General features: G+C 40.1%; 3 protein-coding genes and 1 pseudogene across 3 annotated transcripts; 3 read left to right on the top strand and 1 right to left on the bottom strand.

Annotated features, from left to right (window-relative positions):
• The first annotated feature begins 14,518 nt into the window (after positions 1-14,518).
• Positions 14,519-16,640, top strand: LOC130220586 (uncharacterized; annotated as a pseudogene).
• Positions 16,641-20,342: 3,702 nt separating this feature from the next.
• On the bottom strand, positions 20,343-25,194 carry LOC130221646 (uncharacterized). The gene is made up of 2 exons (XM_056454206.1): positions 24,045-25,194; positions 20,343-20,834 (listed from the first exon to the last, which is right to left on the bottom strand). Exon 1 carries the CDS (start codon positions 24,942-24,944, stop codon positions 24,048-24,050), a length of 897 nt encoding a protein of 298 aa, XP_056310181.1. The 5' UTR covers positions 24,945-25,194; the 3' UTR covers positions 20,343-20,834; positions 24,045-24,047.
• A 9,151-nt stretch (positions 25,195-34,345) lies between these two features.
• Positions 34,346-66,497, top strand: LOC130220585 (uncharacterized). The gene is made up of 3 exons (XM_056452817.1): positions 34,346-35,049; positions 37,228-38,380; positions 66,401-66,497. The coding sequence occupies exons 2-3, from the start codon at positions 37,314-37,316 to the stop codon at positions 66,495-66,497; spliced, it is 1,164 nt and encodes a 387-aa protein (XP_056308792.1). The 5' UTR covers positions 34,346-35,049; positions 37,228-37,313.
• A 191-nt stretch (positions 66,498-66,688) lies between these two features.
• LOC130220584 (mucin-2-like) lies at positions 66,689-70,964 on the top strand. Its single transcript, XM_056452816.1, has 2 exons — positions 66,689-67,694; positions 69,916-70,964. Exons 1-2 carry the CDS (start codon positions 66,689-66,691, stop codon positions 70,962-70,964), a joined length of 2,055 nt encoding a protein of 684 aa, XP_056308791.1.
• Positions 70,965-72,089: the final 1,125 nt, after the last annotated feature.

Here is a 72,089-nt window from a genome sequence, read left to right as displayed (position 1 = left end):
TCCTGTGTGCTATTTCTCAAAGAAATTTTCAAAAACACAACAGCATTACAGCACGATCGAGAAAGAGGCCCTAGCGTTACTTCTTGCCCTCCAGCACTTTGAAATTTACATGGGTGGCAGCAACTTACCTGTCGTGATTTACACTGACCACAACCCTCTGGTTTTTCTCCAGCGCATGGCCAACTCCAATCAGAGACTAATGAGGTGGTCATTAGTAGTGCAAGGTTTTAACATTGACATCCGCCACAAGAAGGGTACAGAAAACGTTATTGCCGATGCCCTTTCAAGGGCTTGATATGTGTTTGTTTTCTGGTGTTAATTGTCAAAAAAATAAAAAATTTTTTGACTTAAATGGGTGGGGGTGTTGCGTTGGCAGGTGTGTTTGTTTGTGTGTGTTTGTCTCTCTCTCTCCCTCCTTCCACCTGCAGGCCCTGCCCTAACTACGCAGGCGACGTGCCCTGGGATTGGAGGAGGTTACCCAGGGTGTCCTTTAAAAAGATAACAGGCGGGAGAGCGAGTTTTGTTGGCGTGTTGTTTGAAATTGTGAAAAAGTTATTCCTGTTGTTGAGTTGTTTTCGTTGATTGTGTTTCTCGTGCTGTTGTACTAGTGTTGACTTTGTGTTGTATACCCATCCGTGTTTCCCCTTCCTATTATTTTTGTTTGTGTGTTTGTTGATTGTCAATATTGTAAATATATACACGGTAAGAGGCAGTAGGGGTTGGACGCCACTTTTCTTTTTTTGTAAATATTTTCACCTGTTTTTTTTGTTAGTCAGGGAGAGATGTAGATTTTGTATTTTTATTTCTGTTATTTTATTAGGTGTAGTAAGTTTCATTTGGGTGTTTAGTTAGTGTATTTTTGTTTATTATTTTTCTGTGGGTTCACCCCGTGGTATTTGGCTTCACGTTTTTCTTGGTGATAAAAAAAGAAAAGACAAAAAAAAGATAAATAAAGAGACCCTACATAAAGGGGTTATTAAAAGTGAATTTTATTTGTCGGGTGTTCCTTTATGTTGCGGCCTTGACCCTAGACCAGGGTCGTAATGAGAAGGGGTGTGAATTTACACTGGTCTCACGGTTTGGTTCGGTTACGATTATCATGTCATCGATTCAGTTCCATTCGATATCTAAGCATTGACGATGCTTTCCATACATAATTAGATTTTTTCTTCTCACCACAAGAATTTTTTTTATTAAAATCTATAAATATATTAATAATTGATTCCTTTAACTGCCTGCTTGACCAAATGGTTGACCATATTTTGACAGACCATATCTTATTGAGAGGAGTACCTAACTTAACTAAACCTGAAAGCACTCATCACAACATTGCTTCTACATTGATATCAAAAAACAAGGAAATCAGTCCTGACATCATGGGAACTGTTTTTGGTTATAATTTGCAAGGTAATCATATTTTTTAACATATTACCCTCTAAGAGCCCTAACTTACAAAGTTATGTTACTTGGTGCCATGAAAAATATTTAGTGTGTTTGTATTAATGTTTCAAAAACATGATCGACCAAATGGTTGATTTGACACTTCATGGTAAAGGTAGAAAAGCAAAACTAATGATTTCATCATGCATTTCTGCAGTCTGAATGGACTGTTTGCTGAGAAATATCAACTTTTGATCATTCACAGAATAAATATGACACAGCTTGTTATTTATTTATGAATATAGATAATTTCTTAAGTATATATATATATATATATATATTTCGACACTTTTAGGATATTTTTGGAGTAGATATAATAAATGTTTAGAACTTATGTGTGGAAATCACAACTTTCAAAGATGATTACCTCTTAAATGGCAAATACTTGTGTACCAGCATTAGCACAATTGTAAGAAATTGATATTTGATTGTTTATTTGTTTTTTGTACATATTTGATGGATGTCAATAGTTTCTATGGTAGAAAAACTCACATCGTCAGGCCCTTTTACCAGAAAATCCCTTTACTGATGAGACTATTCAACATGTTCACTCACATACATTCTCTCTCTCTCTCTCTCACGCACACACACACACACACACACACACACACACACACACACGCACGCACTCACACACACATACACTGCCCTGCACAACCCTTAATGTACACTCTCTCCCTACACTCTCACACATTCATACACTCTCACACACACAGTTCTCTTTCTCTCTCTCTCTCTCTCTCTCTCTCTCTCTCTCTCGCTCTCTCTCTCTCACACACACACACACACACACATTTTTGTGAATTGTGGGGACATAACATAGGTTACAATTGTTTTTATACTGTACAAACTGTACTTTCGATTGCTCTAACCCCAAATCCTATCTCTAAACCCAACCCTTACAGGAAATTATGTGTAGTTTTACTTTCTGAAAATAAAAAATATTTAGTATGATTGAATGTCATACATAATGTACACATAATTCACCATCTCCTCGTAATATCTGTGTAACACCGATGTTGTTATACATATACATGGGCACACGCACACACAAACACATATAAATATACTTTTACACACTCATACACTCTCTCTCTTACACACACACATACATACATCAAAAACTCCCAAAGTGTGAGTTTGTGTAAGTTTGATTGATTGGTTAATACCACAATAAACAGGAGTTCCATCTTCTGGAAGCACCTGTAAAACTAAACTAAACCAGCAAACTAAATCCTGTTGCACTATCACTTGATTTTGATTTTATTGTAAAAAAAAAAAAAACATAAAAAAAGTGTATATTACTGTGTTAAATGAAAATCTGCAATATTTATGGCTTATGGCTATGATTTAGTATACAAAAATGTTTCATTTTGATCATGTTTTTAATTAAATTGGTCTTCATATTTTTCGTATTTTTATAGTATATTTATTCATTCTGGTACTTTTACCATAAACCAACATCTCAATCATTTGGTAGAGGCTGATATTTTAGAAATTATGGGATGTGTTGGGGAAAAGATGCATTGATTGTGTTAACTAGCGACATTAGGCAATCACAAATATTTCTATTGCTTTTTTCTTGGTGTGACAGTTAAAGGGTTATTTGTAATACAATTTTGTCCTTTAATACAGCAGTAAGATATATGAACTGTACCCTTAATTTGACCCGCTGAATGTATCAAACAAAACTCATGCACAGAAGACAGCATGAGCATTTATAGCAAATAAACTGTTTCTGCATCCACAAGTATCGCTTTAACAGCCAAGAGGAGAGGAAAAGTTAACTCACAAACATGCCAGTGGAGTCAAATGTCCAAAGTGTGAGAGGTAGAGATGGAGTATTACAACATTTCTCCGTAATAGTGAAATAGCGGCTCGTGTGCTGTGCCGCCTTCACTCGCCGTCCTTCGCCATAGTATTGCGACATCGCGCATAGGAGATAAATGACGTCAGTACGTAATAATCGGTTATGATCTATTACTGAACCGAACCCCTAGTAACGAGTAACGATGCAGCTCATAAAAAATCTATCGGAGAAAAAGTATTAAACTCATCAAAAATATGTACTTAAGTAAAAGTGGAAGTAGTAGAAAAAAACAATACTCCAGTAATACTGCCTTAAAGTACTTAAGTACAGTAGTGAAGTAGTTCTACTTCGTTACTATACATGTCTGGTACTATGTAATAAGTAGCTGAAATAAGCACAAATGGCAAGGCATGTCAAAACATCTCAGGGGCCTCAAAATCACCTCAGAACCCTGAGGGTTAACACATTACCCGGTCCATATCGGTATAATATTTGGATTTTTTAACAACTTCTTGCTGATAAAAGCCTAGTGGTTTAAAATCTAACTATTTATTTGTTGATGCTTCATTGTGATCCTTTAATATCAAATTACTCTTGCTGTAAATGTGTGATACATTTACAGTAAGAAAATATCAGGCCTATCTGGAAAACCTCTTCACACCTTTGACCCCTATAAAAATTGCAGCAGAATGGAAAACTTTATAATCTTCTTTGTCCACTTTGAAGAGGTTGCAGTCTTGAGGTTTGCCAGGAAAAAAACTCATCCATCATTTGGGAACTAAGAGATGATCAAGGATTGTTTTCCCAGCAGTTGTGTTGTGAACATCTCTATTTTGAATTACGGAGTTATTTCATTGCGTGCAGTGAAAGCAATCCAGTCCTCCATTCAAACAGATTATGGTTCCTCTCTGAAGAAATCTCTTACCCTTTTATTTTCCTTGACCTTCCTCTCTTCCCCCACGCTTTAAGATATGGGCTTCCCGTGGAGTGTACACCACTGACTGAGATTACCACAGATTTCAAAGAGAAGCAACTTGTAAAAATCCTTACACGGCACACATGCAGCGTCTGATCGCTAGTACTTTTATTTATCGATCATTCCAAGATAAAATAAATATTGTGTGAGGGTACGTATAAAAGTATAAAGCTGTCAGAAGTGTGCTTTATTCTTGTGGATTTGATAATGAAACAGCACAATCTCAATAGCTCTCACCGTCCCTCCCCCAGAACAGTTATTTTGCTAATATGTTTTTAATGTTTGTGTGCAGCGGTCATCTTTTATAATTTGTTTTTGTATAAGCTGTGCGCCTATGTGTACAGAGAACATCAAAGCTGCAAAAATAGCTCTTCCCATTAAGCAAACCTGCCCTCTCTTTTCTTTCCTGGGGCCTCTGATGTTTGCCCGTCCACACGGAGGCATTTTAAAACACTGCCTGTGAAATCTAGAGACTCGAAACTATTTATGCTTTGGAAAATATATATCAGCTCTGAGACCATCATGGGTTTCAATGGCACAAAAGTATTGGCAATGGAACTACGGAATGAATAAAATATGGTCTTGTTTTTTTTGTTTTTGTTTCTTATACTGTACACTTTCCACTCAACTCTTCATGCAATTTACCCTATAAAGCAGTTGTATCCCAACCTTTTGTATCTTAACCAAACACATAAGGTGTGTCCCAAATCGCATACTTATGCATTATTCTATGCATTTTGTAGTATAAATAGTGCAAATAGTGCGTTCACACTGAAAACTCTAAAAAAATAATAAGTGCACTTTAATTACTCGGATGATGCACTTATTCAACCAGTAAAATGAAGTGTGGAATGATGGACACTTCACGCACTCAACGACCGCTGCTTTGCTCATGTAGCAGAAGGGGTGGAGCTATCGGGTGCACATGTTGGGTTACTTTATTTAATTTGGATTGTGAAAGCAAAATTCTCCTACAAGAGTGATTATAGCGCCTCCCGATGGTGAATGCGATTATACTTATGGCAGGTATTATTTGGTACTTTAGTCATTTATTTCACTAATTTGGCTACCGTCAAACGTCATCAAGGAAACAGTTTAGAGTTTCCGCTTAGTAAAAAAACATTAGTTTTTCACTTGGGATGACACTACATACATATACTATGCTGTTGAGTGTGTAAGTGCATAAGTACACAGTGCATAAGTGCATAGTGTATAGTGTGCCATTTGGGACGCAGCTATATACTCACCAGCCACTTTATTGGTTACATATGTCCAACTGCTCGTTAACATAAATTTCTAATCAGCTGATCACACTACCACAACTCAATGCATTAAGGCATGTAGTAACTGAGTACGTTTACATGGACACTAATAATTCGATTTTAATGTGATTAAGACAATACTCTGATTAAGAGTCTACGATGTAAACAATGAGTTTTGATTAATTTAATCAGATTAAGGTCATAGTCTAACTAAAAAGAAATCAAATTAACGAAACCACATGTGGAGTATGCCGATTTTAGTCGCATTATTTAACTGCAGTACATACATGTAAACACCTTAATCGAACTATTACCGTCATGTAGAACTTTGCCATGTTTTGCGACAGGATAGTCCACCCCCTTCCCCCACACACACGCGGCTGTTTGACACTCTTTGCACGTACCGAGTCAGTGCAGACCACAGACACCTGCATCGTGAAATGCAGAAGTTTTTTTTTCAGCATGCGGTAACTTCCATTAAAACAACAGTCTTCCAGCAGTTCATAGTTGCATCCAATATCTCGTTTGTCACAGGGGGGCATGCATAAAATATTCCCGACTGAAAGTGTCAAACTGCAGTTAAAGTTGACAAATTAAAAATGAAACACCCGAAATTACATGAAACTCCGGAGGAAATGCGGATAGCGTGGTGACGCAATGATGTTAATCAAATTATGCAACATGTAAAACGGGATCACGAAAGGAACATTCAAAAAGCAACTTATATAAAAGCCTTAATCTTACTATTGTCTTAATTAGATTAAGGCAAATAATTTGATTACTGATGTCCATGTAAATGTAGTCATGGTCAAGATGATCTGCTGTGGTTCAAACCGAGCATCAGAATCAGAAAGGTGATTTAAGTGACTTTGAACGTGGCATGGTTGTTGGTGCTAGACGGGCTGGAACTGAGTATTTCAGAAACTGCTGATCTGCTGGGATTTTCACGCACAACCATCTTTAGGGTTTACAGGGAATGGTCAGAAAAATAGAAAATATCCAGTAAGCACTAATAGAGGATAGCGGTAGAGGATCTTTGGGATATGGTGGGACAGGAGATTTGCATCATGGATGTGCATGTGATGCTATCATGTCAATATGGACCAAAATCTCTGAGGAATATGTCCAGTACCTTGTTGAATCTATGCCACAAAGGATTAAGGCAGTTCTGAAGGCAAAAGAGGGTACAATGTGCTATTTGTGGCAAGTTGGAAACAGATGCAGATGAAAGACTGTGACTGCCTTTACTGAATAAACTACCATTGATTTGAACAAAGATGCCATAAGTGGGTAGACCATCAGCAGAGAAATCAGGGGAAAGACAGAGCGCATTTAGACAAGACCAAACATCTATTTGAGGGAATACTAATATGCAACATAGGCTCATTCTGAAAACGTAGCCCTATATACATTTCTAGAGATCATGAATTATGTAGCCAAAAGTACATTTGGCTGCATTTCATCTTAAAACGAACAATACAATACAACCATTCCTTTTCATGCTTACAAGCGGACTGCTTACGGATGGCTTTCCCACTGTTACCAGTTTGTCTTCAGTTGATCGATCAGTCAGTCAGTCAACAGCGGCCTCTGGTGGATTTACGTGAGAACAGCAGGCATGAGTGGCACTCGCGGGAAAAATATGAGGTCTCAAAAAGCGTACACAGCAGCTTCTGCTGGATTCGCAATAACTAAAACTGCAAAAAAAACGTAGCTCCTGGGAGGTATTTGGTGCTCTCCAGAAAGGTATATAGTGTTACGTTTTCAGAATAATAATAAAATAAAAAACATTTTGTGAAAGTTTGAGGATGACAACAAGTCAACTAAATAATGTCTCTCTGAAACATTCAGGTACAATTATAAAACAGCATGGGCGTCCCTTTAGCCCCCTATATTTCTATTCAGCCCCTACTAAAACTCCTAAAACACCTCATGAACTGCACAATAAATTATTGCCTCATTCCCCTTTAAAGCCAATCTCATGGTCTGCTGGGGGCACTATTAGTGGTAACAAATTTGTTGAAATATTTTTCCTTTAAATGAATAGTTCACCCAAAAAATTTAAAATAGATAAAAATGAAAATCGTCATCATTTACTCAACCTTTACTTGTTCCAAACCGGTTTGTCTTTTTTTAATCTGTAAAGCTGGAAACCTGTAACCATTAACCTCCATAGTATTTGTTGTTCCTTCTGTTGAAGTCATTAGTTGCAGGTAACTGATATTAAATAAATATATATTGCTAATGAATCAAAGAAACTGACTTTCATTGTTTTTTTGCCCACTTTCAAAATTTGTGTTGGGTAGGTAATAGTACATCACCTTTTTTTCAGGACTACACCACTGGTATTATTTACTTCTTGTCACTTAAACGTCATTATACCCATAATACATCAAATTATGACAAGAAATGTTTACTTACATTAACAGTGTCATTTTTATTATTAACAGCTAACAGCACCCCTGCAATACTGTCAAGGCCCCCTGACGGGCTGCACCCCACAAATTGAAAACCACTGCTCTAGAGTAATAGTGTGCTTCACAAAATTAATTAATGATTGCTGTTATAAAGAAACAGGGTTACATCAAACCTGGAGCGTGTTTGCATATTTGTTTGTAATAAGGTATGGTGTTGAATGTGATTTAAATGACAATGCACATTGCGCATAATAAGCTGCATAACAAGCTCCACCTGAGATGATTTTCACCCTGTGGCATAACTGAGTGTGTTGTGATTGGCTGCTGGTTTGATTGGCAGCCCACTGGCCTTAACAGCAGACCTCCTTGGCCATTACCGACTAACAATCCCGATCTCACCAGTAGTTTCCCCAGCACTAAATCCATTCACGACTCTTTCAGCTCCGGCACAGTTGACTCACAGTGTGTTGACAGTGTTCGGCTGTAGCTATCATTATTTCACCATGGAGGTCAGAGTACAGCAAGCATTTGATTATCAAATGGTGTATTTGCGCGAGACAAGCATGGAGAGGCTGTTTCACCAGTGTGTGGAAAGAAAAAGCGCATGTAAATCACACAGCGGTGCAGCAGAATGCATTATTCCTGTCCTCTTCATGTTGCTGTGGTAACTATTTAAGAGTCAGTGGATCGGCGGTGGGCACGTTCATGACATATTCTGTGTGTGTGTGTGTGTGTGTGTTTGTGAACATTTGTGTTATTGTCAGAGCAAGTGCAGCTACATTTATATGTTTATGTGATCTTGCATTTGTTTTACCAATTCAAGGCTCCATCTAGCCCCGAGCAATGTCTTTTGACGGGTTAATTCACAAAACAGAATAACAGACAAACACTGAGATGCACAGCAGGTGATAAAAGTAATAGTGAGAGGAAACGAGAGGCAGCAGGAAACAAAAAGAGTGGGAGAGTGTGAGTGAGGGACTGAAAAAGAGAGAGTGATTATGGCATATATATTATTTAGGGGGTGTATTAAGCATCTTCGTGATGTGTCATGAATGAGTTCTATTAATAAAAGTCCATGCGCTACATGGACAACAAGCTCGCCAAACACACATATATACACAGACACACAGAGACAGAGAGAGAGATATCTTTCACTCTAGACTCATATCATTACCCATTATTACACCCCCATTTGGCAGCGACCCCCTGTATCGATCATGGCCAATGACTCAATCTCACCGCTGTTCACTCCATCTATCTCTATCTCTGTTTGGCAGTTCCATGGCCCTCAAATACACACACGCTGTACAGTACACACTTTGTGACACTCAGAGACACAGGGCAAACTTAAAGATATGTAGTAGTTCATCCTAAACTGAAATTTGTCTCATCATATAGCCACAATCCCAATTCTACTTCTAACGCTGTGTTCACACAAGAGGGGGCAAGTGCGGATAAATTGTGAGTAAATAGACGAATTAACATTTTGAGTTTACTCGCTTCATTCGCGCGTCATGGGCAGGGTTACTGTCTGCCTGGTGACTGTAGCTTTGTTGCTAAATGGCTAACATGGATTTGATTGAGAAAATACCTTTGTTTATGTGCTTTATGAAGTCTGAAAAACAGCATCGATTCATTTGTAGCCGTGTCTGAGTCCACTAGATCCTTTCAGAGGTGCAGCAGCTGTGTGAGCTCATCAACTCCTCTAGAAACTGTACGTGGATAATGGAAGCTTTCAGCAGTAGTTCTAACTGAGCCGAGACCAGTTTGATCAACTGTTTTCCGGTGTCGGCAGAAGGATTTGCCCCGGGACACCAACTACAGGCTCTACATCATAGGCACGCCCTACAAGAGAAAGCTCCTGATTGGTTAATGCAGCATGAATATCCGCTGAATTTCAGATTTTCCAACTTGATTGATTTGCGCGAAAAGCGCGGTAATTGCACAAAATGCTCAACTCACGCCACTTCATTTGCGTGAATCGTGTCATTCGTGCCACTTCATTCCTGCACATCGTGCATGTCTATTAGCATCTTTGCATTGACTTAACATGTAAATCACTAATTGACGCTTCTTCCATGTCTGGTGTGAACGCAGCATTAGCCCTTCCCCTCAGCCCTACCCCTTATTTTGCGCATTCACACGAAGGTGTAGGGGTGTCCCAGGGCTAGATACCCCATTACAACAGATATTTTCAGGACCACACCCAAAACCAAGGTGTAAGAAAACTTCCCAGAATACAGAATTCCAGAGCTTTTAACAGTGTCCACTATAATGTTAATGTTGTTTTCATGTGTTTAAATAGATGCATATGGCCACGGTGTAAATACACAGTACAGTTATGAGTTTATTGCCACAATATATTGTTATGATAACATGATATCGTTGCCTTCAGTGATTTCCTGAAGATAAATACCAAAAAAATAACACAACTGGAATAACTACAGCAGTCACGATCGTCGATCTCATATGAATCCCGATGACATGTGCAGGTGTTGTAGGGCTGTCCCATTTCTTAGGGATAAATTTTGAAGCCCTTCCCCTTCATTCTTTGTTTCAAGGGGGAAGGGGTAGGGGTACAAAAACAGAATTGGGATTGGGCCATACTTACCTACAAGTGATAAAAATGCTTGAAACTGGAGAAAACTGACATTCATTGTAAGAAAAAAAAACATACCATAGAAGTCGGTAGTTATGTTTCCATTCAAACATGCAAATTCTATTCACAAAAGTGGACAATTTTTACAAAATGCCATAAAGCACCATTTTCATCCAATGAGTCAAAGTAATTTTTGATCAAAAATCTTCCATCAAAAATCTATAACAAAAATTTAATTTTAATGGTAAGAGAAGCCACTGTGGATTTTTCTTCTTATAAATTACTCGATGCAACACTCTCAGAAATAAATGTACCTCCAGGTATCATGATCGACATTTGTGACATGATTCTTCGCAAATAATTAAACATTTGCAAATAATCATGAAGGCTCCTTAGAACTCATTCATTCTAAAGTTTTGAATACTTCAATTTGGAACTACCTTTTAATAAAGGCCCCAACTGAGCCTTGTTTCCCCAACTAAGCCAGGTTTCTCTCAAGGTTTTTTTTCCTTCACTTCAATTGGTGAAGTGTTGTTCCTCACCACTGGCTTGCTTGGTTTAGGGACTTGGGACTTGATAGAATTGATGGATTTACTCTTCAGTGTTTGGACTTTCAGTAGTAAAAATTAAACCACACTGAAATGAACAACTGAAATTCAGCTCTGAAAACTTTGACACAATCTACATTGTAAAAGTGCTATAGAAATGAAGATGAATATGGAAGTCATGATTGTTCTCACTCAGAAGTGCTCTTTTGAGGGGTATTTATGGGTATCACTTTATTTTTATGATCTCTTTTACACATTTTGTTGATTATAAATGACACTGAATCTATATGTCAACTAATTCTCATTAGTATTAGTAGACTGTAAGGTTGGGGTTAGGGTTAGTGGATGTACTTGCAAAGTTTCATTGTCATCTAAATGTCTGTTGGAGGAGCAATATCAGCATACAGTATACTGAGCAGACAGGCTACTGTGTAAAGTTTCATAAACTAATTTTGAGAGGAGCATGTGATATGATTCAACACAACTGGCTGCTCATCTGTAATCAGTAATAACATAAACAGAGTGATTCAAGCCTATTATAAATGTATTGTTTTCTCCCTAGTGCTCTATCTTCGTCTTGGAAAAATCCCCCCTTCCACCCCATCTCCTCCTTTTCCTCCCTTTCTAAAGGGGAGCTCTCGAGACCTACCAGATCTCGGATCCCCTCATATGGTTATTGACCGGATGGGAGCCTTAGGCTCAAGTATCTCCAAGCTCAGGGTTCTCTCCCCGGACAGCATGACAAACCTGCTATAAATGCTAAGTATGTCTAAGTGGGAACTCTTGAATACTGTAATGAAGGTTTTTTGGCATGAGGTTGCAATGTAACTTATGATGAACAAAATGTGCAAAAGGGACCATCAAAAGGTATTGACAACAATTTATGTTAGGATAAGGTATGTCCCATTGCCTCTCTTTATTTTGTTCTAATCTCACTCTCTGTACTTCCTTTGTCACTTCCATGCCTTGCACAACTTGTCTCATTCTCCGCATTAGTCCCTGCCTGTGTTAGAAATCACAATACCCTTAACCTTATATACTGAACTATTTAATGAGACAGCCATTTGTAATAGTGTCCAAAACCATAGTGGACACAGAGTGAGCAGATTGAATGCAGCTTGAATGTGTCATAGACTGAAGGTGTAAAACTTCATGCTAGCTTTCTGGTTTGTGTCCATTTTTAACGAGTCCTGACTGTCGTGCAGTTTGGCATTAATGACAACTGAGATCCCACTGTGTGACATGCTTGGGATGTAAAGTCTGACAAGTAACAATCATAAAGGATTATAATAATTGTACAGTTTGCACCTGGCTTAATGTAGGGAAATGGTAAATGAGGGAGTTATTTCTGACACAACACATCTTCTCACTTCCTGTCTCTCTCCTTGTCTTTTTTTCTCTCATTTTCTACCTTACTTCACTTGTTTTTTCTTGTCTCGTTCTTGTCTGACTTCCTGTCGCATTTTTGTCCTTAATCCCTTTTTCACATTTTGGTTTTGGTCCTCAGCTGCATTCCAATCTAAATATTAAGGCTCTACCTGTCTTGTTGACTAAAATGCATGGGTTTGATTACATTACACACGTGTCCACTACTGCTTGGACAACTGAAATGGGTTTAAATGGAATTCCCTTTACCCTTAGCACTTGTAAACTAGGCACAGTGAATGCAAACCCCTGTTGTGATGCCACAATAACATTGCTTTGCAGGCCATAATCTGTCCATTCAAGTGATCGAGGGTATATACATGTATGCTTCTGTCATTAAATTGACAAAGTGGAATGTACTTCAAAATGACGATAGTGATTTCCCTGAGGAAAATTTGTTCACTTATTATTGTGAGGCATTGTGTGATTGATTGAGTACACTCCAAAAAGTCCACTATGATTTTGGACCCCTATCAATGGCTGTTCCCTAAAATACTGAACTATTTAGCGGTATGGGGACAATTTAGAATATAGTCTTTGTTTATAATCTCTGTATAATCTTTGCACCTTACTTTTTGTTTTCTGTCTCACTTCCTACCTTACTTTCATTATCAATTCCACTCTGAATTTCTGCCTTATGGTGCGTTCCCAATGCAGGGCTCACCCCCAGGACCCAATCCCTTCAAATAAACCCTCTGATGTGATTAGGGCATAGGGGTGAGCCCTTCCATATGAAATGTAGTGTTTCCTTCCTCACTTCATTTTTTTGTCTCACACCAAAGCTCCATATTTCATTTCATAACTTCCAATCTTCACTTCCTGATTTACACCATGCCATGCTTGTAATTTAAAATCACTGAATCATTGATCTCCTGGAGAGGATCTCCTCATCCACCACCAGTGTGCAGCATCCACCTGGATGATGCAGCAGCGGCAGCCATATTGCACCAGACCACACACCACACAGTGATGAAGAAAATTATGATATGGGAATGGTTAGGAGGCCATTGATAGACATAGGCCAGTGGGCAAATTTGGCCAGGATGCCGGGGTTAAATGGGATTTTTAATGACCACAGGAGAGTCAGGACCTCGGTTTAACGTTTCATCGGAAAGACTGCTCTCTCTGAGCAGTATAGAGTCCCCGTCAATATACTGAGCATTAGGACCCACACAGACTACAGGTTGAGCGCCCCCTGTTGGCCTCACTAACACCACCTCCGGCAGCAATCTAGCAGACTATGTAAGAGTTGCAGAGAGCTAGCTGCCGGCAACTATTTACATTTTTTTTTATACATTTAAACCTTATTGGCTTGAATTCACATCCATTGGGTTTTAGCCCTAAAAACTGCCTGATTGATGTTGCGAACTGGGATTTTCTTATTATATTATTTTTATGTATATCTATAAACACATTAGTTTGTAATGCAAGTAGTTTGACTGTTTTCTACCGTTATTGTTATTCCTAGCCATTCTGTCCTTAGGCAAATTAATCAGAAGTCCAGAAACAAACACAGAAAAAAGAGCTTACAGAATAAGTTGAGTATGACACTAGACCAACACTGACCAGTGAAGCCAATTGGGTTGGTTTGTCCCAGCCCTAAGAAGCAAGTCATTTATAATAGGAAAAAAACAGTGGTTTCCATTTTCCTTTTGGATATAAATTAAATGAAAATAAATTCTTAAAATTTATATAGTGCTTTTCTGGACACTCAAAGTTCTTTAAGTGAAGTTTATTTATAAACTAATTTCGAGAGGATCACGTGCTTATGATTTATCACAGCCAGTCTCATATTAAGCTAATCTTTATCATACAATCATATGAGCCCTAAGCTACTATAAATAACCACAGTCTTCAGTCCACTTTATCTTCATTTGGAAGACCACTCTGCACACAACTGCACTCCAGCAACTCTTTGTAAGCAAGCAAGCAAGCAAGCAAACAAACTCCATACGTTAGCATTTCAACAACAACCATCATCGTCATCATCATCAGCATCATCATCTGCTTACCACCATTATCTTCAACTGAATATTACATCATGAACAACGACAATATCAACACTCAGGAAAACAATCAACAAACCAACATCCTGCAAGATAACCCCAATCTCATTGAATCTCTTCCCGCAACTCAACTTCTCAAAGCACCACCAGGCTCTCAACCCGAGCCCGAGGCTGCCATGAGAGGCCGACATATAACACGCTCCACATCCAATCGACTTCTCCGCCGCAGATCTCCAGCTCCATTCACTTCAAGAAATCAAAATACTTCACCTACCTCATCTTATGTATCTGCCACCTCCTCCGTCCATTCACCAAAGAGAATCACAGTCATGGAAATCAGGAAACTCCTCGTTGAACTCGGAATTCACGCACTCAGATTGCTCAATAAGCTGGAACTCCTCAAGCTTTACCACAACGCAACATCGGACTCTCATCCTTCCACAAGCCCTCCTGCCAGACCAGCCACACAGAGAAATAGTTCACGATTTACTTCATATACACAAGCCTCCCGCCCGCTACAAGAAAAGAGGAAATCCAAACAAAAACACACAGCAAGCCACTCCCCATCAAGATCGCAACACCAGGAAACCCGGCCACTTCTGATGACGTCACACACTCTCCCGCTCCAAGACTCCATTCAAGAAAACCCTGCCTTTCACCCTCTTCCTCAATCTAACTCCACCCCTTTTTCCTGCCCCCCCCCCCCTCCCTCCAGCTCTCTTATCAGTCCTCATTTCACCTCTACCTCTAATGCGCCACTTCATTGTCTTTCTTCAGCTCCTCTTGCCCCTCCTCAAAATCAAACTTTATCTTTTTCTCTCCAGCCATCTACCTCCGCTCCCATCCCATTCAACCTGAATTTCTCCTCTCAAATTCCTCCTGCTAATATTCCTCTATTTTCTTCCTATATTCCCACTGCTCACTCAAGCACTGACCCCGCCCATATTTTCACCTTCCCTACTCCAGTTTCCTCTACACGCCCCCCTTTCAGCCTGTCTTCTGCAACGGCCCTCCCTCCTCCGAATAATGCTCTAGCCTGGGAAACCTCCAGCCATCTCCAACTCTGCTCGCAACCAAATCCTTTCAGAAATTCTGGCTATTGGCCCCGGAGGCGGACCCCCACTCAACGCCTGTCCCTTCCTATTCAGAAATGATATTGCCATAAACCAGCCCCTCTACAATCTCCACCAAACCTCCCTATCTCTCATCTTACAAGCTGTAGCCCCCAGAACCCTCCATTCATACCTAACAGCATGGAACACATTCAAACATTTTCACACCCTTCATCACCTACATTTCCCAGATTTTCTCTCCTATCCATCACCTCCTTCATATCACACCTTCACACTGCAAAACACATCCAAGCAAGTTCAATCAAAAGCTATCTCAGTGGGATCCAATTTTTTTCACAAATTAATCCACGGGTCCCCCTCTGATACCATCACCGATTCGCAAACCCCCCTCCTTATTAAAGGTATTCAAAAAGCCCACCCCACCACCCCCGATTCTAGACAACCCATCACACTCAAAATCCTCTCCTCATGCATTCATACCCTACGTAAAGGTTACATTTCCTCCCACACAGCCCGCACCCTAGATGCCATGTTCACCCTAGCCTTCTTCGACTTCCTCAGATGCTCAGAATTAACAGTTGTATCCAAATTCAACCCATCACTCCACCCCACTATTTCAGATCTAACTTTGGAAGATAAGGAAACTATTTCTTTCCTTATCAAACAAAGCAAAACAGATCAATTCCACAAAGGACACTTTATTTACATTTTCAACATACCCTCCCCCACCCACCCTTTCCAAACCCTCCTAGCATTTCTAGATCTAAAGAAATCTCAAGAGGCTAACCCACTAGCCCCACTCTTTACTAATGACGCTAACCGTCCAGTAACTCGCTTATGGTTCCAAAAACACCTTAAAGAAGTTCTCCGCCTCTCAGGTTTTTCCCCTCAGCCGTTTTTCAGCCACTCATTTAGCATTGGCGCCGCCACCACAGCAGCCTTAAATGGGCTCTCCCAGCATCAGATCCAGACCCTCGGTCGCTGGTCCTCTGAAGCTTTCAAATCCTACATTCGCCTAAGTAAATACCACCTCAGGGAAGCTCACCATCCTCCCAACCCCCACACTCCCTCCCCAAGGTTCTAGGCAAACCTGAATCCCCCCGTGCCCCCCCCCTCTCTCTCTCCCTCAGTAGCTCATTTAGTAATAGCTCCTTCTTCCGCTTCTAATTCTTACTCTCCTTACCTTTCAACCTCTATCACCCCGCTACAAAATTTCTTTCCTGCTAAAACTAAGAAGCTCCGACCCTTGCAGGGGTCTCCCTAAGCTCTAACTCCTGCAGGATTTCCCCCCCCTCATATCGCTTCCTACCCTCTACAGCCCCCTTCCATGCCACCTCCAGTCTCTTCATAAACTCCTTAAATCCCCCAACCACCCCCTTAGTTCACGACTATCCCCGTCTTCCCTTACCCTACCAAGCATGCCTCATGCATTTTTCACAACCTTATCCTACACTACTACAGCTGGATGCTCAGCCTCTCAGATCCTCATAACACCCAGTCCCCACTAAAGCCCACCCTAGCCCTCCCCGCCAGGCCTCCTACAGGAGCCTCCCTTCTTCCTCATCTTGCCATATTACATCCAACTCCCTTATATAGCTCCAGTCTCCTTACCCTTCTTAGCCCTCCCTATGCAATGCCTCCCGCAAGAACCTCTTTTTTCCTTTCCATGTTATATCCAGCAGCCAGATATAGCTCCATTTTCCTTGCTTTTTGGGGGTTTTATTTCTTTTAAATATGCGGCTGCTGTCCCGAGCGATTAAATACTGCATTTTGGGGAGTTCTGAGATCCACCGAGCTCAAGCTATCCTCTCGCTCTGCGAACGTGAGGAAGCCCCGGGCTCGAGGATCCCTTGAGCTCAGGGCGCTCTCCTGGGACAGCATGCCAAACAAGCTTTTGATGGATCATCAGCTAAGTGTGAACTCTTGAAGTGAAGTTTATTTATAAACTAAATTCGAGAAGATCACGTGCTTATGATTTATCACAGCCGGTCTCGTATTAATCATTATCATCCAATCATATAAGCCCTAAGCTACTATAAATAACCACAGTCTTCAGTCCACTTTCTCCACCACCCTTCCTCCCCATTCTCCTCCTTTACCATAGATCGGGCGGCAGGGTGGCCCAGTGGTTAGCACTGTTAGCCCCACAGCAAGAACACTGCCGGCCCTGGTCCTGCCAGGCTGGTAGGTGTTTTCTGTGAGGAGTTTGTATATTCTCCCTGTGTCCGTGTGGGTTTTCCCTGGGTTCTCCGGTTTCCTCCCACCATCCAAAGATATACATCACACATAAAAATCAAGCTCTTGTCTAGCCCCCTTTTTTCTCACATGTTCCCTCAGCTACTGCAGCCGGGGAGTTCTGAGATCCACCGAGCTCAAGCTCCCCTCTCTCTCTGCGAACGGGAGGAAGCCCCGGGCTTGAGGATCCCGTGAGCTCAGGGCTCTCTCCCGGGACAGCATGCCAAACAAGCTTTTGATGGATCATCAGCTAAGTGTGAACTCTTGAAACATTTTGGGGGGTATCTCCTCATCCACATTGGATGACGCAATGGCAGCCATATTGTGCCAGGCCACACACCAGCTGATTGGTGGAGAGGAGACAGAGTGATAAAGCCAATTATGATATGGATGTATGTTAGGAGGCCTTGAGGGACAGAGGCCAGTGGGCAAATTTGGCCAGGATGCCGGGGTTAAACCCTTACACTTTTTTGATAGACATCCTAGGATTTTTAACGACCACAGAGAGTCAGGACCTTGGTTTAACGGCTCATCCACAAGCACTGAGCAGTTTAGAGTCCCCTTCACTGTACTATGGCGTTAGCACCCACACAGACCGCAGGTTGAGCGCACTCTGCTGGTCTCACTAACACTTCAAGCAGCAACCTGGCTTTGGTCCACAAGGGAAATCCCATTTTCCACAGACCTGCTTAGCTTCAGTGGGTGACCATGTGAAATTTGTAGAGAGCTAGCTGTCGGCATATTTGGCTCCAGTTTACCAGGTAGTGATGATTTTGTTTTCTTTGACTCACTGAATTGAAACAGTGCTTTATTCACAAATGTGTTATATTGTGTGCAGTATTTCAGTTTAATACACATCTTTAGATGAAAACAGTTGGTTTGTGATTCCTCAGTCTCACTACTATTGTATCTCTACCTTTTCTCTAACAGCTGTCAATGCCATTCATTTTTCTTCACTTGCTCACTTCATAAAAAAAGTTTACTTATCTTTCTCACAAACTCTCTTAGATTTGCCTTCTAATCTTATCTCCTAATCTCACCCTGCCACATCTGTCCTGCAGCACTGCCTCACAGATAGTATTCTGCCTCTAACTCATGCACAGCCTCCCAAGTCAGTAAATCTAATCGATACATTGCATCTCTCATTCACCCATCCCCCCGTTTCTTGGTGTCATCTCTGCCAGTCTGGGTCTTTCCACTTCTCCCGATTCCCTTCATCTTTCATTTCCTCTTCATGTATGGAGGAGCATGTGCCTGTCAAATCTCAACATCCTCACATACTGTAGGTCTTTGTTTCAGTTCTGCTCTCCGCACATATGCTATCTGTTCTTTCTTTGTACATCTGTTTTCTGCTTTAGACGGTGTTAATCTTGTCAACAGAAACATTCTTGATTTTGTCAGCGGTAACAAAGATAACACAAAGAAGATGCATAAACAGTTTTAATTAAAACATGTGACTGTGAGAAATAACCATATATACGATTTGTCAGCAATGGTTAACAACAAGAAAAATGTATCAAAGTTAATTTAGATTATCCAGTCATAACAATTAAGCGGATGCCAACAATGATTTCAGTCATAACCGGTGTTTATTGGTACATGGCTCTTGTACCAAAGTTCAGTTTTTTTTATTGTGAATGAGAAAACAGACTCTGCTATCCGTGGGTGATGAAACACATAGATTTGTGATAGTACACATTCATCTTTGTTAATGTTAGACAATAACAATACAGTCGTTAATTGTTAGTCCTTGTTGATTCATAGTGCATTAATGTTAACAAGCACATCCCACAATAATCATATGTTGGGTCAGTAGGTGGTGAGTCTTTTATGATTGTTTTTAATGTTTTTATTATAAAAGTGACCCAATTTAATGCGTATTTGACCATTTTTGAAAGTGTTACAAATTGTACAATAAGCTCAACATGTTTTAGACCTCATTTTAAAAAAAATAGCATTTTGCCTTTGTCAGGGTCCGTCTATTAGTCCAATGACGGAACTAACAGCATGGGTAAAGGTTAAATGCATGTGAGCCTTTTTAGCACATGCGAAAAAAATTAATTTTAATTCGTTTCCAGCTCAAAATTTTAGCTGACGCCACTTCATAATAATTTTAATTTAGATTCATCTAATTCAAGCTGATCACCTTATAGGTTGTAATTTAGATCGATTAACCTAATAAATCCTTATTTTCAGTTAATGGTTCATCGTTTAGCCGAAGTTGCTTAGAGTCAGTATGCTGGCCAGTTACATCTGCTCATATACGTAACCTCACCAGTTTTAGGTCTTAGATAGAGGATATAACTGTAAACTAATTTCCTTTAACCCTCTACTGCACGCATTATGATAGATCTATAAAAAATAAATTTTGACTGTTCTTCTTTTCTTAAAATTGCTTAACTTGAAGTGCTGTAAAAACAAAATTGAAAATTTTATTTTTTACGGTTCTTTATCATATGTTGCAATATTCAATTCAATTCAATTCACCTTTATTTGTATAGCGCTTATACAATGTAGATTGTGTCAAAGCAGCTTCACATAGAAGGTCACAGTAAATAGGAACAGTGTAGTTCAGTTTGTAGTGTTCAAGTTCAGTTCAGTTGAGCTCAGTTCAGTGTGGTTTAATAATCACTACTGAGAGTCCAAACACTGAAGAGCAAATCCAACGATGCGCAGCTCTACAGATCCTGAACCATGCAAGCCAGTGGCGACAGCGGAGAGGGAAAAAAAACTTCACTAAAGGCGGAAGTGAAGAAAAAAAACCTTGAGAGAAACCAGACTCAGTTGGGCACGACCATTTTAATTTCTCCGCTGGCCAAACGTCTTGTGCAGAGCTGCAGTCTCAGTGGCGGAGGCTGGAAGCTGGCCTCAGCGAAGACTCGTCTGTCTCTGGAGCGTCATAGGAAACAGTCTCATGTTCTCCACTCCTCCATGACCATCGCAGTAGTTGTTCAGGATTCGGCCAGGTCCAGGATATGGAAACCTTGGGATCATCTCGTCGTTGGTCTTGGATCGAATCAGTGACTCTGCATAGTCTGGGGGCCTCGGGAAGAGTATCCCCAGGTGGAAATGGAGAATAAAGAAAATAATTAGCGTAGCTGATGTTCACAGTGTATATCAGCAAGATGCATAACTATAACTGTGTGGAAGCCCCCTAAGTGGTGCACTGAGTGTATGCTTTACTGAACAGATAGGTCTTTAATCTAGTTTTGAATTGGGAGAGTGTGTCTGAGCCTCGGACGTTATCAGGAAGGCTATTCCAGAGTTTAGGAGCTATAAATGAGAAGGCTCGACCTCCTTTACTCGACTTTGCTATTCTAGGTACTACCAGAAGCCCTGAGTTTTGAGATCTTAAAGAGCGAGTTGGATTGTAGCGAGACAGAAGATTGGTTAGATAAACAGGAGCTAGATTATTTAAAGCTTTATATGTAAGAAGCAATATTTTAAATTCAATACGAAACTTAACAGGCAGCCAGTGTAAGGAGGATAAAATTGGGGTGATGTGATCAAATTTTCTAGACCTGGTTAGAACTCTGGCAGCTGCATTTGTACTAATTGAAGTTTGTTAATAGAGGATGCTGGGCAGCCAGCAAACAGTGCATTACAGTAGTCCAGCCTAGAAGTCATAAAAGCATGGACTAGCTTTTCTGCATCTGAGATGGATAGCATACTTCGTAACTTAGCGATATTTCTCAGATGAAAGAAAGCAGTTTTTGTGACATGGGAAATATGATTTTTAAAAGTTAAATTGCTGTCTAATATGACACCCAGATCTTTTATAGTAGAGCTAACGCTAACTTTGTATCCCTCTAATTGTAGGTCGAGTTGTGAGATCTGCTGTGTACAGTATTTAGGCCCAATAAGTAATAATTCTGTTTTGTCTGAGTTTAAGAGAAGATAATTGTTGGTCATCCAGTCTTTAACATCTTTAATACACTCAGTTAGCTTGGACAGATTAGACGTCTCGTCAGGTTTAGTTGAAATATATAATTGAGTATCATCTGCATAGCAGTGAAAGCTGATCCCATGTCTTCTAATAATGTCTCCCAGGGGTAGCATGTATATTGTAAACAGTAAAGGGCCTAAAACTGATCCTTGAGGCACCCCGTATTTTACTGGGCTGATTTGTGAAGGCTGTCCATTTATATTTACAAACTGGTAACGGTCAGATAAGTATGACTTAAACCATTGTAGGGCATGTCCCTGGACACCTGTAGACTTTAAGCGATTAATAAGGATACCATGGTCAATGGTGTCAAATGCCGCACTAAGATCGAGTAGAACTAATAGCGAGATGCACCCTTGGTCAGCAGCTAAGAGTAAATCGTTGGTTATTTTCACTAATGCAGTTTCTGTACTGTGATGAGCTCTGAAACCTGACTGAAACACTTCAAAAACATTGTTGGTCTGCAGAAAGGAGCATAATTGAGCAGAAACAACTTTTTCTAGTATTTTAGATATAAATGGAAGGTTTGAAATAGGCCTATAATTAGCTAAGTTGCTGGGTTCCAGTTGTGGTTTCTTAATAATAGGTTTAATAACAGCTAACTTGTAAGGATTTGGAACATGGCCTAAAGATAAAGAAGAGTTGATAATGTTAAGAAGAGGTTCTCCTATAACAGGTAGCAATTCTTTCAGTAACTTTGTTGGAATTGGGTCCAATATACACGTAGCTGATTTAGAGCTATTTATAATTTTGTCTAGCTCTTCCTGTTCTATGATTTTAAAGCACTGTAGGTTATTTAGATTCAGAGACGTGTTTACTGGACACGGCGGTGCAGAAAGTTTAATATCTCCTATTTTCTGTGCAGAAAGTTTAATATCTCCTATTTTCTGTCTAAAGCCTTCTATTTTATCACTGAAAAAATTCATGAAGTCATCACTACTAATTTGCGGTGGAACGTTTTGTTCCAAAGATGACCGATTATTTGTTAATTTAGCGATGGTGTTAAATAAGAATCTAGGATTGTTTTGATTATTTTCTATCAGTTTGCGGAGGTGCTCAGCCCTGGCAGATTTTAAAGCCCTCCTATAGCTGGACATACTGTCTTTGTATGCAATTCGAAAGACTTCTAAATTAGTTTTTTTCCATTTACGTTCCAGGGCACGGGCTGCTGTTTTGAGAGCGCGGGTATGACTATTATACCATGGTGTAGTTTTATTCTCTCTAGCCTTTTTTAGTTTGATGGGTGCCACAGTATTTAGAGTGCTAGTAAAGATGGCATCCATACTGCTGGTTACTACATCAAGGTCATTTGCGTTTGCGGGTGCATTTCGAAGTAGAGAAAGATCAGGTAAGTTATTTATAAATTCATCTTTAGTGGACGGAACAATAGTTCTACTAGGGCGATATATCGGAGCGGATCTGCTAATTTCAGGTAAACACAGCTTATATAGTAAGAGGTAGTGGTCTGTAATATCATCACTTTGTGGTATAATGTCTACATTAGTGACCTCAATTCCATAAGACAGAATTAGATCTAGTGTATGCTTTAGGCGATGAGTTGGACCAATAACATTTTGCTTTATTCCTAGTGAGACCAGCAAGTCCGTAAACGCGAGCCCTAATGTGTCGTTAGCGTCATCTATGTGGATGTTAAAGTCTCCTACAATTAGTATTTTATCAGTTTTAACTAGTAAGTCAGAGATAAAATCAGAAAACTCTTTTAGAAAATTGACATAGGGTCCTGGAGGTCTATATATGGTGATTAGAGCGAGAGATAACATAGGTTTTTGCATAGTGTTTGGAAGGACAACATTAAGCGCTAGTACTTCAAAGGAGCTAAACATAAGTCCGTTTCTCTGATTAACATTAAGAATATCACTAAAGATTGACGCGACTCCACCACCACGACCAGTTTGACGAGCCTCATGCTTATATAAGAATCCTGGAGGAGTTGCCTCATTTAAACTAATATAGTCATTTTGTTTCAGCCAGGTTTCAGTGAGACAGAGTGCATTAAGATTGTTATCTGTTATTATTTCATTTATGATAAGTGCTTTAGGTGCTAGTGACCTGATGTTTAGGAGACCAAGCTTCATGAAATTTGTATTTTCACTTTTTAGTGTTTTTTTCTGGTTTAATTCTTAATAGATTATTTCTGGAGCACACAGTACGTTTGTTTCTTGATCTAATAATGCGAGGAACAGACACAGTCTCTATGGGGTTAGCTAGGTATGCATTACTGTTATTTATGTGGGACGAATAGGAGTCTGTGTGGCTAAATTGTGAATTTTGTGAATTTTTACTTACTAGTCAGATAGAGCGAAGTGTTCTGGTGATGTTGTCCGACAGGAGTTCAGCTCCAGCTCGACTGGGGTGCAGCCCATCAGCGCGGAAAAGCCTAGGACGCTCCCAGAAAAGATTCCAGTTATTGGCAAAGAGCAATTTCTGTTCTTCACACCATGTTAATAGCCATTCATTCAGAGCAAAAAGTCTACTGAACCTTTCATTTCCTCGGCGGTAGGTAGGAAGCGGTCCAGAAACGATGATCTGCGTGGCGGGCGAAGTGCGTCGAACCGTCTCGATCAGGCTCCTGAAGTCCTTCTTCAGGATCTCCGTCTGCCGGAGCCCGGTGTCGTTCGTCCCCACGTGGAGGACGGCGGCACCGAGGCTCTCGGCAGCGCTCAGGATAGTAGGTATCTGTGCAGAAATATTCTTAACTCGGGCACCAGGGAAGCAGAAAGTGCGTACTTTGTTACCTTTGGATGAAGTGGAGCGGACGTGGCGGACGATTGAGTCGCCAATGATGGCAACATCGCGACCCGTCTCGCGGAGAGGGGCGAAGCGGTTCTCCGTGGGGATCTCGAACACCGGAGGAGGAGACGTTCTGCCCCGGGACCTGGCAAGCACCTTACGCGGCTGCACCCAGGGGCCGTGGTAGCCGGGAGTCGGCGTGAACGACGCCTGGGTGCACCGCGTCCTCGGTGCGCTGGGCCTGGACAGAGAAACACGCGGGGTTGAAGAAACTGGGAGATTGTCGTTGTATCGGACACTTACCTCAGACGAGCGAGTACGGGTTAAGAGCAGTGCTCTGATGCCCTCTCGCTTCGTCTCCAGCGAGCGAATCTGGGACTCCACCGCTTCCAGCTCCAGCTCCAGCGCCTCCATCGATGCCTCTCCTGCACTCAAGGACAGACACGCAAGCGACATTGTACAAGGTGAAGAGCAAAGCCAGAAAGTGAGAAAATTAGTGAGTGAAAGAGGTTGGTAGCTTTAGCTGACCAGCGGTGCTAGCAGGCTAAAGCTACAAACACCAAGCGGATGCTCGAGAGACAGAACGTTTAAAAGTAGATTTGTTTGTATGAGTGTGTTAGGGGATTGTTCACCCCAAGTAGGAGAGATAAATATTTAGTGAATGAGGAGGTATTTTATGATAAAATGTAAATTGCGAATCTAAACTCCAAACAAACGCAGCGAGCTCCAAACAAAACGACACGCAACAATATGGCAACAATATGGCAACAACATCCAATAGTGGATCTAACTTAGAAATTTCAAATTTAGAACTTTCCTTATAAATAATAATTTTGCTGTTTGAAATAATTTAATTGGTGTTGATGTATTATAAGCTTTAACACAGAACTTATAAATGATACCTAAAACATAATTTCCAACAGCTTATATTCCCACAGCGTTCATTTCTTCACAGCTTCGGTGGCGAGAGTGTAAAAATTCGCTACATTGATCTCGTTTTTAAAGGGGCCATTGCAGCACATCAGCAAATCACTTACATTCCCGCATAAAAACGTGCTTTCTAGCGGGAAAATATTGCACACTTTTTATCAAATTAATTTAACAATGGAAGATTAGGTTGTTGTGTGTGATGTGGCTTTGCTCCTTCATCCAATATGTGTCCATATGTCTGAAATATTCTGAAGTCATTATAGTTATCATAAGATTCAAGCTTTTTTTAAAGAACAAAATACAGTTGAAATCAGAATTATTAACCCCCCTGAATTATTTGCCCACCCCCTGTTTATTTTTCCCCCCAATTTCTTTTTAACGGACAGAAGATTTTTTCAACTCATTACTAAACATAATAGTTTTAATAACTCATTTCTAGTCTCTGATTTATTTGATCTTTTCCATAATGACAGTACATAATATTTGACTCGATATTTTTCAAGACACTTCTAAACAGCTTAAAGTGACATTTAAAGAAATAAGTAGGTTCATTAGGTTAACTAGGCTGGTTAGGGTTATTGGGCAAGTTATTGTATAACAGTGGTTTGTTCTGTAGACTATCGGAAAAAAAGTTGCTTAAAGGGGCTAATAATTTTTACTTTAAAATGGTTCATAAAAAGTAAAAACTGCTTGTATTCTAGCCGAAATAAGTCAAACTAGACTTTCTCCAGAAGAAAAAATAATATCAGACATTCTGTGAAAATTTCCTTGCTCTGTTAAAAATCGTTTGGGAAATATTTAAAAAAGAAAAAAAAATTAAAGGGGGGCTAATAATTCTGACTTCAACTGTATATATAACATGAATGCACATCAGTATCTCACCAGTAACTTTTTAATGTATGTCCCTTTAAGAAAACATTGTAAATAACTGGAAATCCGGCGACAGCAACAATCAAACCCTTGGGAACAACTGTGGTCTGTACTCCTCTCAAGCAGTGGACCTCAACATTCCTATTGGTTGCTGCCGAACTGCGTCACAGCTCATTACCATAAAGCTGACATGATTTCAACTCTCCCACACTGGCAATGACGCGCCACCCCGCTCCTCGCCACTTCTTACCGCTTATCACCCCATTGAAAATTAATTACTTCTGGCTACTTTGACGCTCTCACCACTTTCGGTGTGAATGCACAGTTAGTTAACATTAGTTAATGCAGTTACTAACATGAACAAACAACGAACAATGCATTTATTACAGTATTTATTCATCTTTGCTAAAGTTAATAAAGGACAATACGGTTGTTAATTGTTAGTCCTGTTTTGCCGAGTTCAGACTGCATGATTTTAGCCCCGATTTGGACTCGCCAACAGGTTTTGAGAAATCGCCTACAAATGCCTGAAATCACACGTAAATCAGTGCTCATTCATGAGTGACAATCACACAAAATGAACTATCAAGGACGCGATATAAGAGAAACGCCTATGAGTTGCCGGTGCCCGTGATATACAGTTTTTGGCATGCTAAATATCTGGAGCTGTCGGCGATTCAGATCATGCAGTGTGAAATGAGTTTCAACTAAAATAACATTGGCGATAATTATTGGCATTACCTACAGCCAATAATAGAGCAGCATTCACTAGTGTGGGTATCTGCAGGCCAGCGGGAGGTTAAAAGCGATCATGTTCAGTTTATTTGAACCCAAGAAATGGAGGAAAAACTAGAGTAAATTTGGCAGCAGCACCGTGTCTGTTTGAGGCATCATCTGAGCAATACCACAATCGAGTCGAAAAGTAAAAAAAATAGGAGAAATTGCTAATTCTCTTCAAAAGCCAGGAGATCAAAATAAGTACATTTTCTAAAGCTAAAGCCTTCCTTTTCAAATATGTAGTTAATAGCGAAATATACATTATGTGACCTCGCATTGTTTCCATTTCACTTCTCGCGCTTGTTTGGTTGTGAGACGTGGTTTGGATAAAGTTGTCTGCAATTGTTCCTATTTTAAAGTCATGCAGTGTGAACCCCCTGTTGCCGATCCATCCAACAGTGTAAACAAAGCATCGACATAATGCATAACCAGATAGTCATGCAGTGTGAAAACATCTGTGACACGACTACTTTGAAAATCATGCAGTCTGGCATTAATTGTTAACTCATAGTGCATTCATGTTAACAAGCACATCTTTAGATTTTAATAATGTATTAATAAATGTTGAAATTAACAAACTACAATTAATAAATCCTTTCCAAATATTGCTCATTATTAGTTCAAGTTAGTAAATACATTAATGGAACCTCAGTGCAACCAATGTGTCTGAACTATTAACTAATGCTTAAAGGCACGACATGTAAGCATATCTGAAAACCACCAAGAAATATCCACGGCCTAAATGTTTTGAAGAACATTCAAATCAAGCTATTTTTAAATGAATTTTAAGCTAGTTTATGATCACACTTTATTTTGATGGTCTGTTTGTTGAATTTAAGTTAAATTGCATCTACATGTCAACTAATTCTCATTAGATTATAAGTAGACTGTTAGGTTGGGGTTAGGCTTAGTGTAAGATGACATGTACTTGCTAAGTTTCTTATAGTCAGTTAAATATCTGTTGAAGGAGCAGTATCTACAGATATTAAGCAGACAGTCTACTAATACTCAACTAGACCATCAGAATAAAGTGGTACATAGTTTATTGTTATGCATGTTGTTTCAATGCTCAACCTAAAAAGTGAAAGTAAAAGTAAACTATAAATAATTCTAAACAATAATAATAAAATAACCTAAAAAGGTTGCAGTGTCCTTGGCACAAGTCATTAAATAAGTTTTGGTGGATGCCACTGTAATGATGCATTCCTAGTTGGGGGAACTTGGCGATAAAGACTTCTCTTGGGCTTTAGAAAAAATAAAAAAACATGTTTTCCAATCCCAATGAAGCAAAGATCTCCAGGTCACATACCTCCTGGGGTGTGCACCAGCCCAAAAAACTGCCATCTAGATGAATGGGAATGTACATATAATACACAGACCTATTTAGATGGGGCTTGGGTGTTCGCAGATGTTCCTTCAAAATGCCTTGATGAAATACAGACTAAATTGGAGGACGTTTTCATCCAAGAAAACAATCTGTTTTCCATCATATGGCAGAACTGTGTCCTTGATTCCTCTCTCTATCTCCTGGATTTTCTCCTCAGCTTACATCCTTCATTGTTGTTTGCTTGCGTATATCTCAAACTCAATCTCATGTGGGTGTCTGTTCCCTCAAGTCTCCAGTTTCTCTTCTTTGCAGTCTCTTAGACACCTCAGACTTGAACGGAAGTGCCACAACAATCAGTATTTCGCCAGGCTCATGCCTTCTCAGATTTTTCTCTCTCTTACTCTGTCCTTTTTTTTGTGTGTGTTTGTTTCTTTATCAAATTCTCACATCTCCACTGGACCCAATTAAAATTTCCAAGGCCTTTAAAGTCGAAAAACAAATTAACCTATCGTGACTCGTCAGGTTCAACGAGTGCTAGTTTAAATGTCTTACTTTTCTTCTTTTCGCTTGCTATTATTCTCACGAAATGTTTAGCAGTCCTTGTTTCTTTTAGTAATAAACAACACTGATTATGTCCAACACGGGAACATCGCTTTCTGGCTTAAAAGGCTCTTTAAATCTGTGTCCATCCCACTGATTCATCTCATAACAGCTTGAAAAGGGAACGCTCTCTATTCTCTGTGTTGAACTATGGGCGCCAGCTGGGCAGAGAGCCACATTTTACTTCTGATAATTACAGTACAGTAGATTTTCTTCATACAGTGTATTGAACATTAACTCCAATGTACTCTGACTCAGTTATTTTCTTACATGGTGTTATATGCACTGTTAATGCTGAGTCAGCAGCAATCTGGAAATGTTATTTTAAAAATAAAGTGTCCAAAACTGAAGGCTTTCTGCCTGAGTGCCCAGTCAGTCACCGAAGTGGCCAACAGAATTTATGTTTGGAGTTCTTAGCTAAGAAAGACTAGCTTCAAACACACTGTAGTGTTGTGTTTAATGGTCTAGAACAAATCGAAGAGGTAATTCAGATAATATCCAATAACTGCAATGATTATTTCTAAGTAAAGATAGCATCAGAATTTGAAGACTTCATAACGTGATATTGTTAACATATTACCATATTTTAACTTATTTATTTAGGATTGCTATTTTTGTGGCATTTTGATCGCGTCATAAAATAACATCATATGTGCATTATAGTTACACCTATGGGAAAATCCATGGGAAACAACTATGGGAAATAATGTATCTCGTTTTATTCATAACTGTGTATACATGTTTCTTCTCAGTGTCATATTTTCTTAAATTAATTTAGCAAGACAGAAATTCATACATAAAGGCAATGGCTGGTTAAGTTTGGAGCCAGATCAGTCTCAAAAATAATACATTTATAAAACAAAATTCATACATGCACAGTACAATATGCATTTACAAAATCTAATTTGTAAAATAAAAACACAATTCACACAATTCGGGAATTCACAAGTAAAAAAAATGGATTTGTGTAAATTATAAATCATGTTTCGAATTTAAACATTGGATTTGTGTTGTTTTTTTTTATCATATTTTGAATTTACGAATTGGATTTCTGTATTTATTAATCAGGTTTTGACTTGACGAATATGGTTTGTGTACTTTTGAATCGTGTTTTGAGTTTACAAATTGGATTTGCATATTTTTTAATCATGTTTTGAATTTACAAATTGGATTTGTGTATTTACAAATTGTGTTTTGAACCTACGAATATAATTTGTACTTTTGAATCGTGTTTTGAATTTACGAACTGGATTTACATATTTTTGAATCATGTTTTGAATTGTCGAATTTGATTGGTGTGTTTTAGAAATGTGTTTTGAAATTACGAATTGGATTTGTGTATTTACAAATTGTGTTTTGAATTTTCAAATATGGTTTGTGTACTTTTGAATCGTGTTTTAAATTTACAAATTAGATTTGTGTTTTTTTTAATCATGTTTTGAATTTACGAATTGTATTTGTGTTTTTGATACGTGTTTTGAATTTACGAATCATGTTTACAAATCATGTTTTGAATTTACGAATATGGTTTGTGTAATTTTAAATCGTGTTATGAATTTACAAATTGACCTAGCATATTTTTGAATCATGTTTTAAATTTACAAATTGGATTGGTGTGTTTTTGAATCAGGGTTTAAACTTACGAATTTGATTTGTGTACTTTTGAATCATGTTTTGAATTTACAAATTGGATTTGTGTATTTACAAATTGTGTTTTGATTTAACGAATATGGTTTGTGTGTTTTGTAATTATGAATTGGATTTACATATTTTTAAATCATGATTTGAATTGTTGAAGTGGATTGGTGTGTTTTTGAATTGAGTTTTGAATTTACGAATTGGATCTACATATTTTTGAATCGTGTTTTGAATTTACAAATTGGATTTGTGTTTTTTTAATCGTGTTTTGAATTTATGAATTGGATTTGTGTCTTTGATACGTGTTTTGAATCTACAAATTAGATGTGTATTTACGAATCATGTTTTGAATTTACGAATATGGTTTGTGTACTTTTGAATTGTGTTTTGAATTTACAAATTGGATTTGTGTTTTTTTATCGTATTTTGTATTTACAAATTGGATTTGTGTTTTGTTAATCGTGTTTTGAATTTACGAATTGGATTTGCATATTTTTGACTCATGTTTTGATTTTACGAATTGGATTTGTGTTTTTACAAATTGTGTTTTGACTTTACAAATATAATTTATGTACTTTTGAATCGTGTTTTCAATTTACGAATTGGATTTACATATTTTTTAATCATGTTTTGAATTCTCAAATTTGATTGGTGTGTTTTTAAATCGTGTTTTGAATTCACTTATTGGATTTACATATTTTTGAATCATGTTTTGAATTGTTGAATTGGATCAGTGTGTTTTTAAATCGAGTTTTGAATTTATGATTTAGATTTGTGTATTTACAAATTGTGTTTTGAATTTACAAATATAATTTGTGAACTTTTATATCATGTTTTGAATTTATGAATTGGATTTGCTTATTTTTTAATCATGTTTTAAATTTACAAATTGGATTTGTGTTTTTGAATCGTGTTTTGAATTTACATATTGGATTTGTGTATTTATGAATTGTGTTTTGACTTGACGAATATGGTTTGTGTACTTGTGAATTGTGTTTTTAAATTACGAATTGTATTTGCACATTTTTGAATCATGTTTTAAATTTACGAATTGGATTTCTGTGTTTTTGAATTGCGTTTTGAATTGGATTTTGTAAATGTGAATTGTGTTGTGGATATATGAATTATATTTTCTAAATATTTTCATTTTTGAACCTGATCTGGCTCTATAATTAAGAGGTATCAGTAGCAGCTTATATAGACTTACCTCTACACATGCGATTCTAATTTTTGATTCTAGTGTCTCTCATGCTTTTTTACATCCTTCTATCTAACCAACTTTGTGTGTGTGTGTGTGTGTGTGTGTGTGTGTGTGCGTGTGCGTGTGTGTATATATACTCCATTGATTATAAGTGAGTTGGGATGAACTGGGCTCCTTCACACAATTGTCTTGTGGCAGGCGAGTGATGGATTTTGGTCCTTCTGCAGTCATCTTTGATTAATGGGAGGAGACCACAGTGGACAGGCCAGAAGACTGCGATCAATTCGCCAATAATTCCATATTTACACATCATCAAAAAGTGGAGAAGAGAGAAATGATAGTTGAAGACACAGGAAGAGCAGGTAATTAGTCACAAGAATCCACATTTAATGAGCAGGAGATCCGTTAACCGAGGATAACTAGAAGAACTTTGAGAGCCTGGATGGATGAGCAGTAGACAGACACACTTGAAAATCTGCAGTCTGCTGAAAGATCCACCCATCAATCACACCCACCCACCCTTGGCAAGTTCTTAAATAATCGGACTAAATTGCTTGTGCTTTCCTCTAGTTACAAGAGATTAGGCTCCCAGCTCAGTTTAACACGTTCAATCAGGTTTATACTACTGGGATGTTGAATGCTTGATTCTGATTGGCTTATGAACATTCTAAAAGGATCATTAAAGGCATAGTTCACCTCAAAATCTAAATTTACCTATTCACCCATGTGTCTTTCAAGATGTAGGTGACTTTTTTCTTCAAAGGGTTTTAGCTAAATCTGTAGTGCTTGGTGATTCATATGGTTACAGGTTTTTAAGATTAAAAATATACACACAAACATATCCAAATCAATCCCTGTGGCTCCTGATGATACGCTGAATGATCGGTCTGTGTGAGAAATTTAACATTATTTACAATATTGTTAGCTTTAATCCAAAGAATAGTCAAACAGTTCTCAGTGCATGTGTGAATGTAATTCAATGTAGTCCTGTTGCTTTGATCACAAATCATTATTTGAATCACAAAGGACAAAGGATTTAGCTAAAAAATCTTGTTCTGCTGAAGTCACCTACATTTTGGATGATATGAGGGTGAATTTAATTGCAATTTTTCATTTTCATGTTAACTATCCCTTTATCATTATTTTTATAATTATCATGTATGGTAAAGACATCATTCTAAAAATCGATCTGAATGTAAAACAGAAGAGCTCACACCACCTCTTGAAAACATTTGGTTATACCTTGTGAATTAATAATTAAAAACTACACAGAAGTTATGCAAGGAGAGTAGACAATTGAAGTATACTAATAAATGCACCTCAGATATCTTGTGCTTGTATTGGCATCTTTGAGTTGCCTCCTTTACACATCCTTTGATAATATGTTGTGTTGTTTTTGTTAGAAATCGCTAAATTCTAGATTAGATTGATTATACACGACCTGGATTCATTGGTCAGATGTGCGAATAGCGCCCCTGAGGACATCTGCTGGTTACAAGGGGGTAATTCCAAGCCAAAAGCAGCTGAAAATAAACAGTTCAATATCATTGGACAGTGTGGATAGAATACTATTTATTGGAACCTTTTAATTTATGGTTATCATGCTTGGTGTGAACGGGCCTTAAGGTGTGCAATTATTTTCACATAAACAATCTCAGAAATCAGAATACTTTGGATGAGATTTGTGAGAAACTATTATAAGACAAATGAGCTCTCCGAGGACAAAAACTTGAAAAATGTCTGAAATACAACATCTGAACAGTGTCTTTAGGTGTGGTGAGAGTTTTACTAGAGAAAATACATCAATTAATATATTAGGAAATAATTAATATATCACCACCTAATAATTGAATGGCCGATTAAACATCTTGTTTCGATTTCACTGAAGTGAAGTTTTCAAACTAGTTTCGAGAGGAGCACGTGATATGATTGACCGCAGCTGGCCACTCATCTACACTCACTAGTTAGCCAATCAGATTAACTCCAACTCACTATAAGTAGCCTAGCTAGAACTACTCTCTCATCTTCGTTTTCCGAAGAAAGCACACAGACCCAGCTCTTCTACAATCTTCAACTTCAAAACATCTACAACCATACCTACTACCCTACCTTCCCTGACTACTACAACTACAAACAACAACAACAACAACTACAACAACAACAGCAGCAGCAACAGCAGAAATTCATCTTCAACGGACACAGCAAAGCAGTATAAAGATCTCATCATACCAACAACAGCAACATGGAAAGATCTGATACAGCCGCTCTCCCAGAAACACCAGCACAAGAACAACAAGCTCCAACCGGAAACCAACCAATCTCAGAGGCTCCCATAAGAGGCCGAAGGCCTATTCGTTCAACAGCTACAAGGACCCTACGCCGCACGCTATCTCCCTCTCTTATCACTCCAAATCGCAACCTACCTTCTCCAGCTTCATCTTACGCATCCGCCAGATCTTCATCCCCCACCTCCAACAAGATGACCATTTCTGAACTTCGCCAGACCCTCATAAACGCCGGAATTTCCATCCCCAGCCGCTGCAATAAATCCGAACTACTAAAACTCTACTAAACCATCCCGTCACCAACTCCGCCCCCCCAGGACAACAGAGCTGCTCGCTCCCGCCACACCCCCTATCCTCAACCCACCACTGCACAGCAAGCAAGAAACCTCCCCGGACCTCCAAAGAAAGCAACCAGAAAAAGCAATACAAAACCATCCCAAGTTACAGGACAAACTGCTCCCTCTAACACCACCTTCCAAAACACCGACAATCCACCGGACAATTACGCCACTCCAGGACTTTCTACCCCCTTCCCCTGGCCTCCAGCTCCACATTCTAGCGAAAACTCCAGTCCTATTCTTCCATCTCTCCCCCCCACTCTCAACCCTCCCCATTTCGCTCTCTCATCTAATCTTCCTCATTCTTCAACCCAGCCTATTTCTACTCAAACTTTTCCTACAAATCCTAACACTCTTCCTCTGCCTACTCAATTTCCCTCTGCAAATATCCCCTCTTTTTTCTCCTCTACATCCATACACCAAGCACCCACATCCTTTACTAATCCTCCCCAACAGTCTACCATCCCTCCTAACATATCTTCCGCACGACCCCCCTTCACCCTAACCACAGCCACGCCCCTTCCCATTCCGCTTAATGCTCCAGTCCTGGAACCAACTCCGATCTCCAACGTCATCAAGAACCTCATCCTATCAGGTGCCGACATAGACCTTTCTACACTCCTTTCACCCATAGCACCTCCCTCGGCAGAACGACAGGTGGATTGCGGCGAATTTACCTTTACTCTCAAATCATCAGTTAGCTCACAACCTCGTACACTTTCAATAGCTGAATTCCACATAGCTTTCGCACGTTACACAGAAACCATCTGCTCAGTTTTTCCCCATAGGAGGCTATGGGGGAACACATTTTTACACATACCATAAATTATTCTCTGCAAAATGCGCCATTCGCGTCACTCAGTGGAATCAATGCCCATATTGGGGGGCTATGGACACCGATCTCCACAACAGAGTTTTCTTAGGATGCCGCAATCTTTCCTGCGCGGTCTGCCGTTCAAATACACACCCGACCACTTCTTGTCCCTTCATAATCCCTTCCGCAGATAAAGAACTACAAAACCCAAGATCCACCAGCTATGTACCCCGCCCCTCTACCTCTGCTATCCCCGCTCTACTTCCTCCTCTTTCATCCCATAACCCTCCCTCTTCTGCAACCTGCAATAATTTTAACATAGCAAGATGCTTCCGCAATCCTTGCAAATTTATACATATCTGCAACTACTGCGGCGGCGCACACGCACGTGTAGTTTGCCAAGTTTTGAGAGCTAATAAAAAACAAAGAAATTACTTGTCGACTCCTGTCAATATTTCTAACCTTTACTCTGAATTACGATTGCACCCTGATCCTAACTTTTCTGAATTTCTCATTTCAGGTCTGTCTAACGGATTCCACCCAGGTGTTTCGACTCTTCCTTCCTATAACCTCGCATGTCCTAATCTACAATCCGCCAACGCTGAACCAGAAGTGGTGGAGAAATTAATCAAGAAAGAGATCGATAATAAATTTATGATCGGTCCCTTTCTTGCCCCCCCGTTCAGCACATATCGGATCAGCCCAATCGGAGTTGCAACCAGAAAATTTTCCGGGAAAAAACGATTAATAATTGACCTGTCTTCTCCTCATAATTCCGCATTTTCAAGCATTAACAGCATCATTTCACCAGACGAATTCTCTCTGAATTACCACGACATAGACCATGCAATCCATTTAATTAAACTCGTCGGCCGCAACGCTTGGCTCGCTAAAGTCGATATCACGTCAGCATTTAAAATCATGCCTTTACATCCCAAGTTCTGGCATCTTTTTGGCATCAATTGGAAATCTCAATTCTACTTCGCAGTCCGTTTAACTTTCGGCTGCAGAAGTAGCCCCAAAATATTCGACATGCTTTCAGAAGCCATATGCTGGATTCTCGCTAATAACTACGGAATCCCACACGTAGTCCACCTCCTAGATGATTTCCTCATCATCTCTCCCCCAAATACTCCACAAGCTCAAAACCTAATGACCACAAAAGCAGTTTTTGCTAAACTTGGTATCCCCCTCGCGGAGGAAAAAACCGCCGGCCCTAGTACCTGCATAGAATTCTTAGGCATCAATTTAGACTCTCAAAAACTTCAAGCATCCTTGCCTAAAGAGAAAATAGATCGAATTATTTCTCTTTCTTCATTATTTTTGGAGAAACCAGAATGTTCTAAGCGCGAACTGCTGTCAATATTAGGACACCTAAATTTCGCCATGCGCATCATACCACAAGGACGACCCTTTGTCACTCACCTCCTCCAACTCGCAGCATCAGCTCACAGTTTAGACGAAAACATACCCTTATCCGATCCCTGCCGCAACGAACTCAGCCTTTGGATTTCCTTCCTTAAGTGCTGGAATGGCTGCTCATTCTTCTACAATGATTTAATTTCTTCCCCCGTAGATATCCATCTTTACACTGACGCCGCCCCCTCCGTAGGATTCGGCGGTTATTACCAAGGTCGATGGTTCGCCTCCGATTGGCCTCCACAAATGACGGAGATTCCCTCTCATCAACATTCGTCCGCACTATTTGAATTATACCCCATAGTAGTCGCAACTTTATTATGGGGAGCTGAATGATCTGCATCCAGTATTCTCATCCATCGTGACAATGAAGCCGTTGTTCACTGCATCAATAGAGGACGCTCTCACTCTCCCGCCTTAATGCCGCTTCTCCGTCGCCTCATTTGGACTTCAGCCAAAAAACAATTCATTATAATTGCTGTACATGTTCCTGGTTTTCATAATCAAATTGCTGACTCTCTCTCTCGTTTCCATTTTCAGAGATTCAGGCTATTGGCGCCAGAGGCGGAGCAACACCCGACTCCCATCCCTCCATATTCAGAGATGATATTCCAATAAATCATCCCATGCACAATCTGCACCAAACATCTATATCTCTAATTCTGCAGGCCTTAGCTCCAAGAACATTACAATCATATCTCACTGCATGGAAAACATTCAAACACTTTCATTCCCTATACAACACTACATTCCCTAATTTCTCCCTTCTTACAATCACATCATTCATCACATATCTACATTCAAATAAACACATCCAAGCCAACTCTATTAAGAGTTACTTAAGTGGTATTCAATTTTTTCACAAACTCATGTACGGCTCCATTTCTGATTCTATTGCTAATTCACAAACCAGCCTTCTCATTAAGGGCATCCAGAAAACCCATCCCCCCCTCCCAGACACCAGACTGCCCATCACACACAATATACTCTCCAAATGCATTTCCACTCTCAGAAAAGGCTACCTATCCTTTCATACAGACCACACTCTAGATGCTATGTTTATTTTAGCCTTTTTCGGATTTCTTAGATGTTCCGAATTTGCAGTAACTTCCAATTTCGATCCCTTTATTCACCCCACCATCGCAGATCTGACATTGATTGACGAGGAAACAATTTCCTTCCTCATCAAGCAAAGTAAAACGGATCAATCCAGAAAGGGACATTGCATCTACATATTCAATATCCCATCCCCCACAAGCCCATTTCAAACACTCCTAGCTTACATACAATATAGAAAAACACTAAGCTTAAGTCCCCTAGCCCCCCTTTTCATAGATGACGCACACCACCCAGTGACACGCTTTTGGTTCCAAAAACACCTCAAAGCAGTCCTCCACCATTCAGGCTTCCCATCAGGATCATACTCCAGTCACTCATTCAGAATAGGAGCCGCCACCACAGCTGCACACAAAGGGCTATCTCAACAACACATACAAACACTAGGAAGGTGGTCTTCTGACGCCTTCAAATCCTACATTCGACTCAGCCACAGCCATCTAAAGGAAGCCCAAAGGACCCTCACCAGCAGACACCTTAAACCTAGCGGCCAAGGGCACGAGCCCAATCCAGGGATAAGCCTAGACACAGCCATCCCAGCTTCCAGAGGGCGGAGGAGCTCCTCAGCCACCCAAGGGCGCGAGCACGACCCAGCCACCTAACCCTCCCTTCTTCCTTCTGGCTCTGAGTCGCACTCAGCTTTCTCTCCCTATTCACGCACCTAACTCCAGCAGGAGTTTTCCCGCCCAGACACCCCCTGTCACCCCGCCCCCCCTGGCCGCTGCCACAGAAGTCTTCACCACCCCTCCACCTTTCCCTGACTTCTGTAGGACCCTGCCCCCCCCCATGGCTCTGACTCCCGCAGGAGTGTTACCCCGAGCTTCGGTTCCCGCAGGAATCATCTCACAGCCCCTCCCCCAACCCTAGCTTTTACATATTATAAGTCATTTTAGCAATGACATATAATATTGCCTTTATTTTTCTCTCTGTTTTGATTTTATTTATATAAATTCATATCTATATGCACCCACGCATATAAATATTAATTTATATATAGCGCTGCCACCACCACGCTCTGTTCCCGCAGGAACTCCCCCAGAGCACCATTCTGCCCGTCACCCTCCAGCAGGAGTCTTCACCTCCCCCTCATCTCTCCCGACTCCTACTGGAGCTGGCCAAAATAGCTCAACCAACCCCGAGCTGTGACACGAGCACGAGTCACGTCACCGACCCTCCCCGGCCCTAGCTTATTTTATTTTCTTAAACATTTATTTTACACATTTACCTTTCCTTTATTTTATTTCATTTATATATATGTATATATATATGCACCCACGCATATAAATATACATTTATATATAGTGCCGTCACCCTCAAGCTCTAACTCCCGCAGGAGTGGTCCCGAGCATCGACCCCCGCAGGGGTCATCGCCCAACAGCCATTCACCCTTCAGCTGGGGCATTCACCTGCCCTTCCTCTTCCCGACTCCAGCTGGAGATGGCAAATGCAGCTCTATCTCCCGCAGGAGTGCCCAGGAGCTTCGACTCCCGCAGGAGTCCAAAAATCGCCCCCCCCCCAAGGCACTAGATTACCCCATTATATATTTATATATATATATATTTTCATATATACATATATATTTATATATAGCGCTGCCACCTCCCAGCTATATCTCCGCAAGGAGTGTTCCTTGAGCAATCTACTCCTTGGAATCCCTGCCCCACGCCAGCCCCCTTCACCCCCCTCTTATCCAGCTGAAGTCCTCAAGTCCCCTTCCCCATTTTTAACTACCCCAGCAGGATTCCTGTCCATCCCATGGCTCTAACCCCCGCAGGGGTCTCCCCGAATCTACTCCCGCAGGAGTATTCATAGCCCATGCCAACCCTGCTCGGGCTCCCGCAGGAGTCCGTATCATTCTTTGCTCCCACAGGAGCCCCCTTTACCTTTCTTTCTGTAAAACCACTATATCCAGCAGCCGGATATAGCCTTCCAAGCCTTTTGGGGAGTTTCTTCGAATACACGGCTGCTGTCCCGAGTCTCCTGCATTTGGGGAGCTCTCGAGAACCACCTGATCTCGTACTCCCCTCATATGCTCTATGGACCAGGCGGGAGCCCTGGGCTCACCTATCTCCGAGCTCAGGGTTCTCTCCCGGGACAGCATGCCAAACTTGCTAACAGTTGTCAAACAATATCTAAGTGTGAACTCTTGAAGTGAAGTTTTCAAACTAGTTTCGAGAGGAGCACGTGATATGATTGACCGCAGCTGGCCACTCATCTACACTCACTAGTTAGCCAATCAGATTAACTCCAACTCACTATAAGTAGCCTAGCTAGAACTACTCTCTTATCTTCGTTTTCCGAAGAAACCCCCCATCCACCCCTTCTCCTCCTTTTTTCTTTTACCACGGGGAGCTCTCGAGAACCACCTGATCTCGTACTCCCCTCATATGCTCTATGGACCAGGCGGGAGCCCTGGGCTCACCTATCTCCGAGCTCAGGGTTCTCTCCCGGGACAGCATGCCAAACTTGCTAACAGTTGTCAAACAATATCTAAGTGTGAACTCTTGAAATAAATAAATAATGAAATAAATAAATAAATAAATATCAAACAGAAGTACATTGTAGTGTCAACATGATCTCAAGGCAATTTGTAATTTTTTGATTCAGTGGCTAATTTGTATGAATTCGTACAATCTCATTTGTACAATTTAGAATGATTTGCCCCAATGACGCTTTAGGGACGGGGTTGGATGCCACGTCTCCTTTTTTAAAATCGTACATTTTCATACTACTCGACTCATATAAATTCGTACAAATTAGCCACTAAACTGACAAAGGGTAAAATAGTTATGTTTCCTCATGAGATCAGGCTGGATAGTGCTGTTTCTGCTTAAGAGTAAAGCTGCGCTCACACTGCACTTTTCTCCCCATAGACTTCTATTCATTTGTACGCGAATGCGTCAGACCGGAAATGCAAGCTCATGCAATAAGTTTCACTGCGTTGGAAAGTTCAAGCTTGGTGAACTCTGACCTGTGAAATCGCATCACATGATTGTGTTAGATCAATCGAAGATCAAAACATGACGTCTCTGGACAGGAATTTAAAACATGGACCAATCTCTCGCCTTTTTTAACGTTTAATCATCTTGTTTAATCCCGTCCCTTTTCGCAGTGCTGTACAACAGAATTTCGCACCCACAAACTCTAGTGTGACCACAGCATAAGGCTTCATTAGCAATGTTTGGATTTACTTAATATTATAACCAAGTAGAGACACATCTTGCACACACTGCAAATTCTACATACACATCAGCACCGAACAGCTGATGGACCATTGTCTCTTTACAGGTGCAGGTTACTAACAAGGTAACAGTGCTAAGTACTAGCTTGGCATAAATAAACTGTCCCAGCAGACACACAACATCAATATTAACACAACACAAAAAATATTAACACAACATTAATATTAGGTTAGATTTAGGTCGCCAGCTTCCAAGGAAAATGTTATTCTAATTTCTAATAACGGCATGAAATGACGTTGATATTTGGTTGATTTTAGGTTGTGTTGGAAAGTCACCAAAAATCCAATGTCGAGCCAACATCTTAAACCAATGACATCAAATACTGACATTTATTTATCAGGTATGATAACTAAAACGTCTGATAGATGTCATATTGGTAACAACTACACAATGTCAAGCTGTTACATCATTAGATATTGATATTTTGTTGTTTTTAGGTTTCGTTGGAAATTGACCAAAATGCAACATCTGTCCCCCTTATGTTGGGTTCTGATGTCAACCCGATTTTCATTTCCAAACAAAATGCAACGTCCCAAGACATTGGGGTAAAACGTCAATCTGACGTCATGTTGACGACCTGTTCCTGCTGGGGTGTTTTTGAGGAAAAAGGAGGAAAAAAAAGTTTTCCATTTTTGACTACATCGTTGTCATCTAGCCTAAATTAATAAACCCTGGGTTAAGTGCCCATTTCCATATTTGCAGTGTAAGTGTCATTGATTCGACAAAATCAGCCTTTTTTTTACAGACTCTAGCTCTACATTCCTTCTTATCATAAATTGCTGATTGTACAATAAAGTTTATCCTGAATGGGCTTTTCAAACTATGAGTCATTCCAGCTCACATTTTTTTTCCATCACATTTTGACAGTTTTCTCCTCAAATGCTGAAATGCTTTCTTATATGCAACTTACAGTGGTTTGGTGACTGTCCAAAGCTTGTGAGTATGAGGAATTGAACTGGCTGATGGGTGTTAATCATCTATAGGCACCACTTCACACTGCACATTTGGCACCATAAATACAAAACAGCTAAAGCAGCGCTAATCCTGCTACAAAACAAGGTTTCATAACCATAATTATATGAAATATTGTTATACCCCTGTTTAAAAGCAGAGCTGAGAAATTGAAGTGCTAGTTCAGCCAAAATAAATAAATAAATAAAAATAATGTATAAGTATAAAGTTAGGTGGCCGTGTGTGGAGTGATGTCACAGTCCAACAGACAGGCCGAAAGAAAAGGAGATGGAAAAAAAAAAAAGCGAGACAAAAGAGATTGAGAGAGAATAAAGAAAGAAAAAAAAATGAGTTTTGGTTCTCGAAACACGCTGACCTTTGGTCCTCAGCCGGCTGAGGTACTCTCGTTCGCGGTGTGCGGCTACAGCACTGGCCACCCCTCAATGGATGGCTTTCTGGGCCTCTGCCCCACCCCCACCTTGTAGGCGACGGCTCCTCTGGACAACAGGCGCTCGGCAATCAACCATCCCTTTTTCTCTCTGCTCCACCCCATCGTGGTGGTCAAAAGCAGGTTATGGCTCTTTTGCAGATCGCGACAACTTTCCCGGACTCTTTCTACGGTAGTAAGCCCCTTGTCTCCTATTCCTCCCTGGTGACTCTTTAATCTCACAGACGGTAGCTGCCCCTCCAGGTTGCAGTGGACAGTGGCGAGTTCCGTTTCCATCTCCCCGGCAAGGGCTTGAGTGTCTCTTGTGGCAGATTTTGCTCAGTCCAACTTGAAATCACTGTGCCCCTCCCTCAGTGGCGAGGGCTTCATGGCAGCGTGTTTCTACTCCCTCCCAAGTTTCGGCACCACTCTAATTAAATTAAATGGCCACCTGCCCATCGGAAAGAAGGAGGCATGGAACTGACAACATTTAAATGATTTATTAAAATTAAAATAATTTATTAAAATCTGTTCCTCTCTCTGCATCCCCCTCCTTCTCTCCTCCCTTTATAGTCCAGAGCTCCTCCATAGGACTCGAGGCCGGTGTGCTACGCAGGTATCATTACATTCCCATGGCTCTTGGCCACACCCCATCAATACAAAGACCATGTGGCTTTAGTGATTCAATGAGAGTGATTAAGCGATAGGAATATTTTTGTGCCCACACAAAATAAAAATAATGACTTATGTATAGGGCACATTAACGCGTTTCCACTATCGCACCTAAAGCGAGCGAGCCAGGGCCAGTCGCGTTTCCACTGTCACTTCCAGGGCCTGATCGGGCCAAAGCAGGGCTTCCTCGGGGCCAGCATCCAGCCTTTTTTGACCCGCGGAATACCTTGGGCCAAAGAGGGCCAGCTGGGGCTTCGGGCAGAGTAAAAGGAGAGGCAGACTTTGCCCGAGTCTCTTAAAGATGGCATGCCACCATTACACTAGTTTTCCGATTGCACACAAGTACATGCGCCAAATAATTAAATATAGCTGGTCAGTTTAAAACAGGCTATTTCATAAAACACGTTATAGGTTAGGGGTCTTTTTGCTTATGATTGCATTGCAATGTAAGGCTGTTGCGTAATTTCTAAGGGACATTTCTTTGCTGCGTCCTCATGTTTCAATAACGCATAATAATCTTGGTAAATAAAATAAGGTTGGCAAGAGAAAAATGAAATTTAAATACATGTAGAGCTCTATTAGTGGATAGCTGCTGAGCGCACCGAAATATAGGCTATATTTTACTTTTTTTATATTATTTTACATTTTACTTGCTCTCATGTCCTAAAAACACTTACTGTTGCCTTTACTTAAGAGAACCGAATGATATGCAACATCCTTAAATTATTCTCTTAAATAAAGGGGAACTACCTATTAAGTGTCATATAGCCTTGGGAAAAATTAATATGTTTACGTCTCCTCGGACCATTTGGGCTGAATGTTTGACGATGTCTATCAAAAGGAGGATGTTATAAAATACATTTTATACCGAGTTATTACTGGAAAACTTCTGTGGTTTTATATTATGGGTGGTGCGCTGGGTCCCTTCGTTAGTGGCGAGACCACTCGATGTGTGATGCCAGCAGTCGGTCGGTGAGTAGCCTAAAGAAATATAATGAATGAAAATACATATGCCTGTGCATACAGAGATAATCAAATGCTGTACAATAACATGTCATTTGTTTGTTTCAGTTGTATTCATTTGAATCATTTCGTGATGATGTGATGGTGTGCTGTATTATTTATATTTACCTGCCTGATTCCCACTGAACTGGGCAGGTTATGTGATGTGTGATTCGAGGGAAGTTCTGGGGGCGGGGTTTGCATGACGGGCTGTGAGCTACTAGCCCGACAGTGGAAACGCGACATGATTTCAGCTTCACTGCTCAACCTCCTGGACGATTGGCCCAGTCCGGCCCGATAAAAGCCCTGGCTTGCACTGGCCCGACAGTGGAATTGGGGCTAATCATGAACAAGGTGGGATCAAGCACTATACTGACACTTATATACAAATTATATAGACTTCTTTTTTTTTTTTTTTTTTTTTCTTCATTAAAGCAGGGAAGTAACTAAACATAAAAGCAAAGTTGTAGAAAGAGAGGGATGGAATTGGGTAAGTAGTAGAAATGTCTCCTTTAAGTGTACTTATGTGTCATAAAAATGTGCTCTCTGGACATACATTCAAGTGGCCATTAATATTGAAGTTTATTATCTGCAAGAGCATAATGCAATTGAATGTAATTAAGTACATTTATTTTTTGACATAGTGAGATTTGCACATTGAATAAAGTTCCAGAACTTCCAATGTATTTAGATACTTTGCAACACGGCATGCCTTCTTGTGTTGCTCCTTCATTAAGATACAATGTCATGAACTTCGCAAAAATAATAATAAACATTTTTTTTTCCCTCAGAAAATCATAGTGTAATGGTCTGCACAGATGAAATATCCACTGACCCTTGAACCGCCCCGACCACTGTCTATCGTCGAACCAAACATAAAATATAACTTCATGAATATGAATGAGAGATCAGTAAGAAGATCTTACGAAACAAGTCAAACACACACACAAATGCGGATAAGCAAGTTCCGAAAGCATCTCTCTACAGCGTGGATGATGTTTCTCAGAGTTTACCGAGGCCAACTAAAGTCAGCAGTTCAGTGATACGCTGCTTTGGCCAGGGCCCTTTTACCCTCCATTAGACAAAGTGCAGGCTGGTAGGATTTTGTCCCTAAAGCCTCTGACCAGGCCAGAGAAGAAAACTCTGCAGAACTAGGATCAGAGCATATGTGTGTAAGAGATACAACCAGATCTAGCCTCTGGATTCAATTTCAGCTGATGTTGCACCCAGAGCTTCTTGCCTACAAAGCCGCTGTATGTACTGCATGTGTGTGTGAGCCAGTGTGTATTTGAAGTGTGTGGGTTTTAGGAAGTGAGAAATCCATTGAGAACAAGAGGGTGCAGGAAAATAAGCATGCCCTGTTAGCACAAATGTGTTTGTGTGGGTGTACATTAACATCTATGTGGGCTGGATGGAGGCTGAATATGCAAAGCGACGCAAACAAAAGATGATTTCTTCTTGACGGACTGCACTACATACCATTTGCGGTTTAATATGTTTGGGTAACAGATTCTCTCGCCTTACTTATTGCTTATTGATGCCTGGTCAGAACTCCTTGGTTTAACCCTATGAGTTTCAGGGTACCTCTTTAGCATGATTTTTGTTCTCCATTAAATGACACATTGGGTAATAATTTTGCCATCATTGTAAAGCCTATAGTAAAAGGCACAATATAAGATTTTTTCCTTAATATATCCAAAAACTAAAGACCAGTGTTCTATATTTTGCTGACTTATGTACTTACAGTATCCCAAATGCTTCAAAGAATGCTCAAATTCAAATAAATAAGCTATTTTATGTAGTGACATGGGCTGTGTGGCCATGCTAATGACATCACACATCCTCAATTTCCAGTTTGATTTTAAAGAAATCAGAGAACACTAGACACTTTAAATTCCCAGTGATTTTTTTCATTTATTTATTTGTAGTATTCACATGCTAGTCTTAATAATATCTATAAACTATTGTGCTCCAAAACAGTGACAAAAATTGCATTTTAAAAGATAGAAACTTCAAAAACTTGCAGTATGTCAATTCCATCTAAATAGACTAAGCTTTTTTTTGGGAATCACCTTATAGTTCAATTTCTTATCTAATCTTTTGACCAGTCACATGCTCTGTTGCCGTGGTTTCCAACCCCCGGGCCGCGAACCAGCCACAAATATTTTTCATTTTATTTATAATCTAAATCTGAACGATCTTTTATTTTGAAAAAAAAAAATACTTTGAAAATTTACCATATTCTCTTGTTTACATCTCGGTCAATCGTGCGCCAAAATTTTACTTAGAAGCTAGCAAAATGAGCAAGTAACAGACGTCTTTGGAAAGTTTCTTTGTGAAAGGGAAAAGGCCAAGTGAAGAACTCATGAACTGCCAAGGAATGGATCCGCAACCCGTTTGTTAACAAATCACGTGGATCCAGCATGTCTGTGAATGAAGAAGAACTGCTGGAGAAATCATGTTGGGGCTGTTCTCATATTGCGTCTTTTCCGCTCGCAACTTTGGCCCAATCTCAATTCTGCCCCTTAGCCCTTCCTCTTACCCCTACCCCTTGTTTTGCGCATTCACATGAAGGGGTAGGGGTGTCCCAATTCTCTTTAGCTTGAAGGCATAGGGCTAAGAAGACAGGCTAGATAATCCTACAAATTGAGATTTTTCATGACCACACTCAAAAAGATGGGGTGAGAAAATTTCCCAGAATACACCATCTACAATGGCAGCATGGCTGCACATGGAAGTAAGGAGATGCACAAATTAGTATTTTTTGTCATTATTACAAATTTTTACAACAAACAAGCATATTCTTGAATACATTCACAATGGCATTTGTGTTTTACCGTCATAGTTAAATGCTAAATCAAAAATGCTAAAATAAAATCCTGTACAACAGTCCCACAACATTCTTTTACTTGATGACACTTGAATACCCTGTCAGTCTAGTGGCTGGGAATAACCTTTTTACTGTGTCTGCTATAGACAGATAGATTCTTCCCTGTTCATCAAAGATTTACTACAGATTAAACACCCGTGCTTACATGACAAGATGTGCATGACAATCATGATTGCAATTGTATTTTGATTGATTGTGCATTCCTACCTACATTGACCATCAAAAAGTGACACCAAAAGGCCCTGACCATTTTAATGTTATGCGTCGGGAGTGTAAGATTTGATTTCTGTTATGTATACAGACTTTAGCAGTAGCTCAACTGACCTTGGATGAAAGAATTAGTCAACCTTTCTCTCATTAGCCACAGCTCAGGTAATCTCAACATGACTGTAAACATGATGCCTAAACTCGGAACCTAAAATAAAATCTAAAAATGCTCAAATTAAAAAAGCTAAATTTCACTATATATAAATCCTAATGAAAACTCCTGTACAGCAGTCCCACAACATTCTGTCACTTGATGACACTTGAATACCCTGTCAAAAAAGTCTAGTGGCTGGTAATAACCTTTTTACTGTGTCTGCTATAATGTTTTTGTTGTTTTTGTGTATTTACATAGATGAATATGGTAACAGTCTAAATGCACAATATAGTTATGATCTTATTGCCACGTTATATCATTATGAGAACATAATATATGCCTTCAGTGATCTCTTGAAGATAAATACCAAAAAATAAAGCAACTGGAATAACTACAGCAGTCGTGATCGTCGATCTCATATGAAGCCAGAAATCGCAATGACATTTGATGACGTGTGCAGGTGCTGTAGTGCTGTCCCATTTCTTAGGAGTAAATTTTGAAGGCTTTCCCCTTGGCCCTTAAATGGAGTATGGTAGAGCTACAAGAATTGGGATTAGACTTTTGTTATTTCCAATGAAAATGCGTGGCTTGTGTGTGCATATTGAGAGTGATGTAATCGCATCTACCAGGCGCACATACAATGCAGAAGTTGAAAACATCTCAGCTTTTCAGAATGCCATGAGCACACTGCGAGTCATGTGACAAGAACTGACCAGGGTCTCACATGTCCCTCCCCCTTCGAGATGCTTCTCATTTGCATTTTCATTTGATGTGTTTCAGCTCAACCACTCTCACTGGACTGTGATTAAAAACAAAACACTGTTTTGTCTGTTTTTTATTAAAATGTTCATTTATTCATTTATTCATTCATTCATTCATTCATTCTCTTTTTCGGCTTAGTCCCTTTATGAACCGCCTTATTAAAATATGGAAGAGCTATTTTGGTCCCGCCCTTTCTTCATGTTTAAAAAGTTTACCTGCACTACCATTATGATGTGACATAGTTAGATTTGATTAGAGATACATGAAACTGAACAGCGTTTGGTCCCTACTGAACATATAACTGAAGAGTATGGGATCAGATATAGATCAAAACTCTAAATTGAGTCATAAATGATGAATGTGATCCATTCTTACAGTTAGAAATACAGTCTAAATTTGACCGTCTCCTAAAATTTGAGTCTAATTAAATATAAAAATATTAATATAAATATTAATATTAATTATATATAAAAGTATTAATAAATTCTAATAAGTAACACAATTCTTTTTAGAAGCCCTAGAGAAAGCTTACATGCATTTGACCTTCGACCATGCTGTTAGTTTCATCATTGGGCTACTAGATGCACTTCTACAGTAGCATTCAATGAATGTACAAAAAACATTCAGTGAGGATGTTTGCTTTCAGTGTTACCACCCTTGATAATAGATAGATAGATAGATAGATAGATAGATAGATAGATAGATAGATAGATAGATAGATAGATAGATAGATAGATAGATAGATAGATAGATAGATAGATAGATTCTCCCCTGTTCATCGAAGATTTACTACTGATTAAACACCCGTGCTTACATGACAAGATGTGCATGACAATCATGATTGCAATTGTATTTTGATTGATTGTGCATTCCTACCTACATTGACCATCAAAAAGTGACACCAAAAGGCCCTGACCATTATAATGTTATGCGTCGGGGGTGTAAGATTTGATTTCTGTTATGTACACAGACTTTAGCAGTAGCTCAACTGACCTTGGATGAAAGAATTAGTCAACCTTTCTCTCATTAGCCACAGCTCAGGTAATCTCAACATGACTGTAAACATGATGCCTAAACTCGGAACCTGACAAGCAATTACAGTCCAGCTCTCCTATCAGCCACCTTCACACATATGTGCGCCGTTACAACTATAATTATTGTATTGCTGACCTTGTTGGCTTGAGGTCCTATTCAATATGCTGTAATTATCACTCCAGCCTTTTCTCTATGTTTTTGTGGCATTAACAATGGAGCTTTGCTTTTCTTACTCTCCCTGTAATTCAAGAAAAGAGGTTTCAAAATGAATGTGTTTTTCTTCGTATGGCAGAGGTTGTGCATGCAGCAGAATAGACATCTGAATATTTAAAGTTGATATAAAGAGCTGTCTCCGCCATATGATAACAAGTGTAAATGGGGTAAATGTTTTATGATCACTCAAATTAGTTGTAGATTAGTCAGAAGTTCTTTCACATGCAACCATTTTTCTAGTATTTGACATATGAGGTGTCATTTATTATGGGGTGTACAGTAGTAGTCCCAAAATGAAACTTTTGTCATCATTTACTTAGTTAAGTTGTTTTTTTTTCCCTCTGCCGAACACACACACAATCATTCTAAAGAATGTTTATTAGAAAGTTTATTATTATTTACAAGACCTTCATTTATGTTAAGCTGATTTGACTATAGAAATAAAGGTGAACTGAATATTGGAAACTAGAAGCCATTGACTTCCATATGACTTTTTTTCTTCTACTATTAATCAGCGGCTACCACTTAACAAAATTTATCTAAAATGTATTTAGCAGTGTTGGTCAGTAGCGTTGCTACAAGTAGGGACGCTGCTAGCTTAACTAAATTTCTCAGTAGCGTGGCGGTAGTGTCGCTGCTTTCTAAATCAAATAGATTTTCAGTAGTGAAGCTGTATTTTAGTCAAGTAGCGCAGTAGTGTCCACACAAGCTACATTTACCAACCGCGGATCAATAAGTGACAGCACCAACATTCACAGAGCTGTGAGGCCGATGCTGATGAAAGTAAATCCATATGGTGGCGAGAATGTCAATTTCTTGTTCCTGTTTTACAGTGGCCGGCTACAAACTTTTTGGTCCGCTACTGCTACCTTTCACTCTGGGGTGCTTTTCCGAAAACCATGATTAGCCAACTAAAGTCAAAAGTTGCGTCATTACAAACATAGTTCGTTGATTTGGCGTTTCCCAAATCCATTGTTCAAACGAACATTCGCAAACTACGTCGCAAACTTGTATGCTTGCGACTACACCTCTAAAGCTGAAGTTAGAAACATAGTTCCTGGTGTGTTCTATTCCCAGATACCCCCCTGTGCCCTATTAATTTAGAACATTCTAACATTTAAACTTGGAATTATAAAAAAAGGCATTAAAGTCATCACTCTTAGGTGTAATTTGCTTTCAAAGTATTTTTACAGTTGTTTTAGCGATCTTCATGTTTACAATTGCACTCCCTTTGCAGTGCACTTTTAAAACATTGATGTCATTTTGAATGCAGCCATGGCTCATGACGAAAGCTATAGGTGACCTATTATTTAAAAGCGGAATTTATGTTATGTATCTACAGAGAACAAAAAATAAACAACATACGTTAACGGTGTTTCAACAACTTTTTTGTTTTTGAGCACTTTCTAAATTTCCAAAAACCATTGTGTGTGAGAGTATAAAATTAGTCCAATATACAATTAATAGATGTATAAACATCTTGGCTATAACAAGGCTAAATTTGGGCTGCCAGTGAAAATATAATAAGTGATATCTAAGAGTAGCCAAAAAACGACACTAAAACTAGTCCACATATTTACAGGAATGAATGACCACATGTGAAGTCTGTCTAATCCAGGGGTGGACAAACTTGGTCCTGGAGGGCCGGTGTCCTCCAGTTTTGCTCCAGCACTAATCAAACACACCCGAAAATGCTAATCAGTGCCATTTCCAGCCTGGTCTTAGCTAATTTGGCTGACCAGCTAAATGACCAGCTAAAACTAGCTTGACTAGCCTGGTTTTAGCTGGACTTAGCTGGTTTTGGCTGGGCTCCCAGCCTGGCTAGACTGGTCAAGCTGGTTTTAGCTGGTCATCTCCCAGCCTGATCAGCTAAGACATGGAAATGGCTGGAAACCAGCCTGGAAGTGGCAAAACCCCTCTAAAACCAGCCTGGCCAACCAGCTAAAACCAGCCAACCAACCTAGGTAGGTTTAAGATGTTTTTTTCAGTAGGGGAGTTTGCACACCCTTGGTCTAATCAGTGATAAGTTTATTTTTGGATTGCTGTTAGACATCTACAGTATGAGAATTTTCACTGACAGCCTGAACTTAGCCTTGTTATAGTCTATGTTTACGTGTCTATTAATAGATGTCAACACCTTTCAATGTAAACACGCACTAGATGGACATTCATAACTGTTTAAAGCATCCCAGGCTCATTCTGAAAACGTACCCCAATATACATTTCTGTATAACCGGAGCACCCAGAGGAAACCCACGCGAACACAGGGAGAACATGCAAACTCCACACAGAAATACCAACTAACCCAGCCAAGGTTCGAACCAGCGACCTTTTTGCTGTGAGGCGATTGTATTACATGCTGCGTCACCGCATTACCAGTGGGGGTTTGTAGTGGACGGAATTAAAAAGTGGAGGGCAGGGGGTGTTAGGATTTGAGTCGCAGATGAAAGTGAAGAGGGTTGGGGAGTCGCAGAAGAAAGTAAAGCGTGTGAGGTGAAGGATCGGTAAAATAAGGTGCTGGATCAGATTTCAGAGGTGGAGCCAGCACAAATTAAGCCCTGCTAACAGGTAAATAAATTAGCCATTATTCAACTCATGTTGTAGTGAAAGTTTGTTCATGATTAGCACATACCTTAACTTATTATAAGTTCATAATAAAGTAACATTTAGTTTATATATTAGTACATCATTTTGCACTTTTATTATAAAGTGTTATTGCAGTTATTGATAATAAAAAGAAAAATATAATAGAAAATACAGTTAAACATCTGTGCTCTGTTAATTATTGGATATATTTAAAAACTAACTAAAGTTTCACAAGAAGGTGAACACTTTTGTCTTCAACTGTATTTGATTGATTCTCATATGTGAAAAAAGTTTCAGAGTATTAGAAGGATGGAAACAAATCTGCATTAGGACTGACCTGCACAGGCTGCTTTGCGCAGCTGCGCGAGGTTCTTGTTCTTTGTCCTGCTTGAGTGGATCAGGCAGGCTGTCGGTAGCAAAGGGACATAAAGGAGGTAGATTTCGAACTTCTACATGCTACAAGTCATTTTGATCAATGTCTGCAGCAGGACTCACTCGCTGGAGGGCAACAGGAACTGCTGAGAGATGAATTCTTCTGGATGTGCGTGTATAGGACTGCGCTGCTGGTATGTGTGCAACAGCCACTCACTTTCATTCTTTATCGCGCTGTGTGAAAGTACAGGTATGGCAGTGGTCACACCACTTGAATAAAATATTCCCACTCTCTAATAAGCGTCTTTCATCACCGCTTTTGTACGAGCTAACGAACCTGCTGTGCTAATAAAAGAGCTGACGGGTTTCACTGTATTTTGTGCAGAACTGAAAGCACCATATTCTGGCTCCGTGCACGTACAAACAGGACAAAGCCATCTAGATCTTTTTTTTTTTTATTTATTTCCTATATACTGCTTTAAATGCTTTCATAAATTTAGTGAGGTGAAAAACATTTCCTTGAAAGCCGTACATTTGTATCAGCAACGCAATCAGCAAAATGCTACTTGTGCCAAGAGCCCTTACAATACTGTAATCAAACTTTACCACCAGTAGCTGCGGTTTTCATTAAGCCAAAGACATTGAAATGCAATCTGGTACATCATGGGGATTTTCAAACTCACAATACAAGTCCTCACAATGTCATTGGTTTACCCCTACAGAGATTTTCACCCCAATATTACAGTTTTGAAACATTTTTATTTATACTGTATGTTCTAGTTTTTATTTCCTTTAATACACATGATGAGAAGTTATGCAGAATATCTGTTCATCCCACGCACAGAAAATGGATTGTGATTTACTGTATACTTCCATACAACAATAAAGTAGTTGTGTAAAGTAAAAAAAGTAAAGTGTGTGTGCACTTAAAGTGTGTGTATGTGAGGAACATTTAAGTATAATGATAATCTTCTCTTCCACTAAAACGTTTGAATCAAAACTCTAAATCATGTTTGTAGTTGTGTTTTCACTAGTATTTAGTAGTTGAACTAGTGTGAAAAACCAAACCAGAACACATTTGTGTATGTGTGTGTGAGTTGTTTTAAGACATCTAACATCCGAACAAAGACATCTTAGCTAAACCAAAGCTAAAATTGGGACGCCAGTGAAAAAAGTCTAAATTTGTACTGTTGCTAGACCATACCTGGATGTGAAAATAAGGGATATGCCCCCCATAATAAGGGATATATATATATATATATATATATATATATATATATATATATATATATATAATAAATAAAAATAAATCCCCAAATGACTAAATCTGTTATTCTGTTGGCAAACAGTTCAGCTTATTAAAATGAATAGCAAATATAAAGAAATAGAATCCAGTTATCAAATCACATAAATCTTTTCTTCACTTTATAAATTACACATTCTGATTAAAAAGCAGCGAATTAATCACTCATTTATTTAGATTTTTCATGATTACATTAAATAACAGGTGTCACTTTAAAAATGCACACATCTTACGTTATAACTTTTTGTGCTCATTTAGGACAAAATTAGTTGTGTTTGTAAAAAAAAACCTACCAAGATCGACATCTTTAGATGTTATTATTATCAATTATGTGTATATGTCTGTTCAAAGATGCATCCAAAACTCAGACTTTCACTTCGCTTCAAATCACGTGTACAGAATCCATTTGGGATATGGTGTCTATTTATCACTATTTGTTGCGTGTCAGCTGACAGTCACGCACCGCTATATGACTGTTTTGAAGATTGCATAGGAGGGGCAACGGCACTTGTAAGGAAAAGGAAAGGGAATCCTGCCATTTTTTTATTTATTTCAAAGTGTTTTCATGCTGTAATGTGGTGGCGCAGTGGGTAGCACATTCGCCTCACAGCAAGAAGGTCACTGGTTCGAGCCTCAGCTGGGTCAGTTGGCATTTCTGTGTGGAGCTTGATTGTTCTCCCTGTGTTCGTGTAAGTTTCCTCCCGGTGCTCTGGCTTCCCCCAAAAGTCCAAAGACATGCGGTATAGGTGAATTGGGTAAGCTTAATTGTCCATAGTGTGTGTGTAAATGTGTATGGATGTTTCCCAGTGATGGGTTGCGGCTGGAAGGGGATCCACTGTGTAAAAAAAAAAACATCTGCTGGATAAGTTGGCGGTTCAAGAAATGAAAGTAAATGAAAGCACAGAACAGACTCACATTTATGAGCAAGGGGTGGCCCCTGGTGGTTTGGCGGTATGGCTTGCGTATAGGGAGAATTGGCTCTTTGATGTTTATTGCCACCCTTCAGAGAAAAACTGAAAATATGGGAGAAATACGAGATAATACTTTTACCAGATAATAGAAGGATAGAACTGTTAAATACAGGAGAATCCCGGGAAAAACAAGAGGGTTGACAGGTATGTGCTAGACATCTATTAGATTTCACTGACAGTCCAAATTTAGCCTTGTTTTAGCCAAGACTCTATGTTGAGATGTCTATTTGATGTTTTTTGAACATAAAAGTGCTTGGTGGGAAAGGCGCTATCATATCAAGACCTGGTTGTTGGACAATGACTATGTTTACATGGACATCAGTAATCAAATTATTTGCTTTAATCTGATTAAGAGAATAATAAGACTAAGGTGCACTTCAATATCATCTATTTATTGGTGGCATGTATTTGTGGCTTATCTATGTTACATTTTGTTTATATATATTTTCACTGTTTTGCATATATTTGTTTTAATAAATCAGCCAGATATGTGAAAAAAATTGATATTGAAAAAAAAAAAAAAAAAAAACCCAGCAAACACATGACGTCAGATTGACGTTGTACCTCAACATTGTGGGGACGTTGCATTTAGAGTCCAACTTATGGTCGACGTCAGTTTCCTATGTCCAACCTAAACTCAAGCAAATATCAACGACTAATAATGTTACAGATTGATGTTGTGTTAACGTTACCACTATGATGTCTATCAGACGTTGGATTTTGGTTGCCATACCTGACAAATACATGTCAGTATGTCACGGCAATATGACGGTGGTTTAAGATTTTTAATTGACGTTGGATTTTAGTCACTTTTTTTTCTTTAGATGCTGGTTAGACATTGAATTTGGGTTACCTGACTGCACAACCTAAATCTAACCTAATATTAACCTCTTATGATGTGGTGTGCCTGCTGGGAAGTGTCAAGTAAAGAGCCACATAAACTAGCCTAAAGCAGCCAATAAACCAGCCTAAACCACATTAGCAACTATGCCTGAACACTATACACCACCTGACAACCAGCTGGAAGGGGGTTGTATGCATCATAAGTTGTATGGTATCATAAATTACTATGTATATTTTGTACTTTAATATATTTGAGAGTTTAATTAGAAACTGGGCCTGCAGTAAAATACACTTAATATATCACAAATAATTACAATCCCAGCAGAATTAATTGTTTATGCAGTACTTCTTTATGCTTCTGTAATTTATTTGTTATATATCATTTTTACAAGTTAAGAATTTAATCATATTTACAGCACTATTAGAAATATATAATTTTGCTATTATTTTGTTCAATATATATAAACTTGAAGTCTCATTTCTCATACGTTCCTAAAAGGCTAAAGATCCCCTGAGTGGCCTGCAACTCTGGTCCTTCTATCTCCAATCATTAGATCTTGGTGGAAAGCTCAGTATGGGAAGGAACACAGGTGAGTTTCCACAGAGATAGTCCCTATTGTCCTTTCATGTCCCAGCAAGCTTGGATGCTCCTGTCAAGTTTCCAGAGAGTTAGGATGTTAACCAGAGGGTGAACTTAATTTCTCATTGGGGGTTGTGAAAAGGTCTAGGCTTGAACCTTCTTAGGTGACGGGCATTCCAAAGCAGACACCAGAATGGCTACTCTGCCTGCCTAGTCCTTCCAGCATTGGTCTGGAATATACTCCTCAGCTTTTTCTGGATTTGAGCACCACATTACAGCTCCTTCATGGTAGCAAACTTCACTCCCCTCACCATCATCAATGATGGGACAAAGCAGAGTACTTGGAAATTCCTCAGGTGGACTTGTGGCACATTTGTCCCCACAAACAAAAATGCCACCATTTGGAGTAATTGTCCTAGGACCCCATGGCCATTAAGCAAGATTGTGATCCAGTGTCACAAATGTTTTACACCATTGTCTACATTGTTTTTAGAATATGCAAAGAGGTGGCACTACTTTCAGCTAAATACACCCTACGGAACAAACTTTGCCTGTTCTTTCCATGTGCACCCCACTGAGAAGGCTGCAGCTTCCCCACAATCATCTGGGCCAGCAACCAGACCTGCACAGTGGTCATCCACTCACAAAAAGGTGATTCTGCCTACATGTCAGCAGACTGCAAGAACCACTACAGAGGTCTTAAAAGCTGTCATGAGACGTGATCCAGGGTGAGAGAGACTTCGATCTTCATAAAATATAACTGTCTCTTGGTATAGCCAGTCTTGAGCCAGTCTTGAGTTTCTAGTTGTATCAGGTAATTCTTTGCCAACATGTTGCATATAGTACTTGCTACTAAGTAATTACTCCTACTTACATGTCTAGATATCATAGGTGTGACATTCAAATTTCATTTGCCACTGATCAATAGCCAGTTTATATTACAATAATCCTATTGTCTGACCAATTTCTCTGCCCTAATTTTAACCTTAAGCCTTTAGGGAATCAGGGAAACAATTAAACTTTTAATAACCTTATAGCCAAGCTCCATCTGCTCTTTGCCAATGTTTTGCACAATGGTTTTTCACTTACAGAAGGTAATACCACCTACATCTCATCAGTCTCTCAAGAACCTACAATAGAAGGCGTTGAAGCAGTCATGAAATGGGTGATTCAAGATAAAAGATAATTATGTTCACCGCATTCCACCGCACACTCTGGTACTACCTGACTGGCGCCCATTTCGACACAGATGCATTGTTGCACAGATGGACAAGGTGCCTAGAGTACACATGTGTCTCCCGGTGATCCTCCTGGCACAAACCCTTTGCAAGATTGGCGAGGATGGATAACAAGTCCCGATAGTTGTGCTGAGTTCAAGTTTCAGTCCTTGGTCATTTACCCAAAGAAGAATTCATCTCCTGCTGAGAGAGAGAGGCATAACTTGAACACTGAAGTGACCGAATTTGCTACCTGGCATTCCTCCCAATGTTAGTACCCATGGAGATGTACATATACATCAGTGCTTTTATGTCTTTAGAAAGTCCTGAAGAAATGTCTGTTAGCTTCTACACATAAAGTCTATGTGACTGCCACTGGTGTGAATAATGATTTGTTGGATCGGAGGTTCACTGGAAAACGAAACTTCATTTAATGGTTCCTGAGAGGTGCAATCACATGCTGCTGCATCTTATTCTTTTTGAAATTTCTCCTTGATTTTAAAAGACTTGCAAGAAGATCTTTATACACATGTCCATTTACATGATTCTATTATCCCTAGGTATACCCAGTCTTGGCCTGAGTTTCTGGCTGTATCAGATAAGCCTTTGCCAACCACTTGGATGTAGTACTTGCTGATACTTTATTCTGCCTCCTTTTGTACCCAGATATCCTATGTGCGGTGTGCAAATTTCACTTGCTGCTGATCAATAGTCAGTTTTGTATTACAAGAGAGGTGATAGGGGCTCCCATGGTGTCTGTTAGACAAAATATATCTGTAATAAGGGTTACTATGAAACCTTATAATAACCATGTAACCTAATAACATTGTGTGACATATGATTTGGATATTCAGCCTTAGATGTTTAAAGTCGAGAGAAACTATGTAAGTAATATTTAACCCTGAAACCTTTTATCAAGACATGTTTTTATAGCAAAACCTCCTGGGGTGGGCACAGAAATGCTTTTTATTTAATTTCAATTCTGTATTTGACGTTATCATGCTGTGTTTTACTTTTCTCATCTCTGCTCAAAGGCAAAATGGTAAACTAACCCAAGAATGTCAGTGTCTCTGTGTGAATAATTTTGCAGTTTTTGTGCCAAGATATGGCATCAGGTTTGGGAAAAACAAAGGTCCACTTGACTCAGACACGTTTCAGACTTTTTAGAGACACATTCAAATAAGGGAAACCATTCAACAAAATCTGCTGACCTTTAGTTGGAAAGGGACACCTAAAATATATCCTTACAGTATTATTGAACACACACACACATTTGTTTTTATGAATTGTGGGAACATTACATAGGTTCCCATTGTTTTTCTACTGTACAAACTATGTTCTAATGCCCTAACCCCTCCATACCCCTGAACCCAACCATCACAGGAAAAGTGCAGTTTTACCTTCTGAAAACAACTTATTTCTCAAAAGGCTTATAAATCACACCGAATGAGGACATCAGCAATGTCCTTATATATATGACCATCTACTTGTAATACCTGTCATACCTATGCCATTTCACAGATTTTGATTATTTTGTGGCTTGACTGATTAGACAAGGCAAACAGAGAGAGAGAGAGAGAGAGAGAGAGAGAGAGAGAGAGAGAGAGAGAGAGAGAGAGAGAGAGAGAGAGAGAGAGAGAGAGAGAGAGAGAGACTGACAGTCCTCTATACAACTAGGACACAAAATAAGCAAGCAGGGACAAGGACATGCTTATGATGGAAGCATATTTCTTGATGAATTGATGGGTACTGATATTTTGCTTATGTCATTTTTGCAAAATAAGGAAATTATCAGGCAGAAGTGCACACTGCCTGATTTTAAAAGGCCAACTCACCTTGCAGCGGACTCCTTTCGGGGGAAATGGTTTATTTGAAAACAGTGATTTAAAATAGTGGATGATGGATTGTGATTAGGGTAGTAGATTTGTGACAGAAGTCGTTTCCTGAGGCAAAGTCATCCAAAGATTGTGAAAAGGAATGTTTTACCTCAGAAAACCTTGACCGGTTTTTGAAGTTGTCAGCTTCATATTTAGCCACATCTAATTAAAACTAACTGTTCGATGTCCTGCAAACATGTATCATTATCTGGCGCACTAGTAGCTTCATTTATGTTTTTAATTTAGTTTTTGATAATGACATCGCTTTAAGTCATTTTTGTACCAGCAGTTTTCGGCTCTGAGATCTAAAGGACATTAACGCAACTTGAAGATACCGTCTATTCATATGCTGAAAATTTACAGAGGATGTCGAGATTTTAGCCTAGAGCACTTCTCTATAAAGTTAAAAATATCTGGATGATACAACTGCCATGGTATTAAGGAAAACAGTGTGTTAAAAGAATTACATTTTTAAAGAGATAATAGTTATGTCTTAAAATAAATGTATAGGTCAAAGACAAATGGCGGAATATGAACATCAAAACAATACAATATAATATAAATTAATACATTATTATAAAAATATTTATTGATTCATATACTTATTTACCTGCAATTTTATATGAAATGTCATTTATTGAACAATAACATTTAACAAACAATAATAAAAAGATGCTAAGTAAATCAGTCAAAAAATAATAACCAAGTTGTCATTCAGCCTAATATAAAAAGCTATAAAACTTAAAATTGCCATCAAATCTATTTGCTCGGGAGAAAATAACAGATGACTGTGACTAAATATTGCCTTTAGACATACCTGCAACACAAAAAAGTTGGGACAGGAGCAAATTAGAGCAAGTAATCAGGTAAAATGCCTAAATAATGATGTGATTTGAAACAGGTGATGTCAAGAGGTGATTGTACAGAAATTATTATTTGGTACAAAAGCAGCATTCAAGAAAGTCTAGTCCTTTAGGAGCAAAGACGGGTCGGGGATCACCAGTTTGCCAACAAATTTGTGTGAAAATTATTGAAATGTTCAAAAATATGTTTCTCAAAGAAAGATGGGAAAACATTTGGATATTTCACTTTCAACAGTGCACAACAAAAATGTGATCTCCGATCCCTTAGGCACTAAGATCCCTCTGGGGCACTGCATCAAGAATAGTTAGTCCTCTATAAGTGATATCACCACATGGCTCAGCACTACTTTGGCAAACCTTTTTCAAGTGCCACAATACGTAGTTGCATCAACAAACACCAGTGAAACTATAATGTGTCAAAAGGAAGCCCTATGGTTAATGGTGTCCAGAAGTGCCATCAACTTTTTTTTTTTTTGAGAATTGGACGCAATGTGCTCTGGACCAAGGAAGAAAAGAATTATGCAGACTGTTACCGGCAACAAGTCCAAAAGCATAGGGTCTGTCATTGTATGGGGTTGTGTCAGTGCTCTTGGCAAAGGTAAATTGCACTTCTGTGATGACGCCATTAATGCTGAAAAGACAATGCAAAACCACATTCTGCACACATTACAAAGTCCTGGATGCCGAGGAAGAGGATACAGGTACTTGTCTGGCCTGCCCGCAGTCCCAACCTGTCTCCAACAGAGAATGTGTGGCACATTTTGAAGTGCAAAATGACACAACGAACACCTCGTACTGTTGCCTTACTGTTATCTTAAAACGTGTTTGCTGGTTTAAATAGGAAAAATTACACCTGAAACATTTAATCGATTGGTGTCTTCAGTCCCTAAATGTCTTTTACATGTTGTGAAGAGGAATGGCAAAATTAGTAAGTGGTAAATGGTTATACACTAAATAATGTTTTCCATTTTCCATACTGTCCAAACATTTTCTGATTTGGGGTTGTAAAGAACAACTTTTGTATTGACAAAAGCCCACCTTACACTGATTTTTTTAATAATCCCAAAATCACTGTAGCTTGTCAGACTGCAGAAACATAATTATCATGTCAGGCTGTAAGATCTCAGTTTACATAACATCAGATTGAACAACAATCAAGATGCACCACACAGATATGCAAGAAAACCCATCCAGAGTTTGATGTCTTCCATAAGTGACATTCACTAACCTGCGTTCTGAAATATTACCTCACAGCAAAAACAAATATGTATCATTATTTTTTTTTTTTACAACATCCATTATTAATAAAAAAAAAAAAACAGAAAATAAAGCTATTTTGACATTCCCTCGCATTGGTTTACTGTTTCTTTTCGCACTACTAGCTGACAGCTTACCTCTGTGTAGTTAGCTTTTCCGCTGTAACCAGTTTGCCCAGTGGCTCGCCATGTACGTCAATAGACTTGAGACTCAGAGAGGAGTTGAGCACGACGACAGGGTTTGAGTCCAGCAAAGAATGGTCAGTAGGAGTATTTGGAAACACTATAGGTTGGGTTGAGGGAAGGGGGTTGGTGAGGGTGTCGACAGTTGACAGCGGCCTCTGGTGTATTTACACGAGAACAGCAGATGCTAATGGCACTCGCGAGAGAAATTGGAGATCTGAAAAACTGTACAAAGCAGCCTCTGGTGGATTCACGATAACAAAAACTGAAGAAAATAAAAAAATAAAAAAAATAAAAAACCTCCAGTGAGGTATTTCATGATCTCCAGAAATGTATATAGGGGTATGTATCAATAATGAGCCTGAGATGGTAAGATGACTCTTTGACAATTCTTTTACAAATTGTTTTTTACTTTTATGCTGATGTTGCGTAATATTTTTTAACTTATTCTGTCTGTTTTGAATGTGATATGTTAATCAATTACTGCCTGGCAAAGAAATGTAAAATTGTTGTTTAATTCTAATATTTCCTGAAATAATTTATATCTAATATATTGTTTAGGCTAAAGTGTCATACGACCAGGATTGCTCATACATTCCGGCTCAAATACACCTGTTGATTTCTGACAATCTCAGGCTTAATATGATATAATATAGTGGCTAAATCAAAATATTATTTATGCATGAGCAAGCATTGGGTAGCCTACTTAGAAAGATTAGTTTACAGTTATATGCTCTGTTTAAGACCCAGAACTGGTGAAGTTGTGTCCGTGAGCATGTGTAAAGTACCAGCATAGGACTCGAATTTGAGTTAATTATTAGGTTAATCTAAATTCTATCTAAATTAAACAAAATTACAACCAATAATGTAATCATATTTAATTCAAATGTAAATTATTACCAGTGTTTGTGTTACCAACAACAAGTCCAAAAGCATAGGGTCTGTCATTGTATGGGGTTGTGTCAGTGCCCTTGATGAATTTTGATTTGATATGTACTCTACACTCAATATGTATCCAATATATAAATAAACTTTCAAGATTCTGATCAGTGTTGCCAACCTAGCAACTTTGTTGCTACATTTAGCGACTTATCAAACCCCCTTAGCGGCAATTTTTTCAAATAAAAGCAACTAGCGACAAATCAACAATTTTTTTTTTTAATGTTACTGGAGATGTTTATAGACTTTCATGTGTCCATGCTATACCATTCCTAGTCTTCTCAACGAGCTGCCGGTGATACCATTGGGCCCATTCCCACCTCAGAGCACTCACAGACGACCTAGTGCTCATACAGGAGTCTCTCCCACCTGCAGTCTGAGAGCAGTACACCCCTTGACGTACTGACGGCAAATTATTTAGCACCGCAAGTGTGAGGTATTTCCCTAGTACAGTCAAACCGATCTGTTTTTCCTTTGTTTTGAATTTAACAATTTCACTTTGACCATTTATTCTTTTTTTGTTCACAATCGGAGAGATTTTAGTGACAGTCTGAGTTTATTGACTGAGAGAATACTGCAAATTCACTACACATCTGATACACTGTATTCCAACAGCAATAAATTTAGTCAAATTAACCTGCATACATAAAGCGCAGTGCAAAAATACACACCCCTTTATTAACTATAGACTAATAAACAAACAGAAATGGTTGTGCAACATGGGGAGTGACACAGACAACTGAAGTTAGGATCCACTTGCTGGTTTATTCGAAGTCAGGGAAGCAATGGTCAACACAGGTGCAAACAGGTGTATAAAGGCAAATCCAGAATCGTAGTCACTATAACAGGCGAGAGGTCGGAAGGCAGGCGGCAGACAGGGACAATAAGAATAAACAAGTCTAGGGTCAAAACACGGGACAACAAGACTAGGAGAAACGCGTTGAATTGTCACTTACAGGTAAACTAGACTTGGCAATGTGAATGAGTGTGTGTGCTGCTTAAATGGTGTTTGTAATCAGTCTTTGACGATCCTCAGGTGATGCGAGTGTAATCAGTAGAGACTTGGGAGCAGGTGTGAGTGTGTGTGTGGCATGACTGAATATGTAGTCCATTTACAAGTAGATTTGTAGTCCTTATGTGCAAACCAGCGATCTAGGGAGTTATGATAGCTGGTGACCGTGACAGGTTGGAAGCGATGACGTCAGTAATATGTAAATTGATGTATGACAATATCCAGTGACATTTAGTGACTTTTTTGGGCAGAGTTTAGCGCCTTTTCATTGAAAATAGTTGGCAACACTGATTCTGATTATTGAGATCCCAATTAAACTAACAGGATTACATTTCTAGCTAAGTGACATGTCTTCTCAGTTCTCAAATCATTTTATTTGTGAGCACTTTGTTGAGGCAGAGTTTGCAGTGGAAAAATGAAGGAGTTTGGGTGTTGTGCATAATTGTGTGACCTGACATGCACCCGAGAAACGATTTTATTTTGGTGGCTTCGACTTTGGAAGCGCTGTTTGTGGTGGGACAAAATGTAATAGTTTTAGCACACGCTGTTTTCTAAAATGATGTTTTAGGCTAATGTAATTGAATGCGGATTGCTTGGGATTTACTTCAAGCAAGTGCAGTTTTCCCTTCCGTCAAGCACAGATATGGAAAATGGACACAGCGGGCCAACAGCTCCTCCATGTGTAATGTGCCACCCGACCCTTACTCTACTGCTTCCACAGCGGAGCTCCTCTCAATCCTCTTTCCCTGTCTCTTGCAATCTCCACAGGACAGAGATTTCCTGGATTTATACAAACAGATCTCTCTGAAAAGTAGTCTAGCACGCTTCTCCTCTGCTTCTTAAGCTTCTTTCCTTTCTTTGGCGTCTCCGGTGGGAAGATGGATGGGTTTGCCCTGGGTGGCGGGGAAAGAAGTATTGCTAATATTTTCATGATCTGGGGCAATATTGTCATGACTTAACCTTTCTTGTGCGGAGGAGAGGAGGTGCATGGTTTGGCTGGTGCTGAGGCAGCAGGGATGATGGGGAGGGGTTGGGTCCGTGTATATTTACTAGCCGTGTCTCCATCCATCAAAAGTCAGCCGGCGTTGTCTCCTTCTGTCCATCAAAGTCCATTCTCATTCGTGACTCACTTCTTCAAGTGTTTTAGCCTCCGTGCATTTGCGATATATGTGCATGATTTAAAAACCTGCTGCTCTGTCTTTACTGACACACACACACACTTAGTTTATCAGTTATATACTGTACAATCTGTACCTTTTATCACTTAACTGTGACCCTGAACATATGGTGCATTCTAAATCACACATTTATTCTCTATTCTACACCATTTTGAATAAATAAATAGTGTAAGTACTCCATTCACATTGAAGACTCTAAAAAGAAGATGTGCACTTTAAATGGATGGATGACATACTGTACTTATTTAGCAGATAAAAAGAAGTTTGTAACATTGAACACTTCATGCACTCAATGCTCACAGCTTTGCTCATGTATCGGAAGGGAAGGAGCTATTGGCACTGAGCTTGGACTACTTTATTTATTACCTGTGGAGACAATAACTAATGGTGACTGGGGTTGTACCCATGACAGGTACTATTTTTGGTAATTTATTTCAAGTTTGGCTTAAACATCAATTGTCAATGAGAAACTGTTTGAATTTCCAGGTAGTAATAAAAATGCTTTTGTTCAATCTAGAATGACACTAAGGCCCAAGCCCAATTCTACCCCTTAACCCTTCCCCTTACAACTACCCCTCATTTTTGTGAAGAGGTAGGGATGTCCCAATTCTCTTTAGCTTGAAGGCATAGGGCTAAGGGGAAGGGCTAGATACCTCTTCAAATGGAGATTTTTCAGGACCACACTCGAAACCAAGGGGTAGGAAAATTTCCCAGAATACACCGTCTACAAAGGCAGCATGGCTGTGAGGAGATCCACAAATTAGTATTTTTAATCCTTATTACAAATTTGTACAACAAACAAGCATATGTTTTAATACATGTATAAATGCATACTTGTTTTACCGTCATGGTTTAAAAAAAAAAGCTAAAATAAAAATCGTTAATTTCGTTATCTATAATCTATAATAATATCTCCTGTATAGCAGTCCCACAACATTTTGTCACTTGATGACACTCGAATACCCTGTCAGAAAACTCTGGTGGCTGGGAATGACCTTTTAACAGTGTTTGCTATAACGTTAATGTTGTTTTTGTGTGTATAAATGAATATTGCGACAGTGTAAATGCACAGTACAGTTATGATCTTATTGCAACATTAAATCATTTTGACAACATGATATTGTTGCCTTCAGTGATTTCCTAAAGATAAATACCAAAAAATAATGCAACTGGAATAACAACAGCAGCCGCGATCATCTCTTCTCGTCCGAAGCAAGAGATCGCAATGTCATCTGATGATGTGTACAGGTGCTGTCCCATTTCTTAGGGGTAAATGTTGAAGCCCTTCCCCTTCACACTCTATTGCAAGGGCCAAGGGAAAGGAAAAGGGAAAGGGGTTGGGGTACAAAAATAGAATTGGGATTGGGCCTAAATTCAATCTTTCTATATGTTTAGTTTTTCAATAAACATCGGTTGGGCTTTGTGAGCTGTTTTCCCTCATAGGGAAAATAATGTCCCTACAATGTCAAAAATTTATGGTAGTGCTATACTAAGGGGACGTATGGTTGCACTAAGTGAAGTTTAGTTATAAACAAGTTTCGAGAGGATCACGTGCTTATGATTGCTAGCGGCTGGATCCGCATTATCCAATTCTCAATGCACCAATCAGACGACTCCTAAGCTACTACAAATACCCTGGGTTACGTACCACCGCTATCTTCGTTTTGAAGACCACTCCGTTAAAGCCAGCGTAAGCCAGCGTAAGCCAGCGAAAGCCAGCAAAAGCCAGCAAAAGCCAGCAAGCCAGCAAAGCCAGCAAGCCAGCAAAGCCAACCTGCCAACCGGCCAGCCACTGCTTCAACACGGCCGATATCAACAAGCCTCAACTATTAGCCGCAGACGCTACCAACGACTGCTAAAAGCTACTGCTACACCTTCTGCTTCAACTACTGCGACAACTACTGCGACAACTACTTCTACTACTACTACTACTACAACTACTGCCTCAACTACTCCTAATAATTTATATGCTAAAGCCACTGCCGATGCTATTTCCTCTGCTACCGCTAATCTTACCATCAAGTTTTCTACAGCTCCTACTACTGCCACAACTACAATTGCCATCGCCAATAACCTCTTCAACAGTCATATCTCCGACAACAACAATCAGCACAATGAGCAATTTTGACAATAATAATAATAACAACATCATGCCAGAAGACCAAGACATCAATCCTCTAAACCACCCTGCCAACATCGACACCCCCCCAGCAACTCAATATCATCCAGCACCGCAAGACCCCCTATTGCAACCCGAAGATCAAACAAGGGGGCGAAAAATTACCCGCTCCGCTACTACTAGACCACCCCGCCACAGATCACCATCACCAGCAACATCAAGAACACATAACATTTCACCTACCTCATCCTACGCCTCCGCCTCCTCCATCATCCAGCCAACAAAAAGAATAACCGTCACCGAACTCAGGAAACTCCTCGCTGATCTGGGCATTCACGCTCCCAAAAACCTCAATAAACCAGAACTTTTAAAGTTATACACTAATGCCACTTCAGACTCTCACCCCTCGCTCAGTCCCTCTGCCAGATCAACCACACGGAAGACCAGTTCTCGCTACACTCCTTACACTCAACCTCCCCGTTCACAAACCGGAAAAAGGAAATCAAAACAAAAACACATTTCAAGTCACACCCCCTCTGGGGAACACCCTCTGGAAACCCGGCAACTCCAAACCACGTCACCCACCTTTCACCAGCGAGAACCTAACCAAGACCCCATTTACGCCATTCATTCCTTCAACCAAACTGGATCTACACCCTTCTCCTGGCCGCCAGCTCCCCCTAGCGCTCAAACCAGTCCACACATGCCTTCTACCTCAGCTTCTCATTTCAATCCTAACATATCTGTTCCTCCTGCATTTCTTTTAAACCAATCTTTCCCTCCTCAACCTTCTACCTCTCACCCTCTGTCTTCAGACCCAACATCTTCAGCCCAACCACGCTATCTTCCTTCCTCTTCTCGTCCCTTAGCACGCACCAACACTGAACCTGTCATTCATTCTACTCTCCCTACACCAGTTTCCACGTCACGCCCCCCATTCACACTTTACACAGCCACTCCCCTCCCTCCACCGCAGAACGCCTTAGCCATGGAACCACCTCCAGTCTCCAACACAACAAGAAATCAAATTTTATCAGGTGCAGATATAGATCTCTTCTCACTCCTTTCACCCATTACACCTCCTGCGGCAGAACGCCAGATAAATTGCGGCGAACTTACAGTTACTCTCAAATCATCATCCAACACTCTATCTCGCACATTATCTCTTGCCGAATTCTCCATAGCTTTCGCACGCTATACTGACGTCATCTGCTCAGTCTTCCCCCATAGGAGACGCGAGTTAAATGACTATATGGCTATTATAGCCGAGCTAGCGCTCTCCTATGGGGGTACTCATTTTTACACATATCACAAGCTGTTCTCCGCCAAATGCGCGATCAGAGTGACTCAGTGGAACCAAATTTCTTACTGGGGGGCCCTAGATTTTGAACTCCACAACCGAGTCTTTTTAGGATGCCGCAATTTATCTTGCGCCGTCTGCCGCTCCAGTCTCCACCCCACCACATCCTGCCCCTTCATCACTCCTCCCTCTGATTCTACACAACCTCCTAAATCCACTAGTTACGTCCCCCGCCCATCCAGCTGCAATCTGCCTTCTCTTTTCTCCTCTTCTCCCTCTTTTCTTCCAATCGAGCAATCTGTCAAAACTTTAATATCAGCAGGTGTTACAGAACTCCCTGCAAATTCCTCCATTTATGCAATTACTGCGGCGGAGCCCACGCCAAGGTGGTATGCCAGATGTTTAAAGCAAAGAATAAAAAATCAAGAAATTACTTGTCGACTCCTGTGAATATTTCTCAACTTGCTTTTGAATTGCGTTGTCACCCCGATACTAACTTCTCTGATTTTCTGATTTCAGGTCTAACCCACGGATTTAACCCGGGCGTTTCAGCTCTCCCTTCCTTTAATCTATTCTGTCCTAATCTACTATCCGCAACTACCGAACCCGGAACAGTAGATTCGTTAATCAAAAAAGAAATAGTTAACAAATTCATGATAGGACCTTTTCCCGCTCCACCGTTCAGCGTTTCTCGCATTAGCCCTATCGGCATTGAAACTAGGAAATTCTCTAGCAAAAAACGCTTGATTATCGATCTATCCGCTCCTCACAATTCTGTATTCCCTAGCATTAACAGCACTATTCCATCAGAGGAATACTCGCTGAATTATCACGACATAGACCAAGCCATTTCCCTCATCAGAATTGCCGGACGCAACGCCTGGCTAGCAAAACTTGATATTTCATCCGCCTTCAAAATCATGCCTATCCACCCAGAATTCTGGCACCTTTTTGGCATTAATTGGCGCTCACAATTCTATTTTGCGGTCCGACTAACCTTCGGCTGCAAAAGTAGCCCCAAAATTTTCGATATGCTTTCAGAAGCATTATGCTGGATTTTATCTAATAACTACGAAATCCCGCATATCATCCATCTGCTTGATGATTTTCTCCTCGTTTCCCCCCCCTCCTCGCCCCCGGCGAAACACCTAACGATCACCCAAAAGGTTTTCGAAAAACTAGGTATCCCCCTCGCAGAGGAAAAAACAGCTGGTCCCAGCACTTCCATAGAATTCCTGGGCATTAACCTAGATTCAAATAAATTTCAAGCATCTCTTCCTAAAGAGAAAACCGACCGCATAATCTCCCTATCTCAAATCTTTCTGGAGAAACAAACTTGCACTAAACGTGAGCTTTTATCTATTCTCGGGCATTTCAATTTTGCCATGCGCATAATTCCCCAAGGCCGCCCGTTCATTACTCACCTACTCCAGCTCTCCTCCTCGGTTCCCGGTTTAGAAGATACAATAACTCTTTCTAAACCCAGTCGCAATGAACTCCGCTTATGGATTTCTTTCCTTAAGCAATGGAACGGCTGTTCCTTTTTCTACAGTGACTTGATTTCATCACCGAGAGATATTAATTTATTCACTGACGCCGCCCCCTCAGTCGGGTTCGGCGGCTTTTACCAAGGTCACTGGTTCGCTTCAACGTGGCCCCCCGAAATGCTCGGTTTACCAAAAAATCAGCAATCATCTGCCCTTTTCGAGCTCTACCCCATAGTCGCAGCTGCTCTTCTATGGGGTGACGAATGGTCCGCCTCCAGCATTCTTGTCCATTGTGACAACGAAGCTACCGTTCATTGCATAAATAAAGGACGCTCGCATTCACCTCCTATTATGCCTTTATTAAGACGCCTAGTTTGGACGTCAGCCCAAAAACAATTTATCATGACTGCCGAACATGTCCCAGGTTGTAAAAATCAAATTGCTGATTCTCTCTCTCGCTTTCTTTTTCAGAAATTTCGGCTCTTGGCACCAGAAGCAGACCAGCATCCAACACCTGTCCCACATTATTCTCTAATGATATTGCCTTAAATCATCCATTACATCACCTTCACGAAACTTCCATATCCCTCATCCTTCACGCTGTTGCCCCGAGAACACTTCAATCATATCTCACTGCATGGAAATCATTCAAACATTTCCACACCCTCTACCAATTACATTTCCCAGAATTCTCACTGCTTTCCATCACCTCCTTTATTTCCCACCTCCATACTGCCAAAAATTTCCTGGCTAGCTCAATTAAAAGCTACCTCAGTGGAATTCAATTTTTCCATAAATTGATACACGGGTCCCCCTCAGAAGCCATTTCCAATGCACAGACCTCCCTCCTCATTAAAGGTATCCAGAAAATACACCCCCCCCTTCCTGACACCAGATTACCTATTACACTCAACATTTTCTCAAAATGCATCAGTACACTCCGCAAAGGATACCTTTCACCTCATACAGCCCACACACTAGACGCTATGTTCACTCTGGCTTTTTTTGGCTTCCTGAGGTGTTCAGAAATGGCAATTACATCCAAATTTAACCCTGCCATACACCCAACAATGTCTGATCTAACCTTACAGGATGCCGAAACCCTTGCCTTCTTTATTAAGCAAAGCAAAACAGATCAGTCAGGTAATGGGTATTTCATTTACATTTTCAATATTTTCTCCCCCACACGCCCCTTCCAAACTCTCCTAGCATTTTTCCATCTAAGAAGATCACAAGAGCCTAACCCACTTGCCCCACTTTTTACTGATGACGACAATCGTCCAGTAACCCGTTTTTGGTTTCAAAAACACTTAAAAGAAGTTATCCGCCTGTCAGGCTTTATCCCCGAATCATATTCCAGCCATTCATTCAGAATCGGCGCAGCCACCATAGCAGCTCACAAAGGTCTATCCTCACATCAAATCCAGACACTAGGCCGCTGGTCCTCCAATGCCTTCAAAGCCTACATTCGCCTTAGCCAATCCCACCTCAAGGAAGCCCAGCTAGCCCTAACCAGTTAACAGCATACCCCTGATTAAGGGTTCGAGCTCGACCCTATTTTATGTATGGGCATACGTGTGTGTGCATGTGTGTGTGTGTGTGTGTGTGTGTGTGTGTGCGCGTGTGTGCGCATGCGCGTTCGCTGGAAGAAAGGCTGCGAGTACGTGTGTGCGCATGTGTGCATGCGTTCGTACGTCTGTATGCGTATCCATGTGTTTATATATTTATATATGTATATGTGCGTGTGGGTGTATTTATGTATGCATATATGCACGTGCCTTTAGGTCCATGTTCGTCAGAGTGCCTGTACGTACGTTCACTTGCGCATGCAAGCGAGTGAGTACGTGTGAGTGTGCGCTCATGCATACGACCAGGGCATGCATATGTGTATGTTCATATATTTATGTGCTTATGCTCTACCCACTGCTCAAGCTGTGCTACGCTTGCCATCTCACCCTACAGCTCCAACCCCCGCAGGGGCCTACCTAAGCTTCGACTTCTACAGGAGTCACTTTAAGCTCATCCCCAGCTATCCCTCCACAGCAACACCTTTAGTAAGAGCCATCACCTCCCCCTCCTTCCTCCCTATGCTTACTGGACCCCCCCCCTCATGTCTCTGACCCCCGCAGGGGTCTAACCCGAGCTTCGACTCCCGCAGGGGTCACCTCAAGCCCATCCCTGGCCACCCCTTCACAGTCTCACCTCCAGTAGGAGCATCGCTGCCCCCTCCTTTCTCCCCACTCTTACTGGAACCCCACCCCCCCCCTGGCTCTAACCCCCGCAGGGGTTGCTCCGAGCTTCGACTCCCGCAGGAGTCATCACCGCCCCCAGCCTTTACGAATGGTATGCACACACGTACGAGCAGGTATATGTGTGTGCTTTACGTGCGTGTGTGTGTGTGTGCGCAAATATGTGTGCGTGCATGCACACGCATGCAGGTATATCCTTTCTCCTTTCTTCCTTCCGGCGTCGAGATCCTCCGCCACCCTCTTTTTATCCATCTCTTTTCAGCGAATTACTTCGCTACTCTTTCTCTTCCCATAGGCCCTCAATCCTCAGCTCTAACTCCCGCAGGAGTCACTAAAACGAGCTTCGACTCCCGCAGGAGTCTCGCCCCGGCCACCTCCTACAGTAGTCTCCACCGC

This window comes from Danio aesculapii, chromosome 3 (genome assembly GCF_903798145.1).
Source record: "Danio aesculapii chromosome 3, fDanAes4.1, whole genome shotgun sequence".
Classification (NCBI taxonomy): Eukaryota; Metazoa; Chordata; class Actinopteri; order Cypriniformes; family Danionidae; genus Danio; species Danio aesculapii.
The sequence above is the reverse complement of the archived record's forward strand: the minus strand, read 5'-3'. Positions and strand labels throughout refer to the sequence as shown.

Bases quoted from the DNA above. Each gene is read 5' to 3' on its own strand.
- LOC130220584 (XM_056452816.1), top strand. From the start codon at position 66,689: ATGCCAGAAGACCAAGACATCAATCCTCTAAACCACCCTGCCAACATC. The intron at 67,695-69,915 runs GTGCAGATATAG...TTTCTTTTTCAG, and splicing joins AAGAAATCAAATTTTATCAG to AAATTTCGGCTCTTGGCACC.
- LOC130221646 (XM_056454206.1), bottom strand. From the start codon at position 24,944: ATGTCGCTTGCGTGTCTGTCCTTGAGTGCAGGAGAGGCATCGATGGAG.
- LOC130220585 (XM_056452817.1), top strand. From the start codon at position 37,314: ATGCACAATCTGCACCAAACATCTATATCTCTAATTCTGCAGGCCTTA. The intron at 38,381-66,400 runs GCGCGAGCACGA...GACTGCTAAAAG, and splicing joins AGCTCCTCAGCCACCCAAGG to CTACTGCTACACCTTCTGCT.